The sequence below is a fragment of the Pinus tabuliformis genome, chromosome 7 (assembly GCF_031772625.1).
Source record: "Pinus tabuliformis cultivar Carrire ecotype Pingquan chromosome 7, CPIR1, whole genome shotgun sequence".
Taxonomy (NCBI): Eukaryota; Viridiplantae; Streptophyta; class Pinopsida; order Pinales; family Pinaceae; genus Pinus; species Pinus tabuliformis.
This window is the reverse complement of record NC_142293.1, coordinates 1,968,154,773-1,968,226,861: the sequence shown is the minus strand read 5'-3', so window position 1 is coordinate 1,968,226,861 and position 72,089 is coordinate 1,968,154,773. Positions and strand designations below refer to the sequence as shown.

At 35.9% G+C, this 72,089-nt stretch overlaps 1 protein-coding gene across 1 annotated transcript; it reads left to right on the top strand.

Annotated features, from left to right (window-relative positions):
* Positions 1 to 33,883: 33,883 nt before the first annotated feature.
* On the top strand, positions 33,884 to 67,985 carry LOC149256349 (cysteine-rich receptor-like protein kinase 44). Its single transcript, XM_089455331.1, has 10 exons — positions 33,884 to 33,916; positions 34,434 to 34,496; positions 34,649 to 34,738; positions 34,845 to 35,058; positions 58,686 to 58,920; positions 65,524 to 65,668; positions 65,782 to 66,083; positions 67,531 to 67,565; positions 67,673 to 67,744; positions 67,864 to 67,985. Exons 1-10 carry the CDS (start codon positions 33,884 to 33,886, stop codon positions 67,983 to 67,985), a joined length of 1,311 nt encoding a protein of 436 aa, XP_089311457.1.
* Positions 67,986 to 72,089: the final 4,104 nt, after the last annotated feature.

Here is a 72,089-nt window from a genome sequence, read left to right as displayed (position 1 = left end):
AAAAAAGAAAAAGTGTTCTTCTGAAGTGGGAACAACAAAAATGAAAAAGTGTTGTTTCAAAGTGGGAATAGCAAAAACTAAAAAGTGTTGTTCCCAAGTGGGAACAACAAAAACCAAAAAGTGTTGTTCCGAAGTGGGAACAACAAAAATGAAAAATGTGTTGTTCCAAAGTGGGAACACCAAAAACAACAAAAATGCTATTCCAAAGTGGGAACAACAAAAACAAAAACGTGTTGTTCCGAAGTGGGAATAGCAAAAACGAAAAAGTTTTGTTCCGAAGTGGGCACAACAAAAACGAAAAAGTGTTGTTCCAAAGTGGAAACAACAAAAACGAAAAGGTGTTGTTCCAAAGTGGGAACAACAAAAAAGAAAAAGTGTTGTTCCAAAGTGGGAACATCAAACAAACAAAAAAAACACAAAAAATCAAATCAGCAATCATATTTATAGTTTTTACAAAAAGAAATAACTTTTTACAAAAATGAAGCTGCCGAAGGATTGCCTTCTGCAACTAGAATTTGCATCGTGGAGTCCTCACATATCTGGTGGTAAAAGGATTCTCTTGTAAGTGATTTTTGGTAGAGGTGCACCTAATGCCAATTTTCTTTAAAGGAAAAACTAGACCCATCAATGGTGGCCAATGTAAGAGTGCCATTGTCATGTACTTCCTTTATTTCATAGGGGCCTAACCACCTAGTCTTCAGTTTACCAGGGAAGTCTTGAACCCTGGAATCGTAAAGAAGTGCCCAGTCATCCTCATGAAATATCTTTTTCTTAATCAGGGAATTATGCCATTTGGCTCTCTGTTGTTGAATGAGTGCAGTATGTCGTAGAGACAATAGCCGAATTTCATCTAATTCATTTATTTGTTGTAGTCCGGTAATTTGGGCCTCAGTTAAATTTAGTCCCACTTCCTGGGCAATCCTTAGTGTTTGTATCTCAAATTCTATGGGGAAATGGGCTCCTTAAAAAATACCAGCTGATATGGAGAGTACCTAGTTGTGTTCCTCCAAGTCATGCGATATGCCCACAAGGCCTCTGGCAGTCGAGTAACCCAGTCTCATATGTGTGATGAGACTGTCTTCGTTAGAATAGCTTCAATTACTTTGTTGGTACTCTCCACCTGCTCGTTCTCCTGTGGGTGATACGAAGAGGTAATTCTGTGGATAATGTGATGATTCTTTAGTGTAGCAGCAATCTTGTGGCCTACAAATTGTGGCCTCCCATTAGTAATTACTTCTCTGGTTAATCCATATCACACAAAAAAATTGGAAAGAAAATTAATCATTGTTTCCTCTATTTCTCTTGGTAACACTACTGCCTCCACCCATTTAGTCACATATTTTGTTGCAACCAATATATATGATTTATGATTGGATGGTGGGTTGATTGGCCCGATGAAGTTTAATGCCCATCTATCAAAGGGTTCTATCACCAGCTGTGGATGCAGGGCCATCTCATCAGATTTACTAGGGCAGCCCATCCTTTGGCAACTATCACATGCCTGGAAAAATTTCTTAGCATCCTTAAAAATCATGGGCCAGTATTAGCCCATTTGCAAATTTTATGCCCAGTTCTCCAGTCTGAAAAATGTCTACCACAAGGTCCATCGTGGCAGGCTTTTAAGATATCATAAATTTCGTCTTCCCTAATACACCTACGGATGTGCATATCGGCCCCTATGTGAAAAATGTATCCTCCAATCCAAGAGAACCGAGGGCTGCACTGCACTATTGATTTCCTTTCTCTAGGCGTCAAATGTTTGGCCAGTTTTCCCATTGCTAAATAATTTGCCACATCTACGTACCATGCTGTTTATTGCCACAACAAACAGGTGTTCATCCAACAATTGTTCTTCTACTACCATTGCATCGCTTGTTCTTGGCACTTGAGAGAGGAAATATGCCACAAGGTTTTCCCTCCCTATTCGATCCTTTATAGTTATGTCAAATTTCTGCAAAAGTAGAAACCAACGTGTCACTCTTCCATTTGTAATGGGTTTATTAGCTAAATATTTGATAGCAGAGTGATCAGTATAGAAAAATATAGGGTATCTAGTTATATAGTGTCTGAATTTGTTAATATCATAAATAACAGCTAGAAACTATTTCTCTGTTACTGTGTAATTCAACTCAGCAGGTGTTATGTTTTTGCTAATGTAATATATATCGTAGGGTTTCTTGTCTTCTTCTTGGCAAAGAACTACTCCAATGGCTAAATCTGACGCGTCTAATGAAATCTGGAATGGTATATCCCAATTCAGGCCTCGTAATATGTTATGAAGCCAGCGCAAGAAAAAGATAGAAAAGATAGATCAACGCCTTAGAATTCAGCCTCTTCGAGGGGCAACCTCCTTTACATTACATAAATGAACAATTATTGGATGATTCGAATGACAAAACATCCTTTCTATATATAGGAGTCTAAGGAGTCACAATATAACCTAGCCGACCTAACAATAATAATATAAAGCCACAAAAATAACAATAGATGGATTCTATGGGGATAATAGGGGCACAGCAATATTAATAAGGGGTACAACTACAATAGTAATGGGGTAATCACTAGTATTATAGGGACCCAACATGACCCTCTCCTTAAAAAAAGTGTTTTCCTCAACGCTTGAGAAGTTCTAGATGCCTCTGTATAAAATTCTCATCCTCCCATGTGGAATCTTGAGCAGATAAGTTCTTCCACTTGATAAGATACTCTGGAATTGATCGATTTCGTAGCTATAGAGTTCTTGTTTCTGTGACTGCTTCCGGTTCCATTATAATTTTTCCTTCCTCGTCAAGTTCTGGCAATATTGTTTGAACTGGGAGCTTGTCGCCTATAACCTTCTTTAAACATGAAACATGGAAAACTGGGTGCAATCGAGAAGCTGTAGGAAGCTCCAATTTGTATGCCATCGTACCAATCTTTTGCGACACCTTGTATGGACCATAATACTTTAGTGATAATTTATTATCCTTCTTAGCTTGCTTGAGGGACATTTACTTATATGGTTGTAGCCATAGGAATACCCAATCACCTACATCAAAACCTCTTTCACTATGATGTTGATCTACCTGTTGTTTCATTCTATTCTGTGCCAACACGAGGTTATCCTTTAAGAGTTGGAGGACTTGTTGTTGATGTTCAATGTCATGTTCCACTGCTTGAACCTTAGAATTTTCTCTTAAATATGATGTGATGGATGGTGGCTGATACCCATAAAGTGCCATAAATGGGGTCATTTTTGTTGTTGTATGGAAGGAAGTGTTATACCACCATTCAGCCAGAGGCAACCATTTGACCCATTGTGTTTTTTTATTAGATACAAAGCAACGAAGATATCCTTCCAAATATTTGTTTACTATCTCAGTTTTCCCATCAGATTGAGGATGATAAGATGAGCTATGAGCTAACTGAGTACCAAGACAAGAAAATAATTTTGTCCAAAAATTTCCAGTGAAAATGGGATCTTTGTCACTTACAATAATCTTTGGGTTTCCATGTAGCTTTTGAATTGTTCCATAAATGTAGTAGAAAATATATTGGCTTTAAATGGATGTGATAATACACAAAAGTGTGCATACTTGGTAATTCTGTCAACTGCCACCATGATGACACTCTTTCCCTTAGACTTGGGTAAACCTGTGATAAAATCTATTGAAACCTCCTCCCAAAGTTGGATTGGAATGGATAAAGATTGTAATAGACCCGGTGTCTTTATTGTTTCAACTTTATTTTTTTGACAAACCAAACATTCTGCCACAAACTTTTGAATATCTGCTTTAATGCCATCCCAAAAAAATTCCTTCTTAACCCTGTGGTAAGTTTTTAAAAATCCTGAGTGCCCTCCTAAGGAAGAAGTGTGCAATTCCATAAGAATCTTTTGTTTTAGCTGGGAATTCTTACAGAGGTATAAGCGATCTTTGTACCATAACGAATCATTTTGCCAGCTAAATGTATCAGACATACTGGAATCTTGTTGTAACTTTCGAATAAGTGCCCACACTTCTTCGTCATTCTTCCATTCCTCCCTTGCTTCGTTTATCCAATCTGGTTGGATAATAGAAATGGCGCACAACAATGCTTCCACATCCTCATCCTTTCTTGAGAGTGCATCTGCCACCACATTTTGCTTCCCTTTTTTGTAGATGATTTCAAAGTCATAACCCAACATCTTTGTGACCCACTTTTGTTGCTCTTCAGAGGATAATCTTTGTTCTAAAAAGTATTTAAGGCTATCATGATCTGTTTTTACCTTGAAGTGTCTTCCCATTAGGTAGGGTCGCCATTTCTTAAGTGCATGGAGTATTGCCAACATTTCCTTCTCATAAATAGCTTTGCGTAAAAACTTTCCCTTGATTGGATGACTTTCAAAAGCAATGGGTCTTTCATCTTGCATTAAAACAACACCAATTCCATTTCCTGAAGCATCACATTCCACAATAAAGGTTTTTGTGAAGTCCGGTGTAGCTAAGACCGGTGCTTGGCACATTGCCTCTTTAAGATGTTCGAAGGCCTTTGTTGCTTTTGGAGTCCATGAAAATGCATCTTTCTTCAATAATGTTGTTAGAGGTGCTGCTATTCTCCCATAATTCTTAACAAACTTGCGATAATACCCTGTCAACCCGAGAAATCCTCGCAGATGCTTTATGGATGTGGGAATTTTCCATTCCTTAATGGCTTTAATTTTGCTAGGGTCTACCTTAACTCCTTCATGAGATACAATATGACCCAGATATTCCACCTCTTGTACTCCAAAGAAACATTTGGATCTTTTTGCATATAATTGTTTCTCCTCCAATAGTTGTAGCACCCTGTCAACATGTTCAACATGATCCTTCCAAGACTTGCTGTAGATTAGTATATCATCAAAAAATACTAACACAAATTTTCTAAGGAATGGTTTGAAAATTGAATTCATCAAACCTTGAAATGTTGAAGGTGCATTGGTAAGGCCAAAAGGCATGACCAAAAATTCATAATGACCCTCATGAGTTCTAAATGTTGTTTTCAGAATGTCTTCAATCTTCATTCTGATTTGATGATATCCTGAACGAAGATCCAACTTGGTGAAGTAAATTGATCCATGCAATTCATCCAGTAATTCATCAATGACAGGAATGGGAAACTTATCTTTAATAGTGAGCTTGTTGAGCTCCCTATAATCCGGACACATGCGCCATGATCCATCCTTCTTGTGCACCAATACTACTGGAGCAGAGAAAGAACTTTGACTTGGTTGAATTATACCAGCCTCTAGCATTTCTGCAACCATACGTTCAATTTCACTCTTTTGGGCATAGGGATATCTGTACGGCCTGATGTTTGGAGGAACACTTCCTGGAATCAAATGAATAGCATGATCATGATCACGAATAGGTGGGAGACCTTTGGGAGTCTCAAATACCTTGGAATGATTGTCCAATACTTTTTGGAGATCTGGAGAAATAGATGATTCCACTGTGGAAACATCTAGCGAACATAATTGTGCAATTACACCTCTTTGTTCCTTTTTTAGAAGCTTTGTCATACCGTTAGAGCTGATTATCTTTCTCGGTTTCCCTGCAATACCCCTTAATTCAACTTCCTTTCCTTCCACAGAAAATTTCATGAAAATTTCTTGAAAATTAAAAGCTATTGTACCCAAGGATTGTAGCCATTGGACTCCTAGTACAACATCAGCACCTCCCATTGGAATGGAAAGCATTGGGCTAGTCAATACATATTCTCCCATGGATAGCTTGATATTATGGCACTTTCCAAGAAATTTATTGTTCCTCCATTTGCAACCATCACTTGACACTCTGGTGCTGGATATAAGAAGCAATTCAATTCTCTTGCTACCTTACAATGAATAAAATTGTGGGTACTTCCTGAATCAATCAACACTATTACCTTTTTCTTCTTGATTTGTCCTTCTATCTTGATGGTTTGAGGAGTGGTAATTCCCGCCAATGCATTACAAGATATGGTCGGATTCATTTCTTCTTTATCTAGGCTTTTTTCCTGGAGTATATCCTCTTCTTTTGACCTTTCTTGCTCCTTTTCTTCTTCCTCTTCACAATCTATGTAGAATAATTTCTTCTCAGCACACTTATGACCTTTAGTGTATTTTCTATCACAACTGTAACAAAGCCCTTTTGCTCTTTTTTCTTCCAATTGTTGTGGTGTCAACCTTATAGGTTGTGGAAGACTAGAGGCAAAACACTTCCGTCTTTATAGTTGTGAGTGGTATGCTTCCTGGTTGCCATAATTTTGCTTTCCATTTTTCTTGCTAACCTGAATGCCTTCTCTAATGAATCAGGTTCCCAAAGGCAAACATCATGTTGGATATTATCCTTTAAAGACCCTATGAACACATCAATCCTATGCTCCTCTGGAATATCTTTTACCCTTATGTTCAATTTTTGGAACTCCTCAATGTGCTCCATTATTGAACCCTTTTGTTTGAGACTTATCAATTGGCTAAAAAAAGTGTTGCTTTTTGTATCCTCATAATGTGCTATCAATTCTTCCGTAAAAATTGCCCAAGTGATAAATTGTTTACGAGAGCAAAGCCATTGATACCATACAAACTGATTTGGTTCCAAATATAAAGTTTCCATACGTACCTTTTGTGTGTTTTGCACATTATTGAGATCGAAAAATTGCTCCATCTGTAATATCCATGTTGCGGGATCCTTGCCATCAAACTTCCTCATATCGATTTTTGGAATATGGTGGGTCTTTGATCCAACATTAGAGTCTATGGAATCATGATTAACATTTCTTTTGTTCTCATCATGAGTTTCCTTTACTACCCTTTCACCATTAGTGACCCTTTCTTGTAGCAACTTATTCATATTTATCTTCAATTCTTCCATGTCTGTCTTCAAATCTATCTTCAAATCATCCATCTTAGCTTCTACACCTTTCTTTAAACAATCCATCTTAGCTTCTACGCCTTTCTTTAAACCATCCATCTTAGATTCTGTTCCTTTTTGTGCAAGGGACAATTGTTGCACTTGGTCTTGTAATTTTGATATATCATGTTGCATTTCTTCCTCTTCTTCATGAGTCATGCTAGAGCTTTCAGGTTCCTTACTAGGTGTTTGCATTTTCTTTTCTCGGGGCATCAGTTACCGATAATAATGCTCTACTATGCCCTTTGAATTCCTTCAAAATAAATTTTCAAACCAAGCTTAAGCAAAAATTTAAGAAAATCTACACACCTTTTTTCACTTTGTAGGAGCTCGATATTGGCTCTGATGTATCTTTGTACTTTCCAATCATCTAGATCTGAATTTGTGATCTGCATTAGCCCTCTATGTCCTCTTTCCAATGCCACGAGTCTGACCCAAATTGGATTCTCCAAGGAAGAGTTATGTGAAAACTCCCACAGTGACTTGATTATAGACTAGTTCAATAGATCGAAATTGTACAACTTGCCACAAGTCATTGTTTCGACCTTTGGATCTGAAAAATGCATACAAGAAACTATAGCCTGTCCTCTTTCTATGACTTCTTACAAAATTTCAATCCGATCCCCAGAGAGAAGGTTAAGATGCTTTTCCCCAGGTCACCGGTTTGGAATGTAATTCAGGAGTCTGCAAAAAGACCAACTTCCTCAGATCATATCTCCGCAAATATAACGCGAAAAACTCTGAAATTTGGACCCGCGGTTCAGTGTGATTTCTTCTCAAATGGGTTTGTTTTGTAACTTCTGAAACATCACAGAAAAAAACGTTATAGAGAAAATTCCACGATGACCTATTTGGAGCAGCGAAACCCTAGAATCCAAAGCTTTGATACCAAATGTTATGAAACCAACTGAAGAAAAAGATAGAAAAGATAGATCAACGCCTTAGAATTCAGCCTCTTCGAGGGGGAAACCTCCTTTACATTACATAAAAGAACAATTCTTGGATGATTCAAATGACAAAACCTCCTTTCTATATATAGGAGTCTAAGGAGTCACAATATAACCCAGCCGACCTAACAATAATAATATAAAGCCACAAAAATAACAATAGAGGGATTCTATGGGGATAATAGGGGCACGACAATATTAATAAGGAGTACAACTACAATAGTAATGGGGTAATCACTAGTATTATAGGGACCCAACATAATACTAATGTTGTTGACAGTAGCCCTTTCAACTTTGTAAAGGCAATGTCACATTTGTCAGTCCATATAAAATCAATATTTTGTATTAAGGCATATAATGGTGCAGGAATCTGTGAGAAGTTATTTATAAATCTATGATAATATCATGCAAATCCTAGAAAATTACGTACCTTTGTTTGAGTGCAGGGAGTAGCTAATAAGAGGATTACCTGTATTTTTGCTTGATCTACCTGAATTCCAGTTGTTGAAATGAAATGACCCAGGATCAGGCCCTCTGTCATCATCATATGGCACTTCTGATGGCTTAAGCATAGCCTAGTAGCAATACACTGCTCCAGAACTTTCTCCAATGTCTGTAATGCGTGTTCAAAGTCATTTGCATAAGGTGTGAAATTGTCCATGTACACTTTCAATCCTTCATTTATCAAGTATGCAAAAATACTGAGTATGTCTCTTTGGAATGTAGCAGGTGCATTGCACAATCCAAAAGGTAATACCCTATAAGAAAACATTCCCCACGGGTAGGTAAAAGTAGTTTTATCCTGGTCTTCAGGGGAAATTTGAATTTGGTTGTAGCCACTGAAGCCATCCAGGAAAGAGAAGAATTTCTTCCATGCTAATGTATCTAGAACCTGATTGATGAATGGAAGGGGAAAATGGGCTTTTTGCGTTGCCTTGTTGAGTTCTCTGTAGTCGACACATATCCGCCATTTCCCATTATTTTTGGGGACCACTACTAATGGAGAAACCCATTTACTATCGGATATAGGATAGATAAAATTCACATCTAATAGTTTTTTAAGTTTTTCTTTAACAATATCCTTTAGGTGAGGATTTAATCTACGCTGAGGTTGTCGAATGGGTCTTACATCTTTTTCAGTGTAAATGTGGTGCATGCATAGCTGAGCGTCAATCCCTTTCATGTATGGGTAATCCAAAGCAAAATCCCCTTTATATTTCCGAAGGACTTGAATAAGTTTATGTTGCTGGTCATCAATTAGATTACTATTAATGTTTAGGATCTTCCATGGCTCGATTTCGATAGGTTTGATATTATAGACAATGGTTATTGGTATTGGTTGGTCGTTGATATCTCTCAAGGAATCTTCTTCAATTTCATTTTCAAGGACTGCTTTAATCATGTGACATTTCAAACTAGACACTGTAGCAGGGTGATTGATAAAAGTATTAATGACATCATCTTTTGTTTAGTTTTTAAATTGAAGGGCATCTGCCACAGTCAATGGTGACCGAATATTTTTTGTTAAATATGTTACAGGTTGCTTCCTAGTTTTTACAATGGTTAGGCTTGCTGAGCAGGAGGGTATAAGGCTAGATTCTTCACATCATTCCCTTTGGTTATGGTCATACTGCCTGTCCAATAGCTGATATAAGCATCAGCGGTTGCTAGCCAAGGCCTTCCTAAAATTAAGGGATGTCCATCTAGCCGGTTCCTAGGGTTAATAATCAAAAAATCTGCCGGATATTCCCAAGTGTCTACAGAAACCATCACATCCGGTAATGTTCCTTCTGGCCTAATGATTAAGCGGTCAGCAAGTTCCAGCAAGGTAGTTGTTGGTTCCAAGGCTGTGATGCCAAGAATTTCACAAGTTGTTGTTGCGACAATGTTAATGGCTGTCCCTAAATCAACTAAAGCATTGGGAAAAGAGTGGCCATTTATCTGTGCTGTGACATTGGGGTTTCCTGGGTCTTCATATTTTACAGGTGTCTCTTTGCCTAGTAATAAATCAGACAAAGTACCAACAACATGGACAGTTGGGGTTATTTTAGTTCTCCTCATAGACCTCTTTATACAAAATTCTTTAATAGTTTTGATATTTATTGGAATGTCTTGAATAACCTCGAGGAGGGGTATTTTTATACAAATATTCTTTACTTCACCCAGAAGATCAAAATCAAGATATTCAATTGGCCGCGGTATCATCAATCTTTCTGGGAATGGTGGGGAAGTAGTTATGATCTGTTCGGGAGTTTTCTGTTTGACTATATCTTCCCCTTGTTAATCATCTACAGTCAAAGGATTATTTGGGTGTGGTTCTTCAAGTTGTAGATTTTTATCCTGATCTGGAGCAATTACGCATCCAGATCTTAGTTTGAGTTCACTACACTCTCTCAACTCAGCATCAGGGTCTAGACCCTCAATGATTTGTACTGATTAGATTGGTCTGTTGTTGGGATTTGGGTTGGGTTGAGATAGGAGTTGCGGTCATATATTAGATTGAGGATTCTGCTGCAACGTGTAAGGTGCTGGTAAAGTTGGTTGAGACAAAGGAATTGTCCCCATAGGTTGGTTCGTGGATATTCTCCAATTTTATTGCAAGTTCTGATTTTTTGAGGTGGAAGGGGACCATTGAGATGAATAGGGATTGTTCTCCCAGAATGGTGGAGGGTAAGAGGGATTTGGCCAATTATTGTTTGGATTTGACTAGTTGGGCCATGATGGCATAGGAAATGTTTGAGGTGGCCAAATAGAAAAAGGTGGCTGGTTCTGCCATGCTGCCCGTGAATATTGCTGAGAATTATATTGCAAGGGAGGAAAGAACTAAGATGGATCGGTAGGCATACTTGTCTAACATGCTTGCCATTGACGATGTTGGTTCAGCAGATATATTAGTTCCACTTCTTCTTCCGCTTCCTTGAAGACTGATTTTAATCCTGGGAGTAATGGGAAACTTTCCATGGCATGCTCCTTAGTGCATATGGCACATGTTTGTATCATATCTAGTGGGCATTCTTTATGACTATGTTTCTTTCTACAACGGGGACAAAAAATAGCCAGGTTCTGTTCTGCTTCGGCCTGCTTTCATTTAGCTTGCATGATATCCAATTGTGTCGTCAGGGTCCCCAGGATATCAGTCTTGAAATCTTCCAATAGATTGCTGATTTCGACTCTTGTAATGCTTCTTCTTGAGGCTTTGCTGTCTCTACTGATCGCATCGCGTCCTGCTAGTTTCAGCCTTGTACTGCCCCCGGAGCACCTGATGCACAAGTCTATAATATTATCATAATATTCTTGATAAATATCGCCCTTACCCATTATATTTAGTGTTTCTACCCATTGGTCTTTCATATCTTTAATCATTGTGGTTTTTAGAACACTATCAAGCAGATTTTCATAAGCAAATCTTTGCAGATTATATTGGAAACACTCCACATGTTCTTCCTAAGTCTCATTAGGCTTAGCTACCATTTGAAAGATTTTATCTTTTAGTTCTCTAGTTCGGCAATAATCTTGGTATTTTTTTAAGGAAGGATGTTTTCATCTATTCCCAGGCATTGATGGTACCTCCACCAAGTCCCATAAACCAATGCATGGCTGCTCCATTCAATGTAGAGGGGAACAGTTTCAGCTTCTGGGGGTCGGTGGTGTAATCATAACTCCTACATAGGACATCGAATTCCAAAATGAATGTATCGAGGTCTTCTGAAGTCAGCCCATGAAAGGTACGAATATCCTGTAATGGGATAGCTTTCATGGGGGCATTGACAGTTGTGTCCACAATAGGGTATTGTAACGTAGAGGTTTGGGGTTATCGCTGATTATTGGTCATTCGATAAAAAATATGCCAATATTCTTCAGGGATCTCTGCAGCTCGAGATTTGTTCCTAGGATGTCCAGAAGAGGCTGGAATGATTCTAATAGCAATACCTCGATCCAGAACACTGGGTGTCCTTTCTTCAATCACTACCTCAAGATATCTAGGTTCTGATGATTAAATTTAAGGATTACCTATTTCTCCTTCTCCTTCATGGAGGTTGCAAGAATTCCCTTCCTGTGAAGGGCGTGGTTGTGAATTTTCAATATCTTGAAACTCCGTTCAGACCCTTCAATCTTACTGTGAATCTCAGCATTAGCTATAGATGGTGATCATGTGGCCTGAAGGGAAATAGTACGATGTCTGGTAGCAATAGTTCGCGGTCCTACTGATGACTGAGACTCAGCTTTTCTTATGATTTCGTCAATAAAGGTTGATCATCCAAGGGTCACCGGTCCCTAAGATTTTTCAAGTTTCGGGGCAGTAATTATATAATTTTTCTGGTCTTTTCTTCTTAGTCATTCATACAAAAATACAAACCTTCATTTCTACTTTAAATTCCTATGCAATTCTTCTAGAAAGTGGGCGGAGGAGCAAGCATTTTACTCATTCGTTACGTAGGTTCTTACCTTCTGTTTTTAATACCCAATTCTCTCTCAAAAGACATACATCACTCTTTGTAAAATGGCAACACTTTCCCCAGCAACAACGCCAAAATGTTGGGTGCTAAAAGGTGTCTTTTAAAACTCCTAATTGCCTCACATTGATTATCAACCTGGGTAAGTCTTTTTATTCCAAGTGTGTACACAATATGTGCAAGCTATAATTCCAGAGAGTAATACTTTAAAATAAGTTATTATTTTCAATACAAGAGTAAACGGATGCAATCATAAATCTCAAGCTTGTAACTTTAAGGGAAATAATTCATCTAAGCATCATGACTCAATCTCAAACAAAACCATAATTCAATCTCAATCAACCAATTCGAATGATAATCAACCTAGAGCACTGTAGCATTAACTGAGCTCTTTTAGCTGGATTTAAACTACTTGATAGAAGGAAAGAATTTAGTCAATAACACTCTATTCTTTAATTAACCAGAAATGATTCTTTAACTGATAGCTAATTCAATCCATGACATGAATTAAATAAAGCCAACTAGGATTGCGCATTAATGAAATGAATACCAGACATCCGAATTAAAGAAAATAGATCAACTACAAAGCTGTAAAGCAGAATAAACTTACAAGAAACGGAAAAAGCATAAAACAAGGAACAACAGTAAGATCCACCAGAGACCGGGCCCTAGCCACTAGCGAATACTGCTTAGCTACTTCAAAATATCTAAATGAACAGCAACACAGGTTATGTATTAATCATCAAAGTCACTTTTCATTATGATAAGATCTTGTTCTTCAGAATCATGCTACTGTAAATTAAAATTATAATTGAAGTAAAAGACAAGAAATCCCTCTTTATTTTTCCCTTTTATAGTCAGAAGGAAGAAGATAAATTTGATCCCTTAGGATCAGGATATCCTCAGGGATTCACAACTAAATGATATCTTCAGACAATTCTTTCATCTTGCGCTGATCTTCTTGATTCGTTCCTTGGTTCGACCACACACGATGCGTCTCATTTCCCTTGATTACCTTTTGATGTTCCGACTTTGGAACAACAGCTATTCCATCTTCTGTTTTTCTATATAAAAAGTAATGAGAGTTAGTTTGGTCGGTCAAATCGTATCAAGAGAAGTTTCATTCATTCCTTATCAAAATCCTATCAATATGTTATTATATCATGGCACAAAATGGACAAGAAAAGAGGAAAAGCACAATAATCAACAGTAAATACATACCTATTGCAAGGCTCAACACTTTGCAATCTTATGTCCAGGAAATTTTAATAAAATTGGGGCATGTTAGAGAAATTTTGTGTAGTGATCATTCACATTTTCAAACAAATGTTTTTTATTTAAGTGGGGATGTCCGAACACAATTTTCAATTTTAGATTATTGATCGAGAATGTACTATTTGGATCCCTAAGTGATCATTGAAGAATAGCTTGGTATTTTTTTATTCTTGTTTTGATAAATTTTGTATTATTATTTTTCTATGTATGCAATGCATGAAATGTTAAGCTAAGAAAAATAAGTCTATTTTAATATCAGAAATCAAGTCAAGTGTGAGTTTCCATGAATTAGCTGGTGAGAGAAAATTCAAGTTTACTTAAAATTTGAATGATTCCATATTTAATAAGTTTTATGTTTATATAATTGTGGTTGGGTCATTTTAATGAGAAGAAAGAAGAAAGATCATAGATGAGCTATAACTCGATGGATGTATATGGGAGAATAAAGTTTGTGTTTAATAGAGTAATTGAGAAGCATATCATGTGTTTTTGTGTATATTTTGTGCTTTCCTCTGCCATTCCTTCATATTGGTATCAAAGAGGTGTCAAATCAACTTTCTTAAATAAATTTCTAGAAGAGTAAATCTATGCATAGTAGCCTCTAGGTTATGAAGTTGAAGGTGATGGAGACAAATTTTACAAATTCAAGAAATCGCTCTATGACTCAAACAAGATCAAAGAGCTTGGCATAGAAGAATTGACAAATATATGACCAAGAATGAATTCTCCAGCAACTGATGAGTTTAGTGAAATCGAAATTGTTAATGAGCACATGCATGCTTAGATATCCCACCATAGAGCAAAAGAAATTTTTGTTGATATTAGCTTTGATGAAGAACAATTAACTAGTGATGAATGTTTGCACATTATGCAATAGAGTGATCTCATTGATTTTTTGTTATTTGTTGATAGAAGTCTACTTGTATTTGGAATCCAAGTGGAATAAAACATGTATGTAGCAACAAAGGTTGGTAAAGAAATGGAAAATGAAGATTATGATGCAAGGACATAGGAAGGGAAGGAAAAGGAAAAGAAGAAAGAAGAAAAGGAAAAATCTCCCACTGTAGAGCATAATGAAAATGTTTTTAACATTGATTTTGAGTGTGCAGTTTAACAAGATAACAATATAGTCACAATTGTAACTAAAAGAGAAGATGAAGAGAAAGGTGCAAGAAAGTACATGGAAGTTTTCGAAGACAAAGAAGAAATAATTGAAACAACCTTTTAATAGTGGAGTCAATAAGAGATCAAATTCTACTATCAAGAAATATGGCAGAAAAAAGATCAAGAATATAAAGTGCAAGAAGAAAAGAAAGGTTCACAATTTGAAGATAAAGAGTTGTGTCAGCAGCCCATGTGTGAATAAATATTTGACGAGGAAGTTATAGAAGACAGACTCAGAAATCTTAAATTGAAATAATAATAAATGAAGGAATATGGATCTCAAACCAAGAAAGCATAGTTGAGAATGAAGCATCTTCAAGGCTGTATAATTTCGAAGAAACAAGAAATAAAATCCAACATTGTAAAACAAAATTGTGTCATTGTAAGCCTAGTTGAGACTTAGATCAACAAACATGTTTAAGTTATGTTTAGTCATGATTAATTTAAGGTTGAGCCATATGGTTGTAATTAAGGGGGGGTGTTATAAATAGTAATTACTCCCATATGCATGAAATTCATGAAGAGTTAAGAAAATAAAGTCGAGTCAAATATTAGAAGTCAAGTCTAGTGTGAGTTTCCATGATTCCATATTTAATGAGCTTGGCCTTTATATACCTATGGTTGGGTCATTGTTATTAGAAGTAAGAATAAAGAAGAGATATGAGTTTCATCTCAGTGGACGTATATGAGAGAATCAATTTTGTGTTTAATATAGTAATTGAGTAGTAGCTTACGCATTTTTGTGTGTATATTTTGTGCTTTCCTCCTCTACGTTTCCTGCATTACCTTTGGGGGGAGGTGGGAGCAAGAGGGGATCTTCTTAGCCCCAACAAAATAGTTGTGTTTCAATTTTCTTGGGGTCTTGGCCATATCACAAATAACCAAATGGAGTCTTAGTCTCTTACTGTATATAAAGGAATGGAAATTTCTTTGAAAATAAATGTTATAAATCTACTAGTCTTCGACAATTCAAAAATTATAATTCGACAGTTGGTTAAGGCTAGAAATAAGCTATATTATCACCTCCCTCCCACTCTTCAAGTGGTTTTTCTCCTTGCCTCTCAGCTAGATAATGTTGAATTTCTCCATGCTTAGAGACATTTGAATTCTCTAGCTAATGAATTAGCAAAAAAAGGCTCAATGATGGAACAACGACAACTACAGTTAAATCAAGGAATGTTCAAAATCTCGCATATCATTTATTCATCAAAACATATGTATTTGTATTCAAATTTTATAGCATATGGAAATATGCTCCAAGACGAGAATGGAAATGGCTTTTGCTGTGATACTCTTCTTGCAAGCAACCAAAATGGTCATCTTAGAAAATTGATCAGTGACCATAAACACATAGTCAATACCATTTTTGGTAGAAGGAAGGCTAGCCAACCTATATGGATTCCCAAGGGTAGCTAGGAGTACGCAGAGGGGTGTACAAGCATTTCTTCTTAATGGTTGGTTTAGCGCTAGAATAGGTAGTGTAGGATCTGATATACTTGCTAATATTCTGTGATTTTTTTTCCAATTAAAATACTTCTACACCACTTTCATTGTCTTCTCCACACAAAAGTTCTCTGTAGCCTCATTGTAATGTGCCTCCTAGATTAGCAAGGCACACTCACTTTAAGGAACACAAAGGTGTCCTAGGCAACACAACATTCCATCCTAGAGGTGGTAATATGGAACTAGCTTACCAGTCATCAACATCTAGAAGGTGGTCATGAATTCTAAAGTAATGTTGTATAGTTACAACCATGTAGAGGTCTCTTTCAAAAAATAGTTGAGAACTATGGTTAGTGCCACGATCGATGGTCGACTTAAGTAGTCTGTAACATGATTGGTGTTACCCATCTTGTATTTCATGTTCAAAAGGAATTTTTGTGAGTATGTGGATCATTTTTTATGGCAGTCATTTTGTAACTTCCCTTGTGTCAACAGAAATTGAAGAGGCTTATGATACATGTGGATGATTGTATCCTTCCCTATCATATAATGTTTCCATTATTTGCAGGCCTATAGAATGGAATACATCTCCTTATCATAGGTGGGGTATCCTTAGACAATATCATAGTGTTTCACTACAATAGGCCACAAGATGCCCTTAATAAATGAGTATTGCACTAATAACGTAGTTAATTGTATCTGTGTTGATCTCAAATGGTTGTTGCAGGTTTGGAAGGGTTAGAACTACTGTGGAGAGAAGGTAGTGTTTTATCTCTTCCCTTGGTTACTTTACTTAAGGGTCAAGCAATATAAGCGAACCTTGGCACAAACCTTCAGTAGAAGTTAGCAATGAATAAGAATTTAGGAAGCTATTAGAGTTGTTGATGTTAGCCAATAAAAAATGGATTGGATCTCAGCTAAATCCACATGCACTCCTTGCTCATCAATAATGTAGTCTGGGTATTAGATCTTTTCCATGGCAAAAGGGCATGTTTCCAAGTTACCACATAGTTTGTGCTACCATAGAGTGTGGAGGACCTAATGAGTATGTTACCAGTGTTCTTCCAAAATCCTACTGAAGATGAGGATATCATCTAAATATACAACCATGAAAAAGTTGGTGAAAGGCCACAATATATCATCCATCATCCTCTTGAAAGTTGTTGGGGAATTTTTCATGCCAAAAGGCATGACCAACCATACCCTCTCTGGACTTGAAATTAGGTTTCCACACTTTAGTTAGTTCTATTGGGACTTGTGGTAGTTAGACTTCAAATCAATCTTATTGAAATACGTTTCTCCTTTGAGTTGGTCAAGAAGGTCATCAATCTGAGCAATCGGTACTGGTTCTTGATTGTGATTTTGTTCAAGGCTCAATAATCAATGCAGAGTCGCCAGGTCCCATATTTACTGTGCACAAGTACAATTGGGATTCCACATGGTGAGGATCTCATTCAAATGTGCCATTTTTGGAGTAGCTCTTGAATATGCTGCTTCATTTCATCATTCTTCGTAAGAGAACAATGATATATTGGCTCATTGGGAATGTGTGTATTGGGGGTCAAGTCAATTTAATAGTTGACCTTATAGTGAAGAGTTATCCATGTGGAGGAGGCCAATATGTCTCCATTCTCTTCCATGATCTTATCCATTTGTTGTCACTACTTGGTGGAGCCTTATGTGGAGGCCATGGATGTGGCTACAATATTCCCATTACTTTGAGATCAAATCAAGAAGAATAAAATTTTCCTATTTTATGAGAATATCTTACTACATTAGTTAGTAGATATCAAAGAAATAATAGTATAAAGGCTTACCTCTGGTACTCTTTATAATTGTCTACCTAAAGTAATAATAACACTGCAAGGTCTAGACTCATACATAACATGTTTCTTCAAAAAATATGGTTGGCCTAACAAAAAATCATAATCTTCAAGGGTAGAAACATCACACAATGCCTCATCCATGAAATTCTTGATGCTATATGGTAGGTGGCATTGTTGGTTGACTCAAAGATATTTTCCTTGGTGGAGACACCCAATGGTGTATAGCTACAGACATTGAATTCTTAATAGGCCTAGCTGCTTAATGACCTATGTTGATGTGAGGTTCATTTGAATACCACTATCAAAAATGAAAATAATTAGGGTGCCCTTCTCCCATATTTGTGAGTGGAAGATTCATTCACCTTCCTTCGAATCTTCAAAGTCACTTTGTTGGAACCTAGCAGTGGCAACGACGGTTTTAGATTTTGCATCAATGATTTCTTCCCTAGTTTAGGTTTGGTTCAAAGACGAAACCTACATTCGATTTTGAGGCTTGTAGCTCAATTACGAGAAACTACTTTTCATGGAATTATTTGGTGTTATGAGTGGCACTCTTATCGAACTTGTACCACTTTCCTGTGTCTTTCTTCATATTCCCAATGCCATTATTTGTTGGCAACTTTGATGGGTTGTCCTAGGGTGATCTACCCTGGCTCTATCCTTTTTTCTATGTTTTTGGGATGCTTGTGCCCTACTTTCTTTGTGAATGGTTTGTAGATCCAAGGCCTTACTTCTTCTACTTAATTGTTTTCTCAATTTTAATAGCATATTAGTATGTTGCACCAAGTAAGGAGATGTCCAAGAAATGTTATTTTGTTTTGATGTAGTGTAAATAGTCGCAGTACTTAAGCACTAGATGTCACTCAAATTTTTTGATATCCAACTTGGTGCACAAGGTGTGAAAGATATATGTGAACTCTTGCATGGATTGTTCCCTTTTCTACCATAGTGTGGCCCATCTTATGTACTAGTCTTCATCACTTCCAACAAGGTAATATTGTTCCTAATAGAATTTCTAAAAGAGTCCTAACTGGGTGCAACTATAAATAGTGGGGATTCCCCTCTAGCCCTTTGATCACGGTAATTTTACCACCAATCATTGACATGGGGGGTGGCCTTTAGGAGTGGAAATATAATATTTTCTCTATCGGAAAATCTGTAGAATAAAAAATACCATTCTAGTAGATTTTACCATTTTTCTAGAGCAATTTTGTCTATCTAATATTCAAATATAGGCATATAAATATTTATTGAACTTTAAATGGGGTGGCATCCCCAAAGTCCCCACTTGATGAATATGCATCTCCTATTGGCATCCCTCGAAGGATCTAGGAAACTTTATCCATCATTTTGCTCCTTTGTCACTCGAGGGCTTCTTCAAGTAACATCTTAATAAGATATCCTACTCCCTCATATTTTATTTCTTCTTCCATGGGAGGCAATTGTGTTCAACAAGGATGGTCTTGCAATTGTTCAAACAATTTAAGTCCCATCTCCTTATACCCCAACCTCGTCATGGACGTGCATAGAAAAATAGAGAAAGAATATACTTCTTTGATACCACTGATCAAAATTTATGAAGGGAAGAAATTGAAATACATATTAAGAATAAAAAAATATAGATCTACAATGAAACTTGACTTCAATTAAATAATGGAAAATGTTATAAATGGTATACAAGTAGAATGAAGCAAACTAGCACAAATATTGGTAGCTTATCTCTAAGAAGAGATGTGACACCTACACACCTTCATAAATTATATTATATTGAGCATAACAAGAATTTTTATCATTAATGAATAATGACAAACCATAAAAATTAGAAACCCTAACCCTAGGAGATGAAGCACCAAAGGCTTACAGGCATCGATGGGGTGAGTTGGAAGATCAAGTTACCAAGGTTGTCACTTTATCATACGATATTTTTTTGGTGCACACTATATCCTATTTGAAAGGTCTATCCGAGGAGAACATGTTCCAATTGTCATGTTTCCCAAAGAAATTTCGTTTTGGGCCTCAAAATGGCTCCAAAAGTTCACAACCTAAAATTTCACAAAAATAGAAGTGTCAAAATAGGAAAATTATGCTATGAGACAAAGGAATAGATGGGGGGCTACCAATATCCACTTGGATCAATACTAGCTTATGAAAATTTGTTTGACTGGCCATGGGGTCGAAATATGAAAGCTATTATTTCCCTTGAGAGAAAATGAATAAAGTTGAAAGGAAACAACACGCTGATTGTAATCATGCTTAATGATCATGAAAGAAAACAACACCTTAAAGCATTGCATAATGATGCAAAATGAAAATGACAATACCATGTCATGCAGGAATACAAAGACAATACGGAGCGTAATGCAGTAGTAAAATTATTTTAGGCTCACTCCTTCCCATTGGACAAAACTCGGATACCAAGATCTATGAATGGAAGATTGAAAACTATGAATACAAGGCTAAAGAATGTTGCTATATTAAAGTAGTACCAATTAGGAAGACCTAAGCATGTTTTATAGGGAAATAAGTTCCTGTTATATATGAAATAAAATTAATGCAATCCATGACACTACTTCCAAAATATCTAAAGAAGAAATTTTGCACCTCCCTAAAATTTAAAAACATAATTCTCCTTCAAATCACATTGATAAACTTTCTAAATTAGTAGATGAATAAGGAAGAATATAAATTTTTTCTAACTTTTGCTATAAAAGAAACAAGATCATGGGATACTCATGCCCCTCAACTTTAGACATGGAAAATTACTAATACATTGTTTTTTGAATATTTTTGGGGAAATAAAATATCTATATTGGCCAACATTCCCCAATGTAAGTTAAGTTGTGATGTTACAACCCACGTTGAACAATTTGAAATAGAATGGAAAAGGATTGGGTACAAAGATGAGAGATTCTAGCCATAGATGTTCCACAGTAATCTCAGTGATATTTCTAATAAGTCATATAAATTTGAAGAAGCTTAGGGATAAATACTCCATTTGAATGAATTAAAGAGTAATTTTATAGTATGCTTTGAGTTCAATCCTACCGAGAAAGAATTAATTGAAGTAGCTAAACAAATTGAATACATTATTAAGAAAGAAACTCTTGTAGAATTAATGGAAATAGGAAAAGTGAAAGTCAACTACTGATCGACTTTGAGATGAAAATATATATTTCATTTTAGCAACCAGTAGAAACGGAAGACTCCCAAATCAGCATGGAAAGCATCAATATTTGAGGGAAAATATTTTTATGGAAAAAGGATCACCCTAAGAACCATAAACAAATTAGAATGATACTTAGGATATATAAATAGAAAAAAAGAAAAATCTTAGAAGCTAGACTTTCCACATTCATACTAAGAAGTGAAGGTAGGATACTAGAAACTCGAGGATTGAAAGACTCCTATATGGGTCGAGGCTAAATAAAAAATAAAAAAAACAACATATATAATGATGGTTGACTAAAAATTTCTTGAGTGGGTGATTACTGGCTAGAAAAATAAACCATTGAATTCATCAACCTTCTTAAGGAGTATCAGGATACATTCACAACAGGCTATAAATATTTTAAGGGACTTGTAAAGGAAATGGGGGAGATGAAAATCAACCTCATGCAAGGATCCGAGTTGATTAAGAAATGATTTATAAATTGGCCCGCAAGTAAAATTCAATTGTACAAAAAGAAATTGAAGGGATGCTAGCTATTGACATCATATATTTTATAGGAATGTTAGACTCAACAAGTCTCGTGGTTGTGCAACCAAAGAAGCATGACTTGAAGAAATTAAGAAGGTGTGTTGAGTTTTGTGGTATGAATATGTTAACAGTAATAGATCCATAGTGAACTCCACTTGCCAATGAAATTATAAATGAAGTTGCAAGGCATGAGCCCTACTCATTCAAAAACAGTTTCTCAGAGTATTTAATCAAGTACCCATAGTAGAAGATGACTAAGAAAGGATAACATTTGTTTGAGAATTTGGTTATTTCAAATATAAATTTATGTCATTTAGAGTAAAAAACACTTCCCCAAAATTGTAATAAAATCATTCCAGGAGTATATTTGTAAGAATATGAGGCCAAATCACATTACAATGAGCCGAAAAGGAGATTTTAACATAAATGAAAAATGAGGAAACCCTAACATCCAAAATGCTAACCATAGGAGATGAAACACTAATAGTATTGTGGGCCTTGAAGGAGTTAGTTTTCATGTCAACTTCTGAGGGTTTTAACTTTTGCATATGATTTTTGTGTGGAAATCTCAATAGCTTGTTGGAAAGGTCTAGCCAAGAAGTATGCATTCCCAGTAGGTCAAGTCGAGAGCTTGAAACTAACAATGAAGTTCTAGCACATAAAATAAAAATTGTTTAAGGCCTTAAAATGGCCCTGAAAGTTCAGGAAAATTTTTTTCTAGAAAAAATACCAAGATGGAGAGATTTTCTTTGAGCCCGTGGAATATGTGGGTATCCAAAAATATCCACTAGGATCATGGAGTTCATAGCTTCAATTGAAAATATATGGATGAATATCCCTCACGATGCTTCTATTCTCCTATATTTTAAAATGATGGAACTTGGGAAACAAAATTTTGAATAAGGCCAAAGGGAATTTCTTGGGTCATCCAGTGAAGTCCCATCTTTGGATTAATTTAACTCTTAGATTTATTCTCTTGAAATTTCCATTAAATTGACCACTCCAAAGCCCCCATCAATGAGGATATTGTACCTTATTTATGCCTTGATGAAAATCATCAAGGGGTTGTAAGAACTCATAAGACCACTTACCCTTAAACTCTTCTCGTAGTTCATGATAATGACATGATTCTAGGGTCTCCTTGGAATCATTAGCCTTTAGGAACATGGAAATAGAATAATATGTGGCATGGCCCCCTCATGGTGTGTTGTATGTTTTCGATAATGACCCATAAATTCATACATGTAAATAAGAATCCTTGTCTATGTTTGACAATGGAAACTACATGGCATAACCAATCTGAGTGCATTGCACCTAGTATATTATGTATTTTATATTTTGGTTTGGTGTGTGATGTGATCGCATTTTACTTTTGCAAAAAAATCCAAAAGAAAAAGTAAAGTAGATGATTGTGTTCTTACTTAATTTATGCATGCTTTCTTTCTCTATGTGATTTAACGAAGGGTCTTGACTTTTGGATTCTTTTTATAGGCACGAGTGAATTTTTTAGGGATATTCATTGAACTTGAGGTCATGTTTTCAATCTCAACATATAGTGTTATTTCACTCTCTGCATTTTCACTTTCGTTGTTAACTATCTATGCTGTCTTCAATGTGTCATAAGTGTGACCCGCATAGGATGCAAAATTAACCCCTTATTTATTGAAAATAGTACTTTGAATGGTAGAGCCTACCCTTAATGGATACCTCAGAATAACACCATCTTACCATTTTTGTGTCCATGTTTTGACATTTTCTAGGCCAAAGAATCCTCTTATAAACCCACCATGAAATGAAATTAAGTCTCATATCTCTCTCTTCTTCTAACTTTTGACCACATCTCGAGGATGATCCAAATCACTTTATTATGTCTTTATAGTTATTGAAGTTTGTTGTCACTAATGTACTAGTGTCTATTTCTATGCCTTTTTTATTCCTTCCCTTTGTTTACCACCATAGCAATCACAATTTATGTCTTTCTATTTGTAGCATGCTGTTATTTTTTCTGGTGATCTTATCCTTCCTGGAGATATTACTAGGATAACTAAATTTACCTTACCAACCTCTTTACTTTCCTCTACTTAGGAAGGTTCCACCAACTTGGAACTTGATGCTTCTCGTTTATACCACTCATTTCTTCCAAATGAATTTCCTTTTCATCTTATTCCTACTCATAAAAAATGAAATCCATAGAGCTTACTCTTCTCCATTTGGTTCATTTGTTAAAACAACAAAAAAATTTACCAAAATAAATTTTACTTTTTTCTCAACTCATTAAAATCTCAACGAAAAAATACACTATTGAGTACATTTTTAATTCCTTTTGGAACTCATTAAAACTAAACAAAAAAGACACTATCGAAATTACTTTTCTTCTCTTTCATGCTTGCTAATCTATGAAGGCAATACTAAAAAAAACGCATGAACAAATTATTAATAAACATAAAAGTAAAAAAATCACAATCCCAAAATACACAAAGATTTAGTTGGAAAGAGAAACCAAGAAATCCATCCAACCTATTAGAGTTACAACTCTAATTTTTCTCATCAATCAACTTCATTGTTTATGGTACAACATATATTGTCCCACATCATCAAGAAAATGTAAATCATTAACATTAATTATATTGTAACATTAATTTATTAACTAGATTTAGAAAAGCATTGGCTAAACCATAAAGCACCACAAAATAACTAGGGTAAAAATTATGTACCAAAAATGAACTTAAAAAGCCACCCTAAAATGAAAATTATTGTGCCAAAAATGAAAATTATTAACATTCATTTATTAACTAGATTTAGAAAAGCATTGGCTAAACCATAAAGCGCCACAAAATAACCAAGGTGAAAATTATGTACCAAAAATGAATGAAGGTGGGCTACCAGCCGCGCTACACCTAGTGCAACACATCATGCATAGGTATTCTCAACCCATCAATACACCCAATGGAATGAATCACACATGGGTCTTGTCGTGCAAAGAGTATGGCACACACAAAAAAAGCAAGCCCCCTAATAACATAACATGACCAAAGGAAATGACACTCTTCATGGAAAATGCTAAGTCCTAAAAGATATTACAAGACATGAAAAAAAAATGATGAAATTTTGTAAGTTCTACTTAAGCCAACACAACTATCACTTATTACTCAAAACCAAAACACATAAAACTATCATATCAAAATTAATAAATATAAAATTTAGATCAAAGAAATCCCACAAATCAACAACATATACCCTTGGGGAAGACATAGTATTTCAAATTTATCTTGTCTGTCAAGTGGATATTTGATGATGGTCGCCCAATGGAATGAATTAGACATGGGTCTTGTCGTGCAAAGAGTATGGCACACACAAAAAAAGCAAGCCCCCTAATAACATAACATTACCAAAGGAAATGACACTCTTCAAGGAAAGTGCTAAGCCCTAAAAGATATCACTAGACATGAAAAAAAAAATGATGAAATTTTGTAAGTTTTACTTAAGCCAACACAACTATCACTTATTACTCAAAACAAAAACACATAAAACTATCATATCAAAATGAATAAATGTAAAATATAGATCAAAGAAATCCCACAAATCAACAACATATACCCTTGGGGAAGACACAATATTTCAAATTTATCTTGTCTTTCAAGTGGATATTTGATGATGGTCATTTGTTTTTCATGGCTGTCACTTCAATTATTATGTATATTTTCTAATGTGTTTTTCTTTGTGTTGTTATATGCTATTTTGTTATAACAGTTGGGAGGTAAGCTTGAAAGTATTCATGTATAGGAAAATGAAATGTAATACATCATTAGTCTAACTCTACAACACCAAAAAAAATATCGAGGTTCAAGTGGTTTTTGGAAACCACAACTCTCTAGAAGTGAGGCTCAAAACAAAACAATTTCTCAATTGGGAAAGGCATGACACCATTCTCTAAATTGGGAAAGGTGCAACAACTAAAAATATAATTTGAGGAAGCAAGATTCTATTATATTTCAAGACTTCATTTTCAATAAAAATCTATACAATAATATGACATATATTGTAGTAAATATGTCTATTTATACAAACATTCGACTACTAAGTAATCAATATTTTAAAAAATATGTAATTATAGAATTCATTTTTTTGCATCGTTGCATGCCTAATAAGATATACTTTATTATTTATAAGCATTTATTTTGACATACACATATATTAATGTGAACATGGAAAGTAGCATTTCTAAACCTCTAAAAATGCAATGTAGGATCAATGATATCTCTTTCAATAATACATAGGGAAATAGAATTACTAATGTTATTATTTTAAAAATAAGTCATTCATATGACCAAGTAGTAAACCATACAAATATGAATTATTTTACTTGATGATGGACACTAAAAATATATTTTCTAATTATCAATACCTTAAATTTAGTGAGATCATTTCCTAAAAAATATTCTCCTATAAATGTAACAATATTCTTAAATTATTGAGATCATTTCCCATAAAATATTCTCCTATTAATGTAACAATATTTTAAAATGTAATAATCTTTTCTAGAGAAACACATGCCCCTTATCTGTAAAAATTTATCTCAAATACTTTAAACATCAAAGTGTTAAATTCCATAAATCGGATTCGCACTTATCTCATAAATTAAAAATCAGAGATCACACAGTTAAACACATGAACACAGAACTTCTCTTCATTCGATGGCTTGAACAGGTTTTTATACACAATAAAGAACCTTCTAGAGTCTTTCTAGAGTCAGTGGCTTCTCCAGGAAGCTATCCAGCTCCGCTGAATTCTAGAAGAAGCTAGATGCAGTATTAATGGCGGTGGTTGGAATTACTATCCAACACTCCCCCTTAATTCCAACCATATAACAAATATACTATGTATAAGACATTGTAAACATACTCTTAATTGACATGCCTGCTGGTCTAAGTCTCGGCTAGGCTTACAATATAATCATGATTTTCTACAACACATAACTTACTTCTACAAAACTCAAATTTTGTCTTTCCAAGAGGCTTAGTGAATATGTTAGCTACATTCTCATTTGTATTACAGTACATTAGAGAAATTTCTTTTGATTGGACCTTTTCTCATACAAAATGATATTGTGTGTTTATATGTTTCGACCTTGCATGACATACAGGATTGTTCCCCAGTTCGATGGTGCTTTGATTATCACATCTGATCACTGTAGGTTCTTTTTGACCTTCACCAACATCTTTAAGTATTCTTCTAAGCCATATGGTTTCATAGGTGCCACTACATAATGCTTTATATTCTACTTCAGTTGATGACAAGTAAACTGTAGCTTGTTTCTTACTGTTGCATGACATAGCTCCTGATCCTATGTTGAAGACGTATCGAGTGGTGGATTTCATGTCATCAGGATTTCCAACCCATTCAGAATCAGAATGACCTGTCAATTCAACATTACAAGCATTAGTATATTCAATACCAAAATTGATAGTTCCCTTTAAATATCGAAGGAACCTTTTTGCATCTATCCAATGGCTTTCATGAGGCTTAGCCATGAATTGACTAAGTATGCTTACTACATAAGAAATGTCTGGTCTGGTGGTAGTGAGATAATTTAGACTTCCCACTAATTGTTGATACAATGTTCCATTCACCTCTTTTGTTCCATCATCACTTCTTAATTTGATATTTTGTTCCAATGGAGTACTCACTGCTTTACATTCATTCATATGAAATCTCTTTAGTACTTCATTTGTATATTTACTTTGTGTGATTATGGTTCTTCCATCATCCCTCCATACTTCAAGACCTAGACAATAGTGCATCTCACCAAGATCCTTCATCTCAAATTTCTGTGATAACTTCATTTTTATATCTGTAATTAATTTATCAGCACTCCCTGTTATTATTAGATCATCAACATATATATAAAGTAATACTATATCTCCATTTCTGTCTATCTTGACATATAAATTAGGATCATTTTTACTCTTTTTAAATCCTTGCTGAAAGAATAATTTGTCGATTTTCTCATACCAATATCTGGGGCCCTGTTTTAGTCCATATAAGGCCTTTTTTAACTTGCATGCAAGATGTTCTTGACATTTCTTACAAATCCTTCTGGTTGAACAAGATAAATCTCTTCTTTTAAGTCACCATTTAGAAAAGTTGACTTTACATCTAATTGATGTAGCTTCCAATCATATTTAGTTGCCAATGGTATCATTATTCTAATTGTATTCATTTTTGCAACTGGAGCAAAGGTATCTTTATAATCTATTCCTTCTTTTTGTGAATAACCTTTTGCAACCAATCTTGCCTTATACTTGTCTTTGCTACCATCTGCATTAAATTTTGTCTTGTACAACCATTTTGATCCTATAGGGACTTTATTTTCAGGTAGTTCCGTTAATTCCCAAGTTTAATTTTTCATTATAGAATCATATTCTTGTTTCATAGCTTCCATCCATTCTTTGTGATTTTTGGCTTGTTCATAATTTAAGGGCTCAAAAACAGTCATTACTTGAGACATTAAAGCATAATCTTTATACCTGATGGGGGCTTGAATTTGTCGTGTTGACCTTCTTAGAGGTTCATTACTTTGTGGAGTACCTTCTCCTTTTCTTCTTTGTGGAGTGCCTTCATTTCTTTGTGGACTTTGATTCCTTGATGTGTCTTTTGGAATGTCCTTGTGTTCTAGTTCTTGAGTTGATTCCACAACTTCTTCTTCTTCCTTAAAGCTTTGATAAGAAGACTTCCATGTATTATGTTCATCTTCTTCTATTTGTTTATTTACATGCTCATGAAATATAACATCTCTACTTGCAAAGACCTTGTGAGTACTTGGATCATACATTTTATATGCTTTTTGATCAGTACAATATCCAATAAAAATACATTTGATGGCTTTGGCATCTAACTTTCTTCTATCCTCTTTAGGAATATGAGCAAAGGCCTTGCATCCAGATATCCTTAAATGACTAACTTTAGGTTTAAAATCATAAAAATTTTCAAATGGTGTTTTGTGCTCAAGATACTTAGTAGGGCTTCTATTTTTAAGATATACAATTGTATTAATGGCTTCAGCCCAAAAACTATTAGAAAGTCCTTTACTTTTCAACATACTACGAGCACATTCAACTAATGTTCTATTCTCTCTCAGCTACTCCATTTTGTTGAGGTGTATGTGGTATTGTAAATTGTTGCATAATTCCATTTTGTTTGCAATATTTGATAAAATATCCTGAAGTATACTCACCACCTTTATCAGATCGAAGAAATTTAATACTCTTTCCTGTTTTCTTTTCAACCATACTCTTGAATTCTTTAAAGTATTAAAACACATCACTTTTGTTTCTTATAAAGTACACCCAGGTGTATCTAGTGCTATCATCAATAAATATAAGAAAGTAATATGCTCCACCAAGTGACTTAGTTTGCATTGGACCACATACATTAGTATGCACTAGTTCAAGTATTTCACATTTTGTTTTAGTCCCCCCAAGTTTCCAATAGACGGGAGAAGAGATGTACTTAATGCCAGATGAGAGAAAGGAGATGTCCCCCAAGTTTCTCGCCATACAAGAGAGAGTGAGGTCATCTCATTAGTCATTCTTGAGAGATTGAATGATGCTCGTTATATATGTCATTACGTTATCTCGAAGAATTGATCAAAGATGCTTATTGGGTGGCCCCTCTCAAATAAGTTATGTTTTCGTTCGAGACCTCAGCTCTTACAGGCCAACCCTTCGAATCATAGCTCTTGAACATGCTTGCTCTCCTTACCTCTTGCCCTTATTAATCTAAAAGGCCGGGTTACCTTCTGGTTCTATCACTGTAAGGTTCCGGTTGCCCAAGAAGCGGTTCCGGTCGATCCAAAGAAACGTTCTGAGATGTGATTATATCTATATTAAACCCGTGGTTGGCATGGGTCGTGGACATAATCCTCACCTCAACTGGGTTGGTCATGCACAGGAAATTCTTCCCTATGTTGTTTTCCTAGTGCACAACCTTCACATTCAAAGTGTTCTCCTTTAATAATTGGAAGACCTTCTACCATCAATTTCTTTTGTAGTATCATTAGGTTATTATGACTTAAGTGTCCATACCTTTGATGCCAAAGTTCTATAGTTGACATGCCTGTTGATGCCAAAGATTGATGCCCATTATTCATTACATCCAACTCGTATAAGCCTCCAACTCTCATTCCTTTTGCCACAACCTTATAGTTGTCCTGCACATCCTTTACCAAACAATGTGATTTCACAAATTCAACTTTTAAATGTTGATCTGTAATAGTAGAGACTGAAATTAAGTTCTTCTTTAATCCTGGAACATACACCACATTTTGAATTTGTTTTTCCTGTCCATTAGGCATCATAACACTTATATTACCATATCCTTTAATTTCATGTTATCTATTATCTCCTAAATAGATGTTTCCACCATTATTAATCTCATGATAAGTATCAAACCAATCTCTTTTGCATGACATATGGATTGATGCACCAGAATCTATAAACCAAACATTATCATCATCAGTTTCTGCTAATAAAGCAGCATTGGACACAAACAATTTAAGATTTCTAACATCTTGACTAATTGCTTCATCTCTATCAACATAATTTCCTGAATGCCTTCTTTGTTTAAATTGATCAGACCTCCTTTTCATGCAATTCTTAGCAAAATGACCAGGTTTTCCACAGTAATAACACACATCATCTCTACTTGATTTGGCATTTGTCCTTGGTAAAGGGGTACGTTAAAATGATTTTACCTGTGGCTTTTTTCTTTTATTTTTCTCCCACTGTTTGCCTTTGAAGGACTGCTTCCCTTTGGCCATCAATGCCAAATCTGAATTGGGAGATTTCTGTTTAAGGCTTCTTCTCCGCTCTTCTTCCTGCATAAGTATACCTGCCAACTCATCAAAAGTAGGAGCCTTCTCTCTAGCTGAAAGACCAGTGATAAACATTTGATATTCATCAAGCATTCCATTTAATGTCACAGTAACCAAGTCTGTACTAGATATTGATTCACCAATGTCACCTAATTTATCCTTTAGATCTTTAATTCTAGAAATGAAATCACTAACACTTTCATTTTCTTCCATCTTAATTGAAAGAAGCTTACTCTTTAAATACAATATTCGATTTGTAGTCTTCGTCTCATACAAATTTTTTAGAGTGTCACATGTCTCCTTGGACGTTTTGCACTCTCTAATGTGTGGAATAATGTTATCCTTAACCATCATCCGCAAAAGCACCTTTTCTTTGTTTTCTGGTCACTCCCAATCTTGAATTGCAATATCTATGGCTTGAGGAGACATTGGTTTAACTTCAGCTCCAAACACAATCGCCCATGTATTGTTGCCTTCCATAAAAGTCTGCAACTTAAACTTCCAATTTGCATAATTTTCACCATCTAACTTGTTAGATTCAGATAAATAAGATTCTGCCAATATATTAGCCATTGTTACTTATTTTCACCTTACCAATCACCAAAAATTACTAATTTTTACAAATATAAATCCTCAAGCAAAAAAATTTATCCAATATTATTGGATAATATGGCTGCCATCTTCTTTTTTCCTTTTTTTTTAATAAAAAAGAGAACAAAAGAAGGTGTTCTATTAATCACTATACTCAATAATGACAATTATTTTTTCACATCTTTACTTGAGAAAGCCCCAAATCACGAATTACAATGGCTCTCTTTTACTTGTCACTTACAGAAATTTCAATATGTTTGCCATCACCATTAGAGACAACTGCCACTTTAATCTTCGGAGCATTCATAGTCAAAACACCGTTTTCCAATTTTGCAGAGATGCCATCCGCATTCACATTATCTGGTAGCTGGAATTGCCTTATGAATCGTCCACTCAACCGTTCCACACAGTGTCACTGGTCCGTCTCCTGCACGTCTTCTTTGTGCCTTTCTCTGCTTATTCTCAAAAAACACCTCTGCAACACTTCACTGCATTCCCAAAAGACATCTCAGATGGCACAAAATCATCTGATTAAGTTAGTTTTGCACAAAAACACCATAAATAATTCATCCCAAAACCAGCAAATCAATATATTAGATGGATTGCAACTTTACAAAAAAAACTCGCACATAATCCTTCGTCCAGGATCACCCTTCCACATAATTGTCTCTCTGGGACCTTCTTTTAACACCTCTCGGCACACTGATGGCTCTCACGACATTCTTCTATAACTCCAGCCTCTCTGGAACGCACCCTCTCAAAAGAACCTTGTAGCACTCACCTTGCTCTGATACCAAATCAAAGATCACACAGTTAAACACATGAACACAGAACTTGTCCTCATTCGATGGCTTGAACAGGTTTTTATACACAATAAAGAACCTTTTGGAGTCTTTCTAGAGTTAGTGGCTTCTCCAGGAAGCTATCCAGCTCCGTCGAATTCTAAAAAAAGCTAGATACAGTATTAATGGCGGTGGTTGGAATTACTATCCAACATTAAATAAAGTTGAAATGCTGCAATATAATTATTAGAAATAAAAAAATAAGCTTACAATTCCACCATTACACCTTATAACCTTACAGCATGCTTACAATAAATTATAAGCTAATAATAATTAATTTTACGACTGAAAATTTCACTCACTAATAGGGAAGGTTCTCATGAGAAAGACAATGGATAAAAAGGGATCAACCTTGCTTCCAAAGGTACACATATACAATAAAATCTTATTGATGATAGAGATGAATAAAAAATCCTTTTAAAAATTAAAACTTTTAAGAACAAAGTGAATAATTTATGAAATATATATGATTGTGAAATTAGAAAATAGCATTTCTCTAATTTTTCTCTGTATTATTTCTAACCAATTGATCAAAAATACTGAAAAGAAAAAATAAGTGATACAACTGAAAAAAAAAATGGTAAAGAGAAATAGTTGCTGCAACTAAAAAGTCAACTTCTATGTGTAACCATTCATTAGAACTGAAATCATTTATTAAAATTTTTGTTACTTTTAAAATTCCTAAAAACATTTCGTACCTCAAACTCCAAGCCTGCTTCAGCTGGCCTCTTCCTTGTAATTATCCTTTGGAATTCGCGAATTCCCATTGTAATTATAAATGTTCTCACGAACTAAATAAAACGCTAAGACATCGCGCTGACGTGATTGTCACGAATACAGAATCCTATCAAAAGCACAACCTCTACCATGCAAGAGTCTCATGCTTTGAATTTTGTTAATGGCGGAACCGCCACACTTTTCGCCGTTTGAATTCCTTTTCATAGTCAGGCCCCTCTTTGGGAAACCTGTAAAATCCGGGTTAGGAAAATGAATAAAGTAGGTTAATGTTGCAACAAGTCATCAAATCAGACACAGGGAAACCCGTAAAATAGGGTTAGGAAAATGAATAAAGTAGGCTAACATTGCAACAACTCATCAAATCAGAGGGTCGAGGAATTGCATTTGGTTGGAATTTGGGTGAAATAATTTTAACAAATTTGTGTTTAAATTATATGTTTAATGGTAGAAATTGATTCATCACTATCTAAAATTTAGTGTTTAAATCATATTTTTATTATAGAAATAGATTCCCACCATCACAAACTTTGGAACAACCTTGGCTAAAAGCGTAAAAACAGGGTTAGTATAAATGAATAAATTATGCTAAAACGTTGCAACGAAAAGTGAATATATATGACATTGCGAAAAATGAATAAATTACGCTGCAACATTGCAACGTCGCATCAAATTAGTAAGTATCGAGAAGAGGCGCTTGCCCTATCCGATGTGAAGATGAAAATATTAATGGGCTGCATGTTACTTTTCCTCACTGTATGGACGCCTCTGCATCTCTTAGGAGCTGAAATCACTCCAAAATATATACATGGTGACGATTTCCATCGTAATCTGAACCTGGTTTTGGAATCATTGATGGGGAACACTTCGACCAGTGGATTCAGTACTCATGCTAACGATAAAACAAGTATAGTACTGTTTACGGGTTTTTCCAGTGCAGGCCATATTTCAATCCCTCCGATTGCAAATCGCAGGCATTTGCAGCTAAAAAAGGCATTCTTCAGAAATGCCAAAGCACTTCTGGATTCATTTCTATAGACGGTTGCATCTTACGTTACGACAATCATAATTTTCACAACGATTATAATGAGAGTAGCAAGTGTGTTAAAACCTGTAGCCCTACTGTAGGCCTATCGTAAGCGCTATGCCAGAACAATTCGGAAATACTACCGAGGAGGTACTCTGAAAACTTATCGACAAAACTGTGCAGAGTCACACACATTGGGTTACAGACAAATTCGAAACCAGTTATCCGGGTCTGCCAGAAATCTACAGCATAGCCCACTGTTGGGATTTGTCCCAAACGAACTGTCGATCCATACCGGTCGATTGATTATATTCGGTACCCGTCGGTCGACCATATCCAGTGCGGGATGCGAATCTGGAGTCATTAGAGCAAGCTACTTAAGTATGAACTGCGTTTTGCATTAAGAGGTCTTTAGGTTTTTCAATGCTTCCTTCATCCCATTGCGGCCCGCGCCACCGCCCGGTGAAAGTTATCCGGTATCCGGTATCCGGTATCTTCTGTCACATGTAGTTTACAACGATAAGGGATATAGGTGTTTCGTTCATATTCTGCAATAAAACATAGCCACTTTACTAAAGCTACCTGTGAAAATTTGCAGGAGGCAAAATGTTTAAGGTGCATCGGATTTCTTTCAGTGTAGTAGACGTTATGCTTGGATTAATTGCAGCCACAGGCCTTTGGATGTGGAATTGTCATCGCAAACCTGGGGATCGCATTTCTAGAGGCAGAGGTCCTGAATTTGATAAGTCATTCGTGTGTGCTTCATAAACATGTATCATGTGAACTGTTACATCGATTTCTTTAACAAAAAATAATTAGATTCAATCTAAATGTTTTCGCAGGTGGAGGAGGAGAAATTAACTTATCCCCATATATTGCTAACCCGGAACTTATAATCAACTACGACATGCTGCGTCAAATTTTAATGAGGAAAACATGCTTGGCCAGGGAGGTTTTGGATCCGTCTTTAAGGTAAGCGCTTAGTATTATTGTTTTCTGTCGAATTAGATTTTTGGTACCCGCAGCTTCCATAATGAATAGAAATAATTTTAAAGTTTATTGAATTGCTGTAGGGTAGGGGGTTCTACCTGATGGAATAGAGGTAGCAATTAAACGGTTGAATATAGTTTCAAGTCAAGGAGACACTGAATTTCTCAATGAAGCAAATCTTATCAGTAGTGTTCAGCGCAGGAATCTAGTGAAGTTGCTTGGTTGGTCCGTGAAAAGCTCAGAAAGGCTACTAGTTTACGAATACCTCCAGAACAGCAGTCTTAACAAGATTCTATTCGGTAGTTTCTCTCTCTTTAACTACCTAGTCGCTGCATAGATCCTTGACCTGTTCGAGTTTGACAATGTAGCTTGCTAAAATTTTTGTTTGCTGTCATGCAATGAACGCAGATAGAACGAAACGCCATTTGCTTGCCTGTTGGAACTGCACGTGGGCTGGCCTATCTTCACGAGGAATCTGAGATTCGGATCATGCACATAAATATTCAAGCAAGCAATATTTTACTTGCCAATAAATACAGATCCAAAATAGCAGACTTTGGTTTAGCCAAACTCTTTGGAGAAGATCAGAGCCACGTTAGCACCAAGATTGCTGGAACTTTGTAAGAATTCTCTTCTGATTTCAATATCTTGATGTCCCCAACTTTATAACTTTATTAATAAATTACAGGATATGAACCCATTACAATTCACATCTGTGAGGAATCATCATATAATTTTAAGAAGGTTAAGATATCTGGATTTCATTGTGCAGTGGTTACATGGCGCCTGAATACGACTTCACAGAGAAAGTAGATGTATTTAGTTTTGGAGTAGTTGTTCTTGAGATTATCAACGGAAGAAAGACTCTGGAGTGACGACGAGGACCAGATGTAGCCATGGTGATCGTTATTTTTTATCAAATAAATTTTATCGTGATATTCTTTAAAGTTTCAAATGATAGCACTCAATTACTTAAATAAATATAAAAAATACACTAAATGGATCAATCAGCAAACAGAGGGAAATTACCTCATCCGATAAGCACCGATCACCAGAGATGAAACCCAGTATTTCAATGAATAACAGAGAATGATGGCCAGATGTACGATTACGGTTACTTTATTGCTTTGCCCAAACCTTAGATTGAGGGACCAAGTACTCTCGTGAAAATGAGCACCCTCCCAAAAACTGAAGAAAAAGTAGATCTGTCCGTGTTAGGAACCAGGACAGCCCATCCCAGTCACCATGTGTAAGTCCCTATAAGTTTGGCCACTAGAGATACCTCAGATCACATACACCACCGGGGGTGACATAGTCGTAGACAGCACGCTGTGTGGGCAGGATACCTGAGTCCTTGACTCAGTTCTGAAATCCTCGAAGGGACCCCAATACACGGAATTCCCAAACGATTTGTAAGATAAAGCAGGCTACCTTCAATTACAGTCCAATGTTGTCTCGTATTTCGCTCCACTTTCACTGGAGTGGTCCCTGTAGTATGAGTGCAGAAGGAATTTTTTGCTCGTTAACAACACTAGTTTGGTTTTTGACCTTGGGTAGTTTACTCACATGCTTATCCCAAGATCCTAGCCTAGCTAATGTTGGTTTTCTCAAAAGAGTAACTCATTGATTTTAATGTAAATTTTATGTGTACTTGATTATTTTCTTCGGTAGGGGTGTTGACGTATGAAATATGGTAAGACTCTTGACTCAATAAATCATGCAGAAACAATGCATTGAAAAAATAAATTTCAAAAAAAAATTGTTTTTAAGAGAGAAAAACCAAAACTTTTTCTTAAAAATAAATTTCTAGGACACCAATTTTGCTGACATAATATAGTTAAAGATCTTATTTCAGCCCATGAGAAGATTTTCCATCCCTTTTGGTCCGTAGATACTACTGAAAATCAAAACAAAGGGAGACTAACGCTTTGTAACAGTGGCTACAAAGAGTTAGTAGGCCCACTAACACTCCCTGTACACAGGAACATTGCTTTATAAAGCTCTGTGTAGCCTGGTAACTTGCATTAGTGTGGGAAATCTATCAAAAAGAGGGTTTCCAAGATTAGTTTCTGAGATGAATGTATACTAGTAGGATGCAGCAAGATATTTGGTTGATCAGAAAAAGGATTGCTGAAGAATAGGTAGCTCTTGGAAGGAAGAGAGAACAGATAAGAGTCTGGGTAAATCGGGAACTAGATGTATAGTCCCCAGCGGAGTCACCAATTCTGCTATAGGGTAAAATTCATGGTGTATGGAGAATGAAAACTACCCTCAAAGGCCTTCCCAGGACCTTCGACAGACTGTAAGATTATCTACAGAAGCTACCAAGTTATACACATGTTCATCTATCAATATCAATTAACAAAGTATGGAAAGAGGATTACCTCAAGTCTCCTTCTAGATTTGTTTGGAGATCTCAATGCAACCAAGAAGAACTCCTTCAAAGTTTGCTCCAAATCAATTCCTGCACAAAGGAAAGGCAAACACAATCACCGGATACAACCTTAAAAACTAATATATGAATGCACAATGAACATCTATTTGCATACAACTAAACTACTCATCTAAACAAGTATCGAATGAACAACTTAATGAACAAGGTTACCGACGCCATGGAGTAGGGAACACAACTGCAGTTCTGTATTAATAACGGAAGAGTGATTACAACCATCTGTTGTATTAGTCTTCCTTTGCCCCTTCCACTTCTCTCTCTCTCTCTCTCTTCTAGCTCACTTCTTCAAATATGTGACAATTCACAACAACTTAGTAAGTTATCCTTTCAAATGCGCTGACCCCTTTCACAATGACCCTCTCACTGCTTATGTAGCAATTGAGTTAGGGTTTCCAAGCTCCTCATAGAGTTCATTAGGGCAAAATAAATGAACCTGCCATGTTTTCCATCTCTTTCCCATTTGCCTTCTTTTTCAGATTGGGATTTCCCCAAATAGTTTGATTTTTGGGAATTTCCTTGCTTTTCTTGAGCAAATTTAGGGACAAATATCTAAATATTTGTGAGCAGATTCATTGGTTTGACCCACTAAACTTCCCTTAGTTTCACTAACGCTGCCCCTAGTCTAACAACTTGAGTTAGTAGGGTCACTAACGCACCCTTAGGCTTGGTAACATGCTTTATAAAGCAGGTTTTCAATGTGCAACCAGCATTAGTGTGGAGTCAAGGCTTGCAATTGTGGTATTTGCTTTAGTCAAGCTATCCTTCACCTCTGAGTTGATGAGGAGGTAATTTTTTTGTATAACATGGCCCCTGTGTGAAATAGATATCCTCTGATCCAGGAGAACCAAGTATTGTGTTGCACTATTAATTTCCTTTCTCTGGGCGTCAGATGTTTGGGTAGTTTTCCCACTGCTAAGTAATTCACCACACCTGCATACCATAGTGTTTTTATGGCCACAACAAACAAGTTTTCATCTGGGAACTGGTCTTCTACCACCATTGCATCGTCTATTCTTGGCACTCGGGAGAGGAAATCTACCACAAGGTTTTCCCTTCCTCATCGATCCTTTATAGTTATGTCAAATTCCTGCAAAATTAGTAACCAACATGTCACTCTTCCATTCGTAATGGGTTTATTAACTAAATATTTGATAGCAGAGTGGTCAGTATACATAAATACAAGGTATCCAGTTATATAGTGTTTGAATTTATTAATAGCATAAATAACAACTAGAAACTCTTTCTTTGATACTATGTAATTCAACTCAGCAAGTGTTAAGTTTTTGCTAATGTAATATATACTATACGGTTTCTTGTCTTCTTCTAGGCCAAGAACTGCTCCAATGGCTGAATCTGATGCGTCTGATGAAATTTGGAATGGTATATCCCAATTCGGGCCTCGTAATACTAGTGTCATTGATAGTAGCCGTTTCAAATATGTAACGGCAATGTCACATTTGTCAATCCAAATAAAATCAATATTTCTTGTTAAGGCATATAATGGTGCAACAATCTATGAGAAGATATTTATAAATCTACGATAATATCCTGCAAATCCCAGAAAGCTACGTACCTCTGTTTGAGTGCAAGGAGTAGCTAATAAGAAGATTACCCGTATTTTTGCTAGATCTACCTGAATTCCAGTCGCTGAAATGGAATAACCTAGGATTAGGCCCTCTGTCATCATCATATGGCACTTCTCATGGCTTAAGCATAGACTAGTAGCAATACACCACTCTAGGACTTTCTCCAATGTCTGTAATTCATGTTCGAAGTCATCTCCATAGGGTGTGAAATCATCCATGTACACTTCTAATCCTTCATTTATCAAGTCTGCAAAAATACTCAGTATGGCTCTTCGAATGTAGCAGGTGTGTTGCACAATCCAAAAGGTAATACCCTGTAAGCAAATGTTCCCCACGAGCAGGTAAAAGTACTTTTATCCTAGCCTTTAGGAGCAATCTGAATTTGGTTGTAGCCACTGAAGCCATCCAGGAAAGAGAATAATTTCATTCCTGCCAGTGTATCTAAGACCTAATCGATGAATGGAACGGGAAAATGGTCTTTTTGCATTGCCTTATTGAGTTCTCTGTAGTCAACGCATATCCGCCATTTCCCATTCTTTTTCGGGACCACTACTAATGGAGAAACCCATTTACTGTCAGATATAGGATAGATAAAATTCACATCTAAAGGCTTATTTGGGTGTGGTTCTTTATGTTGCAGATTTGTATCCTCGTCTAGAGCGATTACGGATCCAAATCTCAACTTGAGTTCATTCCACTCTCTCAACTTAGCTTCAGGGTCCAGACCCTTAATGATTTGTACTGATTGGATTGATCTGTTGTTGGGATTTGGGTTGCATTGGGTTGGGTTGAGCTAGGAGTTGCGGTCGTATATTAGATTGAGGATTCTGCTACAACATGTAAGGTTTTGGTAAAGTTGGTTGACACAGAGGAATTGTCCCCATAGGTTGGTTCGTGGATCTTTGCCAATTTGATTGCTAGTTCTGGTTTTGTGAGGTGGAAAGGGACCATTGAGATGAATAGGGATTTTTCTGCCAGAATGGTGGAGGGTAAGAGGGATTTTGCCAATTATTGTTTGGATTTGACTGGTTGGGCCATGGTGGCATAGAAAATGTTTGAGGTGGCCAAGTAGAAAAAGGTGGTTGGTTCTACCATGACGCCCCAGAATATTGTTGAGAATTATATTGCGAGGGAGGAAAGAACTAAGATGGATCGGTAGGCATACCTATCTAACGTGCTTTCCATTGATGACGCTAGTTCAGTAGATATACTGGTTCCACTTCTTCTTCCGCTTCCTTGATTTAATCCTGGGAGCGATGGGAAACTTTTCGTGGCATGCTCCTTAGTGCATATGGCACATGTTTATATCATATCTAGTGGGCACTATTTATGATTGTGTTTCTTTCTACAACGGGGACATAAAATAGCCAGGTTCTGTTCTTATTCGTCCTGCTTTCCTTTAGCTTGCATGATATCCAATTGTGTCATCAAGGTCCCCAGGATATCAGTCTTGAAATCTTCAAATAGATTGTTGATTTCGACTCTTGTAATTCTTCCTCTTGAGGCTTTGCTATCTCTAGTGATCGCATCAAATCTGGCTAGTTTCAGCCTTGTATTGCCCTTGCAGCACCTGATGCACAAGTTTAAAATATTGTCATAATTGTCTTGATAAATATCGCCCTTACCCATTATATTCAGTTGTTCTACCCATTGGTCTTTCATACATTTAATCATTGTGGTTTTTAGAACATTTTCAGGAAGATTTGCATGAGGAGATATTTGCAGATTATATTGGAAATGCTCCACATATTCTTCCAAAGTCTCTTTAGGCTTAGCTACCATTTGAAAGATTTCATTTTTTGTTCTCTAGTTCGGCAATAATCTTCGTAATTTTTAAGGAAGAATGTTTTCATCTGTTCCCATTCATGGATGGTACCTCCACCATGTCCCATAAACCAATGTAGGGCTGGTCCCTTCGGAGTAGAGGGGAACAGTTTTAGCTTCTCGGGGTCGGTGGTGTAATCATAAATCCTACAGAGGACATCGAATTCGAAAAGGAATTCATTAGAGTCTTTTGAAGTTACCCATGAAAGGTAGGAATATTCTGTAATGGGATAGCTTTCATGGGGGCATTGACAGTTGTGTCCATAATAGGGTATTGTAATGTAGAGGTTTGGGGTTGTCGCTCATTATTTGCCATTTGTTAGAAAAATATGCCCATATTCTTCAGGGATCTCTGGAGCTGGAGAGTTGTTCCTATGATGTCCAGAAGAGGTTGGAATGATTCTAACAGTGATACCTCGATCCATAACATTGGGTGTCCTATGTTCATTCACTACTTCAAGAGATCTAGGTTCTGATGTTTTAATTTCAGGATTACCTGTTTCTCTTTCTCCTTCACGGAGGTTGCAAGAATTCCCTTCTTGTGAAGGGCGTGGTTGTGAATTTTCAATATCTTGAAAACTATGTTCAAACCCTTCAGTCTTATTGTGAATCTCAACGTTAGCTACAGATGGTGATCATGTGGCCTGAAGGGAAACAATAGGATGTCTGGTAGCAACAGTTCGGGGTCCTACTAATGACTGAGTCTCAGCTTTTCTTATGATTTCGTCAATAAAAGTTGATCGTCCAAGGGTCACCGGTCCCTTAGATTTTTCAAGTTTGGGGAGAGGAATTATATCTTTTTTCTGGTCTTTTCTTCTCAGTAATTCATACAAAAATACAAACGTTCATTTCTACTTTAAATTCCTACATAATTCTGCTGGAAAGTGGGTGAAGGAGTGAACATTTTACTCGTTCGTTATGCAGGTTCTTACCTTCCGCTTTTAATACCCAATTCTCTCTCAATAGACATACATCACTCTTTATAAAATGGCAACACTTTCCCCATTAATGGCGCCAAAATGTTGGCTGCTAAAAGGTGTCTTTTGAAACTCCTAATTGCCTCACATTAATTATCAACCTGGGTAAGTATTTTTATTCCATGAGTGTACACAATATGTGCAAGTTATAATTCCAGAGAGTATTGCATCAAAATAAGTTCTTAAATTCAATACACGAGTAAAAGGATGCAATCATACATCTCAAGCTTGTAACTTTAAGGGAAATAATTCATCTGAGCATCATGACTCAATCTCAAACAAAACCATAATTCAATCTTAATCAACCAATTTGAATGATAATCAATCTAGAGCACCGTAGCATTAACTGAGCTCATTCAGCTGGCTTTAAACTACTAGATAGAAGGAAAGCATTTAATCAATAATTCTCTATTCTTTAACTAACCAAAAATGATTCTTCAACTGATAACTAATTCAATCCATGATATGAATTAAATAAAACCAACCTGGATTTCGCATTAATGAAATGAATACCAGAAATCCGAATTAAAGAAAATAAATCAACCGCAAAGCTGTAAAGTAGAATAAACTTGCAGGAAATAGAAAAAGCATAAAACAAGTAACAGTAGTAAGATCCACCAGAGACCAGGCCCTAGCCACCAGCAAATACTCCTTAGCTACTTCACAATATCCGAATGAATAGCAACGCACGTTAAGTATTAATCATCAAAGTCACTTTCGATTACGATACAATCTTATTCTTCAGAATCATGCTACTGTAAATTAAAATTATAATTGAAGTAAAAGACGAGAGACCCCTCTTCATTTTTCCCTTTTATAGTCAAAACGGAAAAGATAAATGTGATCCCTTGGGATCAGGAGATCCCAAGGGATTCATAACTAAATGCTATCTTCAGACAATTCTTTCATTTTGCGCTGATCTTCTTGATTCATTCCTTGGTTCGACCGCACATGACGTATCTCATTTCCCTTGATTAGCTTTTGTTGTTCCAACTTTGGAACAACAGCTGTTCCATCTGCTGTTTTTCTACATAAAAAGTAATGAGAGTTAGTTTGGTCGGTCAAATCGTATCAAGAGCAGTTTCATTCATTCCTTATCAAAATCCTATCAATATGTTATTATATCATGGCACAAAATGGATAAGAAAGGAGGAAAAAGACAGTGATCAAGAGTAAATACATACCTATTGCAAGGCTCAAGACTTTGCTATCTTATGTCCAGGAAATGTTAATAAAATTGAGGCATGTTAGAGAAATTTTGTGCAGTGATCATTCACATTTTTTAACCAATGTTTTTTATTTAAGAGGGGATGTGTGAACACAATTTTCACTTTTAGATTATTGATCGAGAATGTACTATTTGGATCCCTAAGTGATCATTGAAGAATAGTTTGGTATTTATTTTATTTTATTTTGATAAATTTTGTATTATTATTTTTCTATGTATGTAATGCATGAAATGTTAAGTTAAGAAAAATAAGTCTATTTTAATATTAGAAATCAAGTCAAGTGTGAGTTTGCATGAATTAGTTGGCAAGAGAAAATTCAAGTTTACATAAAGTTTGCATGATTCCATATTTAATAAGTTTCATGTTTATATAAGTGTGGTTGGGTCATTGTAATGAGAAGAAAGAAGAAAGATCATAGATGAGCTATAACTCGATAGATTTATATGGGAGAATCAATTTTTTGTTTAATAGAGTAATTGAGAAGCATATCATGTGTTTTCGTGTATATTTTGTGCTTTTCTCTGCCATTCCTTCAAATTGGTATCAAAGAGATGTCAAATCTACTTTCTTAAATAAATTTCTGGAAGAGGAAATCTATGTGTATCAACCTCTAGGTTATGAAGTTGAACATGACGAAGACAAAGTTTACTAATTCAAGAAATCGCTCTATGACTCAAACAAGATCCAAGAGCCTGGCATAGCAGAATGGACAATTATATGACTAGGAATGAATTCTCTATCAACTGATGAATTTAGTGAAATTGAAATTCTTAATGAGCACATGCATGCTCAGATATCCCTCCATAGAGCAAAAGAAAATTTTGTTGATATTAACTTTGATGAAGAACAATTGAATAGTGATGAATGTTTGCACATTATGCAATAGATTGATCTCATTGATTTTTTGTTATTTGGTGAGAGAAGTCTACTTGTATCTAGAAGCCAAGTGGAATAAGACATGTTTGTAGCAACAAAGGTTGTTAAAGAAATGGGAAATGAAGATTATGATGCAATGACATAGGAAGAGAAGGAAAAGGAAAAGAAGAAAGAAGAACAGGAAAAATCTCTCATTGTAGAGCATAATGAAGATGTTTCTAACATTGACTTTGAGTGTGCAGTTTAACAAGATAACAATATAGTTACAATTGTAACTAAAAGAGAAGATGAAGAGAAATATGCAAGAAAGGACATGGAAGTTTTTGAAGACAAAGAATAAATAATTGAAACAACCTTTTAACAGTGGAGTCAAGAAGAGATCAAATTCAACTATAAAGAAACATGGCAAAAGAAAGATCAAGAATATAAAGTGCAAGAAGAAAAGAAAGGTTCACAAGTTGAAGATAAAGAGTTGTGTCAGCAACCCATGTGTGAAGAAATATTTGACGAGTAAGTTGTAGAAGATAGACTCAAAAATCTTAAATTGAAATAACAACAATGAAGGACTATGGATCTCAAACCAAGAAAGCACAGTTGAGAATGAAACATCCTCGAGGGCATATTATTTCGAAGGAACAAGAAATAAAATCCAACATTGTAAAAAAAAATTGAGTCATTGTAAGCCTAGCTGAGACTTAGATCAACATACATGTTTAAGTTATGTTTAGTAACGATTAAGTTAAGGTTGAGCCATATGGTTGTAATTAAGGGGGAGTGTTAGAAATAGTAATTACTCCCATATGCATGCAATTCATGAAGAGTTAAGAAAATAAAGTCAAGTCTAATATTAGAAGTCAAGTCTAGTGTGAGTTTCCATGGTTCCATATTTAGTAAGTTTGGTCTTCATATACCTATGGTTGGGTCATTGTTATTAGAAGCAACAATAAAGAAGAGAGACAAGTTTCATCTCAGTGGATGAATATGAGAGAATCAAGTTTGTGTTTAATACAGTAATTGAGTAGTAGCTTATGCATTTTTGTGTGTATATTTTGTGCTTTCCTCCTCTACCTTTCCTGCATTACCTTCGGGGGGAGGTGGGAGCAAGAGGGGATCTTCTTAGCCCCAAAAAAATAATTGTGGTTCAATTTTCTTGGGGTCTCGGCCATATCACAAATAACCAAATGGAGTATCTTACTCTATATAAAGGAATGGAAATTTCTTTGAAAATAAATGTTATAAATCTACTAGCCTTCAGCAATTCAAAAATTATAATTCCATAGGTGGTTCAGGCTAGAAATAAGTTAGATTATGACCTCCCTCCCACTCTTCAAGTGGTTTTTCTCCTTGTCTCTCAGCTCGAGAATGTTGAATTTTTCCATGTTTATAGACATTTGAATTCTTTGGCTGATGAATTAGCAAAAAAAGGCTCAATGATGGAATAACGACGACTACAGTTAAATCAAGGAATGTTCAAAATCTCTCATATCCTTTATTCATCAAAACATATGTATTTCTATTCAAATTTTATAGCATATGGAAATATGCTCCAAGAAGAGAATGGAAATGGCTTTTGTTGTGATACTCTTCTTGCAAGAAACCAAAATGGTCGTCTTAGAAAATCGATCAGTGACCATAAACACATAGTCAATAGCATTCTTGGTAGAAGGAAGGCTAGCCAACCTATATGGATTCCCAAGGGTAGATAGGAGTAGGCAGAGGGGTGTACAAGAATTTATTCTTAATGGTTGGTTTAGCGTTGGTATAGGTAGTGTAGGATCTGATATACTTGCCAATATTCTGTGATTTTTTTGCCAATTAAAATACTTCTACACTACTTCCATTGTCTTCTCTACACCAAAGTGCTCTCTAGCCTGATTGTAATGTTCCTCCTAGATTAGCAAGGCACACTCACTTTAAGGAACACAAAGGTGTCCTAGGCAATGCAATATTCCATCCTAGAGGTGGTAATATGGAACTAGCTTACCGGTCCTCAACATCTAGAAGGTGGTCATGAATTCTAAAGTAATGTTGTATAGTTACAACCATGTAGAGGTCTCTTTCAAAAAATAGTTGAGAACTATGGTTAGTGCCATAATCGGTGGTCGACTTAAGTAGTCTGTAACATGATTGGTGTTACTCGTCTTGTATTTGATGCTCAAAAGGAATTTTTGTGAGTATGTGGATCATTTTTTATGGTAGTCATTTTGTAACTTCCCTCGTGTCAACGAAAATTGAAGAGGCCTATGATACATGTGGATGATTGTCTCCTTCCGTATCATATAATGTTTCCATTATTTGCAGGCCTATAGAATGGAATATATCTCCTTATCATAGGTGGGGTATCCTCAGACAATATCATAGTGTTTCACTATAATAGGCTACCAGATGCCCTCACTAAATGAGTATTGCACTAAGAGCATAGTTAAATGTATCTGTGTCAATCTCAAATGGTTGTTGCAGGGTTGGAAGGGTCAAAACTATTATGGAGAAAAGATAGTGTTTTATCTCTTCCCTTGGTTACTCTACTTAAGGGTCAAGCGATATAAGCGAACCTCGGCACAAACCTTCAGTAGAAGTTAGTAATGACCAAGAAGTTAGGAAGCTCTATTAGAGTTTTTGATGTTAGCTAATAAAAAATGGTTTGGATCTCAGCTAAACCTACATGCACTCCTTGGTCATCAATAATTTAGTTCGGGTATTAGATCTTTTCCATGGCAAAAGGGCATGTTTCCAGGTTAGCACATATTTTGCGCTACCATAGAGTGTGGAGGACCTAATGAATATGTTACCAATGTTCTTCCCAAACCCTACTAAAGATGAGGATATCATCTAAATATACAACCATGAAAAAGTTGGTGAAAGGCTAATATATCATCCAACATCCTCTTGAAAGTTGTTGGGGAATTTTTCATGCCAGAAGGCATGACCAACCATTCAAAAGGACCCTCCGTGGACTTGAAATTAGGCTTCCACACTTTAGTTAGTTCTATTGGTACTGGTGGTAGTCAGACTTCAAATCAATCTTATTGAAATGATTTTCTCCTTTGAGTTGTTCAAGAAGCTCATCAATCTGAGCAATCGGTACTGGTTCTTGATTGTGATTTTGTTTAGGGCTCAATAACCAATGCAGAGTCGCCAGGTCCCATATTTATTCTGCACAAGTACAATTGGGATTCCACATGGTGAGGATCTCATTCAAATGTGCCATTTTTGGAGTAGCTCTTGAATAAGCTGCTTGATTTCATCATTCTTCGTAAGAGAACAGTGATAGATTGGCTCGTTGGGCATGTGTGTGTTGGGGGTAAAGTCAATTTAATGGTTGACCTTATAGTGAAGAGTTATCCATGTGGAGGAGGCCAATATGTCTTCATTCTCTTCCATGATCTTATTCATTTGTTGTCGCTACTTGGCGGAGCCTTGTGTGGAGGCCATGGATGTGGCTACAATAATCCCATTACTTTGAGATAAATTCAAGAGGAATAAAATTTTCCTATTTTATGAGAAGATCTTACTACATTAGTTAGTAAAAAGGGTTACCTCTGGTATTTTGTATAACTGTCTAGCCAAAGTAATAATAAAACTACAAGGTCTAGACTCATATGTAACATGTCGCTTCAAAAAATATGGTTGGCCTAACAAAAAATCATAATCTTCAAGGGCAGAAACATCACATAATGCCTCATCCGTGAAATTCTTGATGCTATAGGGTAGGTGGCATTTTTGGTTGACTCAAATATCTTTCCCTTGGTGGAGACACCCAATGGTGTACAACTACAGGCATTGAATTCTCAATAGGCCTAGCCACTTAATGACCTCTGCTGATGTGAGGTTCATTTGAATCCAACTATCAAAAATGAATATAATTAGGGTGCCCTTCTCCCATATTTTTGCATGGAAGATTCATTCACCTTCCTTCGAATCTTCAAGGTCACTTTGTTTGAACCTAGCAGTGGCAATGATGGTTTTAGATTTTGCATCAATGATTTTTTCCCTTGTTTAGGTTTTGTTGAAAGATGAAACCTACATTCGATTTTCAGGCTTTTAGCTCAATTACGAGAAACTACTTTTCATGGAATTATTTGGTGTTATGAGTGGCACTCTTATCAAACTTGTACCACATTCTTGTATCTTTCTTCATATTCCCAATGCAATTATTTGTTGGCAGCTTTGATGGGTTGTCCTAGGGTGTTCTACCCTATCTATATCCTTTTTTATGTGTTTTTTGGATACTTGTACCCTACTTTCTTTGTGAATGGTTGGTAGAATCAAAGGCCTTACTTCTTCTACTTAAACTTTTTCTCAATTTGAATAGCATATTACTATGTTGCACCAAGCAAGGAGATGTCTAAAACACCTTATTTTGTTTTGATGTAGTGTAAAATAGTCGCGGTACTTAAGCACTAGATGTCACTCAAATTTTTTGATATCCAACTTGGTGCACAAGGTGTGAAAGATATATGTGAACTCTTGCATGGTTTGTTCCCTTTTTCACCATAGTGTGGCCCATCTCATGTACTAGTCTTCATTGCTTCCAACAAGCTAATATTGTTCCTAATAACATTTCTAAAAGTGGCATAACTGGCTGCAACTATGGATAGTGGGGATTCCCCTCTAGCCCTTTGCTCACAGTAATTTTAGCACCAATTATTGACATGAGGGGTGGCCTTAAAGAGTGGAAATATAATATTTTCTCTATCGGAAAATTTGTAGAATAAAAAATACCATTCTAGTAGATTTAACCATTTTTCTAGATCATTTTTGTCTATCTAATATTCAAATATAGGCATATAAATATTTACTGAACTTTAAATGGGGTGGCAGCTCCAAAGTCGCCATTTGATGAATATGCATCTCCTATTGGCATCCCTCGAAGGATCCAGGAAACTTTATCCATCATTTTGTTCCTTTTTTGCTCGAAGGCTTCTTCAAGCAACATCTTAATAAGATATCCTACTCCCTCATCCTTTATTTCTTCTTCCATGGGAAGAAATTGGGTTCAGTGAGGATGGTCTTGCAACTGTTCAAACAATTTAAGTCCCATCTCCTTATACCCCAACCTCGTCAGGGACATGCATAGAAAAATAGAGAAAGAATATACCACTTTGATACCACTGATCAAAATTTATGAAGGGAAGAAAATGAAATACATATTAATAATAAAAAAACATAGATATACAATGAAACTTGACTTCAACTAAATAATGGGAAAATATTAAAAATGATATACAAGTAGAATGAAGCAAACTAGCTCGAACAATGGTAGCTTATCTCTAAGAAGAGATGTGACACCTACACACCTTCATCAACTATATTATATTGAGCATAACAAGAGTTTTTATCATTAATGAATAATGAGAAACCATAAAAATTAGAAACCCTAACCCTAGGAGATGAAGCACCAAAAGCTTATAGGCATCAATGGGGTGAGTTGGAAGATCAAGTTACCAAGGTTGTCACTTTATCATACGATATTTTTTTGGTGCACACTATATCCCATTTGAAAGGTCTATCCAAGGAGAACACATTCCAATTGCCATGTTTCCCAAACAAATTTCGTTTTGGGCCTCAAAATGGCTCTAGAAGTTCACGAAATAAAATTTGATAAAAATAGAAGTGTCAAAATAGGAAAATTATGCTATGAGCCAAAGGAATAGATGGGGGGCTACCAATATCCACCCGAATCAATACTAGATTATGAAAATTCGTTTGACTGTCCATGGGGTCTAAATATGAAAGCTATTATTTCCCTTGAGAGAAAATGAATAAAGATGAAAGGAAATAACAGGCTAATTGTAATCATGCTTAATCCTCATGAAGGAAAACAACACATTAAAGCATTGCATGATGATGCAAAATAAAAATGACAATACCAAGTCATGCAGGAATACAAAGACAATATGGAGCCTAATGCAGTAGTAAAATTATTTTAGGTTCATCCCTTCCCATTAAACAAAACTCGGATACCAAGATCTATGAATGGAAGATTGAAAACTATGAATACAAGGCTAAAGAATGTTTCTATATTAACGTAGTACCAATTATGAAGACCTAACCATGTTTTATAGTGAAATAAGTTCCTGTTATATATGAAATAAAATTAATGCAATCCATGACACTACTTCCAAAAGAGCTAAAGAAGAAATTTGGCACCTCCCTAAAATTTAAAAACATAATTCTCCTTCAAATCACCTTGATAATGTTTCTAAATTAGTAGATGAATAAGGAAGAATATGATTTATTTTCTAACTTTTGCTATAAAAGAAGAAAGATCGTGGGATGCTCATGCCCCTCAACTTTAGACATGGAAACATACTACTACATATTTTTTTGAATATTTTTGGGGAAATAAAATATATATATTGGCCAACATTCCCCAATTTAAGTTAAGATGTGATGTGACAACCCACGTTGAACAATTTGAAATAGAATGGAAAAGGATTGTGTACAAAGATGAGAGATTCTAGCCATAGATGTTCCACAGTAATCTCAATGGCATTTCTAATAAGTGGTATAAATTTGAAGAAGATTAAGGATAAATAATCCATTTGAATGAATTAAAGAGTAATTTTATAGTATGCTTTGAGTTTAATCATGCCGAGAAAGAATTAATTGAAGAAGATCAACAAATTGAATACATTATTAAGAAAGAAACTCTTTTAGAATTAATGGAAATAGGAATAGTGAAAGTCAACTATTGATTGACTTTGAGATGAATATAGATATATATATATATATATATATATATATATATATATATATATATATATATATATATATATATATATCATTTCAACAACAAGTAGAAACGGAAGCCTCCCAAATCAACATGGACAGCATCAATATTTGAGGGAAAATATTATGATGGGAAAAGGATCACCCTAAGAACCATAAACAAATTAGAATGATACTTAAGATATATATAGAGAAAAAAATAAAAATCTTAGAATCTAGACTTCCCACATTCATACTAAGAAGTGAAGGTAGGATACTAGAAACTCGAGGATTCAAAGACTCCTAAATGGATGGATGTCAAATTAAAAATAAAAAAATCGACATATATCATGATGGTTGACTAAAAATTTCTTGAGTAGGTGATTACTGGCTAGAAAAATAAACCATTGAATTCACCAACCTTCTTAAGGAGTATCAGGATACATTCACAAGAGGCTATAAATATTTTAAGGGACTTGTAGAGGAAATGGGGGAGATGAAAATCAACCTCATGCTAGGATCCGAGTTGATTAAGAAATGATTTATAAATTGGCCCGCAAGTAAAATTCAATTCTACAAAAAGAAATTGAAGGGATGCCAGCTATTGACATCATATATTCTATAGGAATGTTAGACTTGACAAGTCTAGTGGTTGTGCAACCAAAGAAGCATGACATGAAGAAATTAAGAAGCTGTGTTGATTTTTGTGGTATGAATATGTTAACAGTAATAGATCCATGGCGAACTCCACTCGCTAATGAAATTATAAATGAAGTTGCAAGGCATGAGCGCTACTCATTCAAAAACTGTTTCTCAAGGTATTTAATCAAGTACCCATAGTAGAATATGACTAAGAAAGGATAACATTTGTTTCAAAATTTGGTTATTTTTAATATCAATTTATGTCATTTAGAATAAAAAAAAACTTCCCCAAAATTGTAATAAAATCATTCCAGGAGTATATTTGTAAGAATATAAGGCCTCATCACATTACAATGAGGCAAAAAGGAGATTTAACATAAATGAAAAATGAGGAAACCCTAACATCCAAAATGGTAACCATAGGAGATCAAACACTAATAGTATTGTCAGCCATGATGGAGTTAGTTGGTATGTCAACTTCCGAGGGTTTTAACTTTTGCATATGATATTTGCATGGAAAACTCAATAGCTTGTTGGAAAGGTCTAGCCAAGAAGTATGCATTCCCACTAGGTCAAGTTGAGAGCTTGCAACTAACAATGAAGTTCTGGCACATAAAATAAAAATTGTTTAAGGCCTTAAAATGGCCCTGAAAGTTCAGGAGAAATTTTTTTATAGAAAAAAATAACAAGATGGAGAGATTTTCTTTGAGCCTGTGGAATATGTGGGTGTCCAAAAATATCCACTAGGATCATGGAGTTCATAGCTTCAATTGAAAAAATATGGATGAATATGCCTCATGATGCTTCTGTTCTCCTATATTTTAAAATGATGGAACTTGGGATACAAAATTTTGAATAAGGCCAAGGAGAATTTCTTGGGTCATCCAGTGAAGTCCCATCTTTGGATTAATTTAACTCTTAGATTTATTCTCTTGAAATTGCAATTAAATTGACCACTCCAAACCCCCCATTGATGAGGATATTGTACCTTATTTATGCCTTGATGGAAATCATTAAGGAATTGTAAGAACTCATAAGACCACTTACCCTTAAACTCTTCTCGTAGTTCATGACAATGACATGATTCTAGGGTCTCCCTGGAATCATTAGCCTTTAGGAACATGGAAATAGAATAATATGTGGCAGGGCCCCCTCATGGTGTGTTGTATGTTTTCGATAATGACCCATAAATTCATACATGTAAATAAGAATTCTTGGCATATGTTTGACAAAGGACACTACATGGCATAACCAATCTGAGTGCATTGCACCTAGTATATTATGTATTTAATATTTTGGTTTGCTGTGCGATGTGAGCACATTTTATTTTTGCATGTGGTTTTTTTTGGTTTGATGTTTATGATGAGTGCTTCCAATTCATATTTGTCAATTAAATCCCCTTGACCCTTTTCATAAGTACACCCACGATGAATCTATAAGGTTACATATGTTAGTCTTTTAACTATGTTGATGTTTATCAAAAGGAATAAGGATTGATGCAAACATGCATGTATACAAAACACAGATTTAAAATAACTTAATTTAATGTCGTAAGTAAGAGTTGAATCGCATGTAGCTAGTACATCATATCCAAAAATCCAAATTTTTGTAAAATATAAAAAAAATCCAAAAGAAAAAATAAAGTAGATGATCATTTTCTTACCTAATTTATCCATGGTTTCTTTCTCTATGTGATTTAACCAAGGGTATTGACTTTTGGATTGTTTTAATAGGTATGAGTGACATTTTTAGGGATATTCATTGAACTTGAGGTTGCGTTTTCAATCTCAACATATAGTGTTATGTCACTCTCTACATTTTCACTTTCGTTGTTAACTATCTATGTTTTCTTCAATGTGTCATAAGTCCGACCCCCGTAGGCTACAAAATTAACCCCTTATTTATTGAAAATAGTAACTTGAATGGTAGAGCCTACCCTTAATGGATACCTTAGAATAACACTATCTTACCATTTTTGTGTCCATGTTTTGACATTTTCTAGGCCAAAGAATCATCCTATAAACCCACCATGAAATGAAATTAAGTGTCATATCTCTCTCTTCTTCTCACTTTTGGCCACATCTCGAGGATGATCCAAATCACTTTCTTATGGCTTTATAGTTATTGAAGTTTGTTGTTACTAATGTACTAGTGCTTATTTCTATGCCTTTTTTATTCCCTCCTTTGTTTACTACCATCGCAATCACAATTTATGTCTTTCTATTTGAGCATGTTGTTCTTTTTTCTGGTAATCTTATCCTTCCTGGAGATATTACTAGGATAACTAAATTTACCTTACCAACCTCTTTACTTTCCTCTACATAGGAAGGTTTCACGAACCTAGAACTTGATGCCTCTCGTTTATACCAATCATTTCTTCCATATGAATTTCCTTTTCATCTTATTCCTACTCATTAAAAATTGAAATCCATAGAGCTTACTCTTCTCCATTCGTTTCATTTGTTAAAACAACAAAAACTTATACCAAAATAAATTTTACTTTTTCCTCAACTCATTAAAATATCAATGAAAAATACACTATTGAGTACATTTTTAACTCCTTTTGGAACTCATTAAAACTAAACAAAAAAAACAATATCGAAATTACTTTTATTACCTTTCATGCTTGCTAATATATGAAGGTGATACTAAAAAAACGCATGAGCAAATTATTAATAAACATAAAAGTTAAAAAATCACAATCACAAAATACACAAAGATCTAGTCGGAAAGAGAGAAAGCCATCCAACCTGTTAGAGTTACAACTCTAATTTTTCTCATCAATCAACTTCATTGTTTATAGTACAACATATATTACCCCACATCATCAAAAACATGTAAATCATCAACATTAATTATATTGTAACATTAATTTATTAACTAGATTTAGAAAAGCATTGGCTAAACCTCAAAGCACCACAAAATAACCAAGCTGAAAATTATGTATCAAAAATGAATGTAAAAAGCCACCGAATATATTTTTTCCAGGAATTGGCACATGTAAGGGGGCTACCAGCCCCTACTACACCTAGTGCAACAAATCATGCATAGGTCTTCTCAACCCATCAATACACCCAATGGAACGAATCACACATGGGTCTTGTCGCGCAAAGAGTATGGAACACACAAAAAAAGCAAGCCCTCTAATAACATAACATGACCAAAGGAAATGACACTCTTCAACGAAAATGCTAAGCCCTAAAAGATATCACAAGACATGAAAAAAAAACAATGAAATTTTGGAAGTTTTACTTAATCCAACACAACTATCACTTATTACTAAAAATCAAAACACATAAAACTATCATATCAAAAAGAATAAATGTAAAATTTAGATCAAAGAAATCCCACAAATCAACAACATATACCCTTGGGAAGACACAATATTTCAAATTTATCCCCTTGGGAAAGACACAATGTTCCAAATTTATCTTGTCTGTCAAGTGGATATTTGATGATGGTCATTTGTTTTTCATATCTGTAAATTCAATTATTATGTATATTTTCTAGTGTCAATTCTTTTTTTGTGTTGTTATATGCAATTTTGTTATAACAGTTGGGAGGTAAGCTTGCAAGTACTCATGTTTAGAAAAATGAAATGTAATACATCATTAGTCTAACTCTACAACACCAAAAATTATATCGAGGTTCAAGTGGTTGTTAGAAACCACAACTCTCTAGAAGTAAGGCTCAAAACAAAACAATTTCTCAATTGGGAAAGGTGCAACAACTAAAAATATAATTTGAGGAAGCAAGATTCTATTATATTTCAAGCTTTCATTTGCACTAAAAAAACTATACAATAATATGACATATATTGTAGTAAATATGTCTATTTATATAAACATTGGACTACTAAGTAATCAATATTTTAAAAAATATGTAATTATAGAATTCATATTTTTGCATCTTTGCATGTGTGCTAAGATATATTTGATTATTTATAGGCATTTATTTTGACACACACATATATTAATGTAAAAATGGAAAATACCGTTTCTAAACCTCTAAAAATGCAATGTAGGATCAATGATATCTCTTTCAATAATACATAGAGAAATAGAATTATTAATGTTATTATTTTAAAAATCGGTTATTCATATGACCAAGTAGTAAACAATACAAATATGAAATTTTTTACTGGATGATGGACGCTAAAAATATCTTTTCCAATCATCCATACCTTAAATTATTGAGATCATTTACCAGAAAATATTCTCCTGTAAATGTAACAATATTTTAAAATGTAATAATCTTTTCCAGAGAAGCACATGCCCCTTATGTAATTTATAATGATAAAAAATTATGTCAAATACTTTAAACATCAAACTGTTAAATTCCATAAATAAGATTCTCACTTATCTCATAAATTAAATAGAGTTGAAATGCCGCAATATATTTATTAGACATAAAAAAATAAGCTTACAATTCCACCATTACACCTTATAAGCTTACAGCATGCTTACAATAAATTATAAGCTGATAATAATTAATTTTACGAATGAAAATTTCACTCACTAATAGGGAAGGTTCTCATGAAGGTTCTCATGAGAAAGACAAGGGATAAAAAGGGACATATACAATAAAATCCTATTGATGATAGAGATGAATAAAAAATCGTTTTAAGAATTAAAACTTTAAAAAACAAAGTGAATAATTTATGAAATATATATCATTGTGAAATTAGAATATAGTATTTCCCTAATTTTTCTCTATATTATTTCATAACCAATTGATCAAAATTACTGAAAAGAAAAAATAAGATACAACTGAAAAAATAAAATGGTAAAGAGAAATAGTTGGTGCAACTAAAAACTCAACTTCTATGTGTAACCACTAATTAGAATTGAAATCATTTAGTAAAATATATGATTTATTATTTATATACTTACACATCAATTTTGCAAAAGTTTTGTTACCATTAAAATTCCTAAAAACATTTCGTACCTCAAACTCCAAGCCTGCTTCAGCTGGCCTCTTCCTTGTAATTATCCTTTGGAATTCGCGAGTTGCCATTGTAATTATAAACATTCTCACGAACTAAATAAAACGCTAATACATCGCGCTGACGTGATTATCACGAATACAGAATCCTATCAAAAGCACAGCCTCTACCATGCAACATTCTCATGCTTTGAATTTTGTTAATGGCGGAACCGCCACGCTTTTCGCCGTTTGAATTCCTCCTTCATAGTGAGCCCCTCTTTGTGTGACCCGTAAAATCAGGGCTAGGAAAATGAATGAAGTAGGTTAACATTGCAACAACTCATCAAATCAGACACAGGGCAACGCGTAAAATCAGGGTTAGGAAAATGAATAAAGTAGGCGAACATGGCAACAACTCATCAAATCAGACGGTGGAGGATGGTTGGAATTTTGGTAATTTTAATAAATTTTATAAAATTTGTGTTTAAATATAGTCAAACACCTAATGTTAAATCAAGTTTTTGATAGTAAAAATAGATTAAATCAAGTTTTTGATAGTAAAAATAAATTAAACCAATTTTTTGATAGGAAAAATAAATTTAACACTCTCACTAATTTTAAAACAATCCAAATTCTAAAATTTGATAATTATAAAAAATTTACAAAAATCCAAATTTTTTTTTATCAAAATATAACAAAAATCTAGTTAGGCTAAGGCGACCATCAAATCACAGTCTAGTTAGACTACGGCGATCAAATCGGACCCCAATCTAGACCGCGCTTTTCGGGGTTTGAATTTCTTTTCAATGTGGCTCATTCCCCGCCGTGTCTGCGGGAAAACCGTAAAAACAGGGTTATGCTATCACGTTGAAGCGAAAAATGAATAAATTATGCTGCAACATTGCAACGTCTCATCAAATTAGTAAGAATCGAGAAGAGGCGGTTGAGCTATCAAATTAGTAAGAATCGAGAAGAGGCGGTTGAGCTAATGCCCGATCTGATATGAAGATGAAAATATTAATCGGCTGCATGTTACTTTTCCCCACTGTATGGACGCCTCTGCATCTCTTAGGAGCTGAAATCACTCCCATATTTTCTCCCATTTGGTATGTTTGTGGGAATACAAGATATATACATGGTGACGATTTCCATCGTAATCTGAACCTGGTTTTGGAATCATTGATGGGAAACACTTCGACCAGTGGATTCAGTACTCATGTTAAGGGACAAAACAAGTATAGTACTGTTTACGGGTTTTTCCAGTGCAGACCAGATTTCAATTCCTCCGATTGCAAATTGCGGGCACTTGCAGCTAAAAAAGGCATTCTTCAGAAATGCCAAAGCACTTCTGGATTCATTTTTATAGACGGTTGCATTTTACGTTACGACAATCATAATTTTCAGAACGATTATAATGAGAGTAGCAAGTTTGTTAAAACCTGTAGCCCTATCGTAAGCGCTATGCCAGAGCAATTCGGAAATACTACCGAGGAGGTACTGTCAAAACTTATCGACAAAACTGTGCAGCGTCACACACTTTGGGTTACAGACAAATTCGAAACTGGTTATCCGGGTCTGCCAGAAATCTACAGCATAGCCCACTGTTGGGATTTGACCCAAACGAACTGCCGATCCTGCTTAGATAAGGGTCGATCGATTATATCTGGTACCCGTCGGTCGACCATATCCAGTGCGGGATGCGAAACTGGAGTCATTGGAGCATGCTACTTAAGTATGAACTGCATTTTGCGTTACGAAGTCTTTCAGTTTTTCAATGCTTCCTTCATCCCATTGCGGCCTGCGCCACCGCCCGGTGAAAGTCATCCTGTATCCGGTATTTTCTTTCAGATGTAGTTTACAACGATAAGGGATATAGGTGTTTTGTTCATATTCTGCAATAAAAGATAGCCACTTTACTGAAGCTACCTGTGCAAATTTGCAGGAGGCAAAATGTCTAAGGTGCATCGTATTTCTTTCAGTGTAGTAGCCGTTATGGTTGGATTAATTGCAGCCACAGGCCTTTGGATGTTGAATTGTCGTCGAAAACCTGGGGAACGCATTTCTAGAAGCAGAGGTTCTGAAATTGCTAAGTCATTTGTGTGTGCTTCATAAACATGTATCATGTGCACTGTTACATCGATTTTTTAACACAAAATAAATAGACGCAATCTAAACGTTTTCGCAGGTGGAGGAGGAGAAATTAACTTATCACCAACTATAGCTAATCCGGAACTTATAATCAAGTACGACATACTGAGAGAGGCTGCGTCAAATTTTAATGAGGAAAACAAGGTTGGCCATGGAGGTTTTGGATCCGTCTTTAAGGTAAGCGCTTAATATTATTGTTTTCTGTCGAATTAGATATTTGGGACCTGCAGCTTCCATAAAGAATAGAAATAATTTTAAAGTTTTTTGAATTGCTGTAGGGGATTCTACCTGATGGAAGAGAGGTAGCAATTAAACGGTTGAATATAGATTCAAGGCAAGGAGACACTGAATTTCTCAATTGAAGTTGCTTGGTTGCTCCGTCAAAAGCTCAGAAAGGCTACTAGTTTACGAATACCTCCAGAACAGCAGTCTCAACAAGATTCTATTCGGTAGTTTATCTCTCTTTAACTACCTAGTCGCAGCATAGATCCTTGACCTGTTCGAGTTTTACAATGTAACTTGCTAAGGTTTTTGCTTGCTGTCATGCAATGAATGCAGATAGAACGAAACGCCATTTGCTTGACTGGAGAGAGAGGTACGAAATCATAGTTGGAACTGCGCGCGGGCTGGCTTATCTTCACGAGGAATCTGAGATTCGGATCATCCACAGAGATATTAAAGCAAGCAATATTTTGCTTGACAATAAATACAGACCCAAAATAGCAGACTTTGGTTTAGCCAAACTCTTTGGAGAAGATCAGAGCCACGTTAGCACTAGGATTGCTGGAACTTTGTAAGAATTCTCATTTCAATATCTTGATGTCACCAACTTTATTAATAAATTATGTTGAAAATATAATTTCAACTGCGATCGCCGATATCGCATCGGCAAAATGAAGTGAAGGAATTATAAAGGAGCCTTTGTGTTTGCGATAAGCGATCGCCGATATCGCATCGGCAAAGTCAAAGTGAAGGAGTTATAAAGAAGTTTTTGTGTTTGCGATAAGCGATCGCCGATATCGCATCGACACTTCGCTATCGGCAATATCATAGGGTCGGGGTCTTTGACATGAGTAAAGTTGCGATGCGATGGAGTGGACCCGATGGCTTCCCAAAACCAAATTGCATAATGTTTGAAATTCACCCGACGGAAAATATTAAATGTTGCGTGGAGTAAATCTAAGTTTTGGTTGACCATACGTCTTAATGAAATGTCATAGTGGTAGGTAAAATATTAAAGTTTTACATAGAGTTCGTAAGTTTTTTTTATGAAAAGGTATGGGCGTATGTACTTATTACATAAATTCTGTATGGGATAGGTGTATGTAATTTATTACTGTGTTGACTTGTGTTTCTTGTATGGCACACGGGAAGTTTAAGTGTGTATTCACAGTAGAGAAATACATGGGGGTGCAGTAAAAAGAAATATATACACAGCAGTGTGAAAAATGTGAAGAACCAGAGGGTGAATGCACAGCAGTGCACAAATGTAATTGGTAATGTTTTGTAAGGAATTGTAAAACAGAGGAATAGCAAAAACCATGTGTGGTTTTGCATAAAGGAAATGGTGGAGTGTGAAATTTTGTAAGCCTGTGTGAATTTTGTTTACAGCAGTAAACTTATGTAAACTTTTGTTACAGCAGTAAGTTGTTTTTTTACAGCAGTGAATATGAAAATGGTTTTACAGTGTTAAATCCCTCTCAGTAAAAGAGGATGAAGTTTGTATTGGTTTTTAATGAATAGAATGTTTTAGTGGTGGTGAAATACTCTGGTTCTCTGAGTGAATTTTTTTAAGTTGTCTGTGCATAAAAGATCCTGGAGCAAAGTAAAAACAGAGCATTACCTCTGTTTGTTTGAATATTTGGTTTTTGGTATTTTCCCCATTAAAATATCCAACAGTGGTATCAGAGCAGGTTTAGGCTCTTGAAGGTGTTCAAGAAGCTGAAGGGAGAAGGTTGTTGCTGCAGCAAAACTTCTCAGGCAGACAGAAGACTCAGACAGCAAAGGATTCAGGTATTTCAAAAGTTTTTTTTGTGTTGCTGAAGAAGCAGTGATCTGTTTTAAATACACAGTCAAGGAATGGCCAGCACAAGCACTGGTATGGGTTTGTTTAACACCCAGCTCCCACAGTTTAATGGGAAGAACTATGATTATTGGTCAATAACTATGACAGCCCTACTTGCCTCTCAAGATTTATGGGAAATAGTTGAAGATGGCTTTGAAGAACCAGCAGATGAAACTGAGTTCAATGCATTAACTCAAGGAGAGAAGGATCTACTTAAGAACAATAGGAAGAAGGATTCAAAAGCCCGAGTGTTGTTGTATCTAGCAGTAGACCAGAGTATGTTTCCAAGGTTAGCAGCAGCTAAGACAGCCAATGAAGCATGGCAAACCCTTAAGACAGCCTATCAAGGCATGGAAAGAGTGAAGACAGCAAAACTACAATTGCTGAGAAAGGATTTTGAGAACTTGAACATGAAGGAGTCAGATAACATTGACTCATTCTTCACTCATGTGATTGGTGTAATCACACAAATGAGAACTCATGGAGAAACCATTGAAGATAGAAGAATAGTGGAGAAAATATTGAGGGTCTTACCCTCAAGGTTTGATGCCATAGTCACCACCATTGAAGAGACAAAGGATCTCTCAAGATATTCAGTTGATGAGCTACATGCATCACTGATAACACATGAACAGAGGTTGAGTAGGAATGAAAACTCATCTCTTGAGCAAGCCTTCAAGACCCAGATGTCCTTTGGAAGAGGAAGAGGTCAAGGCAGAGGAAACAAGAGAGGAAGAGGCAGAAGCCAGAACAGAGGTGGAAGGAACAGCCCATCAAATGCACAAGGAAGAGGCAGCAATCCAAATCAGAACCAAGGTCAAGGCAGCAGTCAACAAAGAGATCAACATCATGCTCAAGGACAAAGGTATGATAAATCTAATGTTCAATGCTATTATTGCAAAAAGTATGGACATTATGCTAGTGATTGTAGAAAGAAACAACATGATATGAACAGCAGACAAAATGCAAATGTTACAAGAGAAAACAACAGTCAAGAAAATGTCCTGTTAGCTTGTAACATGGCTGAAACACATAGTGAGGACATATGGTTTTTAGACTCAGGTTGCAGCAACCATATGACCGGAAACATTGCCTTCTTTTCTGCCCTAGATAAAAATGTGAAATCAGAAGTCACACTAGGAACTGATAGTAAAGTGTCTGTTATGGGAAAAGGGGAGGTAAAAATATTTACAAAACAAGGAGAAAGGAAAACCATAGCAGATGTATACTATGTTCCCGGAATGAGATGTAATCTCTTGAGTATTGGACAGCTTGTCCATAAGGGGTACAATGTTTTCTTTAAAAATGATGTGTGCACCATCATGGATATACCACCCAGCAAAAGATGCATTGCTGAAGTGAAGATGACAAGGAACAGGATGTTCCCTCTTAGAATAAGAGCAGACTTGAAGAACAAGAAGGAAATGGCAGCGGTCACCCAAGAGGCCTTCCAAAGCGTGCCAAAGGATGAGAACTGGTTATGGCACTTGAGATTTGGACATCTCAATTTTGGAGGTCTGAATTTGTTGAGTAGGAAAGGAATGGTAAGAGGATTACCATTGATAGAGAAGCCGGACAGCCTTTGTGAAGGTTGTATATTGGGCAAACAACACAGAGAGAGTTTTCCATCAGGGAAAAGTATAAGGGCAAAAGCACCCTTAGAGATTATTCATTCAGATTTGTGTGGACCAATGCAAGCTCCATCATTAGCTGACAGCCTATATTTCTTGACATTCATTGATGACTGTACAAGAAAGACTTGGATATATTTCCTTAAAAACAAAAGTGAAGTGTTTGAGAAATTCCAAAACTTCAAGGCATTTGTTGAAAACCAAAGCGGGCTGCACATTAAAGTTTTGAGAACTGATAGAGGAGGTGAGTATATCTCCAAGGAATTCCTAAGATTCTGTAGAGAAAATGGAATTCATAAACAGTTTACAACTCGGTACACCCCACAGCAAAATGGAGTTGCTGAAAGGAAGAACAGGACCATCATGGATATGGCGAGGAGCATGTTGAAGGCAAAGCATTTGCCAAATGAGTATTGGGCTGAAGCTGTACATTGCGCAGTTTATATACTGAACAGGTGTCCTACAAAAGCAGTCTTGAACAAAGTGCCAGAAGAGGCATGGAGTGGGAGAAAGCAAGGAGTCACCCACATGAGAGTTTTTGGGTGTGTGGCCTATGCACACATACCAGATCAGCTAAGGAGGAAGTTGGACAGCAAAGGGGAGAAATGTCTTTTCATTGGATACAGTGAGGAATCCAAAGCCTACAAGCTGTACATTCCATCTACCAAGAAGTTCTTTGTAAGCAGGGATGTTCAATTCATTGAAGAGGAAGCTTGGGATGGAAGCATAGAGAAAACAGTTAATGTCAAGAACTGTTTGTCTCATGATGAAGATGAAGAGGAAGTGGCTGAAATACATTCCCAAACAGCAGCGCCAACACAAGGACAGCAAGGTACACCATTGAGGATAAATGAGGGTGCTTCTCCAAGCACACCACAAGGAGGAAATTCAAGTGCATCTTCAAGCACTTGCACACCAAGTGAAAGAGGTAAGAAGTTTAGAAATCTAAGTGACATTTATAATGAAGGAATGAATTCCTTATTTGCCTTGTATTGTCATGTTGATGATCCTATTCATTTCGAAGATGCAATTAAAGATAGGAAATGGATAGAAGCTATGGATGAGGAGATGAATGCCATAGAGAGAAACAAAACATGGGATTTGGTTGAGTTACCAAAAGGCAAAGAAGTCATTGGTGTGAAATGGGTCTATAAGACCAAGAGCAATGCTGAAGGCAAGATAGAAAGGCACAAGGCAAGGCTGGTTGTCAAAGGCTACAAGCAGCAGTACGGGAGAGATTATGAGGAGACTTTCGCCCCGGTTGCAAGAATGGAAACCGTGAGAGTAGTGCTGTCCATAGCAGCTCAAAACAAATGGAAAGTCTACCAAATGGATGTGAAATCAGCATTCCTAAATGGAGTGTTAATGGAAGAGGTCTATGTGGAACAGCCTCTCGGCTATGAGAAGAAAGGTGAAGAGCACAAAGTGTGCAAATTGAAGAAAGCTCTTTATGGGCTGAAGCAAGCGCCAAGAGCATGGTACAGCAGGATAGATTCATATCTATTAGATAATGAATTTGACAAATGTGAAGGAGAACCCACAGTCTACATCAAAGAAAAGGATGGTAAAATTTTAATTGTTGTCTTGTATGTAGATGATGTTATTTTCACCGGAAATGATATTTATCTTATTGAGAATTTTAAATCAGTCATGAAGGATGAATTTGAAATGACTGACATGGGTTTGTTGAGATACTTCTTAGGCATAGAAGTAGATCGAAATGAAAAAGGAATTTTTATATCTCAAGCAAGATATGTAAATCAAGTTTTGGGCAGATTTAAGATGGAAGAATGCAAGGCAGCCATCACTCCCACAGTGATAGGATTAAAGCTCAGCAGAGAGGACAACAGCAAGGATTTTGATCCTAGCTTGTATAAAAGCATTGTTGGCAGCCTTATGTATTTAACAGCAACTAGACCTGATTTAATGTATGCTGTTAGTTTAATTTCCAGGTTCATGGAGAGGCCAAAGGAGGGACATTGGCAGGCAGCAAAGAGAATTTTGAGGTATGTGAAAGGTACCAAAATGTTTGGAATTTTATATCATGCCTCAGAACATTCAGATTTGGTTGGTTACACTGATAGCGATTGGGCTGGAAGTGTAGATGATCGGAAGAGCACTTCCGGTTATGTTTTTCATATGGGTTCAGGAGCCATTTCATGGGCTTCTAAGAAACAGTCCATTGTAGCATTGTCTACAGCAGAGGCTGAATATGTGGCAGCTACAGCAGCAGCATGTCAAGCAGTGTGGATGAGAAGAATGTTGAGAAGCTTAGGCCAAGAGCAGGCAAAAGCGACAGTCATCTTTTGTGACAATAGCTCTGCTATTGCATTGTCAAAGAATTCAGTGTTTCATAAGAGAACGAAACACATTGATACAAGGTTTCATTATATCAGAGAATTGGTAAGCAATGGAGAAATCAGTTTACAACATTGCAGTACTCAGGAACAGGTAGCAGACATTTTGACAAAGCCATTGGATCAGAAGAGCTTTGAATTTTTGAGGAAGTGTTTGGGTATGATTGAATGCCCGACAGTTGAAATTAAAGGGGAGTGTTGAAAATATAATTTCAACTGCGATCGCCGATATCGCATCGGCAAAATGAAGTGAAGGAATTATAAAGGAGCCTTTGTGTTTGCGATAAGCGATCGCCGATATCGCATCGGCAAAGTCAAAGTGAAGGAGTTATAAAGAAGTTTTTGTGTTTGCGATAAGCGATCGCCGATATCGCATCGGCACTTCGCTATCGGCAATATCATAGGGTCGGGGTCTTTGACATGAGTAAAGTTGCGATGCGATGGAGTGGACCCGATGGCTTCCCAAAACCAAATTGCATAATGTTTGAAATTCACCCGACGGAAAATATTAAATGTTGCGTGGAGTAAATCTAAGTTTTGGTTGACCATACGTCTTAATGAAATGTCATAGTGGTAGGTAAAATATTAAAGTTTTACATAGAGTTCGTAAGTTTTTTTATGAAAAGGTATGGGCGTATGTACTTATTACATAAATTCTGTATGGGATAGGTGTATGTAATTTATTACTGTGTTGACTTGTGTTTCTTGTATGGCACACGGGAAGTTTAAGTGTGTATTCACAGTAGAGAAATACATGGGGGTGCAGTAAAAAGAAATATATACACAGCAGTGTGAAAAATGTGAAGAACCAGAGGGTGAATGCACAGCAGTGCACAAATGTAATTGGTAATGTTTTGTAAGGAATTGTAAAACAGAGGAATAGCAAAAACCATGTGTGGTTTTGCATAAAGGAAATGGTGGAGTGTGAAATTTTGTAAGCCTGTGTGAATTTTGTTTACAGCAGTAAACTTATGTAAACTTTTGTTACAGCAGTAAGTTGTTTTTTTTTACAGCAGTGAATATGAAAATGGTTTTACAGTGTTAAATCCCTCTCAGTAAAAGAGGATGAAGTTTGTATTGGTTTTTAATGAATAGAATGTTTTAGTGGTGGTGAAATACTCTGGTTCTCTGAGTGAATTTTTTTTAAGTTGTCTGTGCATAAAAGATCCTGGAGCAAAGTAAAAACAGAGCATTACCTCTGTTTGTTTGAATATTTGGTTTTTGGTATTTTCCCCATTAAAATATCCAACAAATTACAGTATATGAACCCAGTACAATTCACATCTGTGAGAAATCATCATATAACTTTAAAAAGGTTAAGATATGTGGATTTCATTGTGCAGTGGTTACATGGCGCCTGAATACGCCTTCCGTGGACAGCTCACAGAGAAAGCAGATGTATTCAGCTTCGGAGTAGTCGTTCTTGAGATTATCAGCGGAAGAAAGAATCAGAGTTTGCCCCAACACACGGAATTTCTTCTCGAGGCGGTATGGGTCACGTAGATCTCATTTTTAAAATAACATTGCTAGTAAAACGTCCATAGAATTATGGTTATTCTTAACTGATGTTTTATATTTTGTGGATATTGGTCAAATACCAGACATGGAGACTATATAAGGAAGAGAGAACGTTAGAACTTATGGATCCCTCATTGGAGGGCAGTTATTCTTGGGAGGAAGCGATGAGAGTGATTAAAATTGGTCTTCTGTGCACCCAAGCAGCTGCAGCTTTGCGGCCTACAATGTCCCGCGTGGTGTGGATGCTGACGAGTGAGCGAGAACAAGTTTCTTCGCCGACAAGGCCCGCATTCGTAGATGTGGAGAGTGTGGACACACCTCACCAGATTCGGCGTCCTAGCCATTCAGGAAGTGCCGATCCTTTATCAGGCACTGTGGAGCCCAGGTGAAAATCAGCCAATGGTAAAATTTATAGAACTTATTTGTCCACCGGCCATGGCAATGTATATAATAATGATTGGGTAACTTACAAGGGATTGAATTTTGAATTTCATGTTTCAAGTATTATTTTAATTATATATTATTATAAAGCACCCTTGTTCCATTAATTACATCACTGAAACTAGATATCACAAATCATGATACAGTTTAGTGTTTAAGCTCTCTATGTAAACACTTCAAATTGTTTACCTTGAGAACGACTACGGAATTTAGTTTGAAAATAAATTTATCCCGAGTAGTATTCAATTCACCTTATCAGTCATCAGTCATGAGATGAAAGATTATTTGTAATTACATAAAAATGTTTTTATTTTCCTTTTATTTAAAATTGTTGATAATGTGATTTTTGTTTATTCATTTAAAATTTTTCCTAATATTTATACAATAAAATGAGAATGTGCTTATTTTTAAAGTATTTTATGGTGTTTATTTATATTTTTCAGTATAAATGTTAATTAGTTTTTTTTATTGTTTTTTCCTTTCTTAAATGACCGATGTTTTTGGTTTTTTTCTTAATTATTTGGTTTTTTCTTAATTTGTTTCCTAAACAACTATACAAAATATTTAAAATATTTATTTTAAATACGGATCTAAAATGAGTGGGATCCAATTTTTTTAGGTATAAATGTTTTTATGAGCTCACATTATTTTTTTGTATTTTTAGATTTTTTTATTTTGGCCCTGTTATTACCCCAAGAAACTCTCCTAGGTTGTAGCTCGGAAGGAATGATGTTTGTCCAAGCTAGATAACCACTTCTACTTTGTTTCACTCCAGACATGCATGAACACCATCAGACTACAAGGCTTTAGACCACCAAATGCTCATAGTTTAGAGATTGGGTGAATACAAAGAATACTGACCATACCAGCAGATGCATAAAACCATGTGATGGCCGGCTGCAACCAGTAAGAAGCCTGTAAATCTATTCTACTAATGCACAGACATGATGACAACTCCCTTGCACTAGATAGAAAGAAACTTGAGTAACCTATTCAATAATACATTCAATAATCTAACACATAGATAGGATGACAACTCTCTAGTGCTAAACTTCAAAGACCAAGAATACAGCACATCAGGCATAGCTTAGAGCAGAAAAAAATGGAAAGTGAGCAGTTAATAGCAAAAGAAGTTTGTATTAGTTGAAAATGTAGACAAGACGTTGCAAGTGACAAAATATCTACAGTCTCCACAAGTTGAACCTTACATCAAAATACCAACCATCAACCTTGATTACATCTTGTTTCTGGGTATTTATAGATTTACATTACAAGGGCACTTAGCCATTTAGGTATGGAGGGGTCATAATCGCCCACCAACTGCATTTAACTGCCTGATGGAGTCTCTGACTGTGTTTTCTTGTTGTAATGGATGAATGTGATTTTCTCAGGTGTTGTGTTGTCCTCTTAGGCACTTGGAGTGCTCGTAACAGTGGGGTTCCATAACTAATAAATGCAGTCACAAGGTCATGTTGCGTCCTTTTTCCCCTTTGCCACATTGTCTTTTTAAACATGGTTGTTGGGGTCTGTCAGTGACTGGTACTGGTAAGCCGGTTATCTTCATTCTCAGGCAAGCGGAGTGGTCAGGGGACGTGGACTGCATGGGTGAGTGGATGATTTAGATGAGAGGGAAGGATGGCCTTCAGATCAGTAAGATGGATGGCAGTGATGGCTTGGCAAAGGCTATCGGCCATGGTAATAGCAGGGTGAATCGGGGCTGTCAGATCTTTGGCAGACAGATCGGACGGTGATCGAGCGGCGGAGCTACGCAGGTGTTAACGAGCGGGAGCGGATTGGTCGGGCGGTTTTGGTATTGATCACACCGCTTTTGGGAATTGAGCAGTAAAAGGACAGGGGCGTGCGATGCTACTCAACAATTGACACGTAGCGACAGATGAGAGAGAAAAACCGCTCTCATCACGGGCTATCGTTCGGTCAGGTTACGGGCATGGGCAGAGCGAATGCCGTCGGATCGGGCAGAGATGGATCAGACGGTGGAGGAATGATCATGCACGTTGCTTTATCGGGCGTGGTGGGAACCGTTAGATCAACGGGGAAGATAAACAGCGGAGATAAAAGGCGATGAGTTAATGAGTGCGATGTCATATGGTTTGAGGTTTTATGGCAGGATTGGGGGTTTATCGCTTAGGGCTAAGGTCGAAGGGGTTAATCTGTCGAGTTTAGAGGAAAAACAGAGGAAACGGAGATGAAGGAGAATAGGCAGGGTAAGGGAGAAAGAAGAAAATGACCACTGTGAGCTTTCCTTTGAGCGTAACAACACCGACCAAGCTTGTCTCTGTCCTTAAAAACTTGGCATTGTACAGCGGAGCTAACAGGCCCACATGAGCGAAATTTCAACTTTGACACATCATACTTGGCTATAGAATGACATCATTACACATCATACTCGGCTATAGAATGGCATCGTTACACATCATACTGGGCTATAAAATGAGCCTCTCGAATCAATAATGTCAGTTCATAAAAAACATTACATGTGAAGAAATTGGATCCCTTTAGGTTCATGTTAGGTCCATATTTAAGATGGATCTATGCTGGTGTTAATGTAATGATGTATAAATTAGGGAGAGTTAATTCCGCTTGAAGTTTTGGAGGGGAGAGGGGGGTTTCTGGAGCATTCTTGCATATGGTGTCTTGGGTATTTTTGGCTAGTGTTTGGCATATTAGTATTTTGTATTTGTAGTGAGACTATGGAATGAAACTTTGTATCATTACAATGTGCTTTATAAGGAGAAATTAGGCTAGTGAGCCATCCATTTTCATAGAATTGGGCATATATGTTGTATTAATATGCTTTGATGTTAATTATTTTGTTGTTGTATGATCTCATGTCTCGATTATTTTATTGTTGTTATTTTTGGTTATCATTGAGAATTAATGATGAATAAACCGTCTATTTCGCAATGGAACTATGGGGAGCCTTTTATTTTTCACTCTTGTTTTGTCTGCTAATTTTCGTGATGGATAAGATGTTGCACATGTGATAGGAGTTTGTTATGGATAAATTGTTGCACATGTAGTGAGGGTATTGAACAAATTTGTTGGGTGTTAAGAAACTAGATATTTTGAGGAATGATGTGAACTGGCTCCCATCCTCTTATCGGTTTCAAAAACCTAGTTCTCGCAACCCCCCTTAGGTTCCTTAGATGAGACCTCATATGTTCTATAGGCGTTTCCACAAGGGTCAATACCATTAGGTACTTTGTTAGGTCCACCATGCAAAGACTGGGATTTAGGAGTGAAGGGGATGTGGAATCCCACCAAAGAAGAAATCAATTGGTTGTTCTGAACTAAATTGTGTGACTTTTTTGTGGGTGAAATCGGGAACTGTAAGATTAGTGTTGAGAAATGGTTGGAGAAATACATGTTTTTCAAAGATCTTTGTGAAATTTTCTTTTGTGAATTCATAGAACTACTTGCAAGGTGGATTAAAAGGTTGAACGACCAAAACCCACATTGGAGATTGGATAAGCATCAGACTTAGACTCTTGAACATGTTCGAAGACTCCAATCTATGGATAATCAAATCACACAAGTTGTTGAATTATGGGTGAAGAGTGTAATTAGAGGGATATCACATACTTTTCTATTGAGGTTATTGTTTCATATACGATTTTTGAACACAAGTTGTTCGGAGGACCACAAGGACGATTTATTAGAACACTTCCAAAATTTGAAAATATGTTGTTATGTGACAAAGGTGTATTTAAGATGGAGACTCGCGCCATGAGTAGCTAAATGCCTTATGTGCTTAAGGTAAGCCAGGGGATGGTCAGGGGGTAGATCTGAGGAGAAAAGAATGGGAAGCAACAAGAGAGGAAAATAAGGAAAGAAGAAGGGAGGGGAGATTCTTAACTAGGACAAAATAAGGGGTATGCCAAGGGAGATTCAATTGAGTAGTGTGGAAGAGATAGGCTGAGATGGAGTTTGAAGATGGTGTTTTGCATAGTGGTAGAATATTTAGAGGACCTAGTGATAGAAGAGAAAGGTCTATATCAATACCTGTGGTTGACAAAAGTACTGAAGAGGAGAGGATAAGAGGACACAGAAGGAGAAGGAGTAGTGGATACTAAACAAGTTTGGAATTAGCACACCTTAGCATATTGTTTCCAGAAGAGGAAGGAAAATCTTCACAACCTAGCAAGAGAGTGGAAAATATTGCGCAACCTCAGGACCCTGCTTAGAATAACTCTCGCGCCAAACATACCACCCTATATGCAATGTTATCCATATTGGTAACTTCTCCTAGTAGTGTGTTGCATACTGTAATTAGTCAAGGAAGTGGGGGGATTCAACCTAGTAGTCATTTTTAGTTAAGTGAGTTAGGAGGGACTTCATCACAACATATAATAGTTAGATCTAGGGGAATGTCAACTAGAGGTGGTAGATACTTCGAAGCTATCAGTATTTCATGGTGTTAGGAATGAAGACCTTGGGAACATGGGTTCATATAACATTATTGGATGAAGAAGATCGCCTTTAGAAAATCCACCATATGCTGCTAAGAAAATTTCCCTTAGCTTGGGTTTTACCAACTATCAGAAAGATTTCACTATGGCTAAGCTTATGGTGGGGTGGAATGTGTTTCATCCTTCATTAGTTGTAGGAGATATTTGTTTGTAATTAGATAAATACTTAATGTAATAGGTGTGTAATGTAAACCATAATGAATGAAATGGAATTTATGTTAATATATTTTGTATCTAAGAGTTTCTTGTTAAGTAGATATTAGTGCCTATGTGTTACTTGTTATGATATATACTAGTAGATTTTCCAGTGATGCCTAGATGAAAGAGTAAATCTAGTGTTAAGGGTGATGGTAGTTTTGTTATGTTCATATTCCTACTTGTGTACCTACATATTCTCTTATGATGTTCTTGAAGAGAATATAACTGGTAGATCTATAGTCCTAGCTAATTTTTTATCGTAGATGATATTTACCATAACCAAATAAGAGGTATGACTAAGAAGGGAAGGGAAAGATTAGCTCCTTAGACATTTGAATGGAATTGAGAGTAAGATGAGGACCCATATGAGAGATTTTGTCATAGCACATCTAATGAAAAGTGTTATAAATTTCAATGGAGAACTCTTAAACAATTTAGATAACATGTTGAAGGCATTGATGTATACTAGTGAGGTTGTTGGTGATTGTGATGGCCTTGTTAGACCAGCTAGATGATTTAGTAGCGATGATATATATTTGTTTAGATAGGTCATCAATGAGAATATTTCCCTCATAGTTGCAATATGTTTGAATGCCCAATATTAACACAACCCATTAAGTCTATTAGGTGGTAGAAAGGTCAGGCCTTTTAATTTAATAGTTTGTTCCTATATCACACTGAGGAGACGAGAATTTTTCTTGCGTCTCCTAAGGACCCAATTACTAGTACTATCCAAGCCCAAAATTATTTCACATGAACAAACTTGATGGAGAGTTTGGGCTCCATTATTTGATATCCCAATGTTAGTTTTGGCAAAAATGGGTTAAGATTATTTAAATGGTAAAAACATCACTTGGGGGGATGAAAGTCGATATACCTACTAGTGTTTTAGGCTACTATACATGGACTAGTGCAGGCATGACATGTGTCCAAGGACTACCACTTTTCATCCATGTGGTACTATATGAATGTTGAATGTGGCCTTAAAGGGTAGATTTTCAAATGGGCATACCTTTGTGAGTAGAGCTCAAAATAGGACAAAATTTATATTGTTGGAAAGCTCTCAATAAGAAAAATATGATGATGGTATCTGAAAAAGGTCATAGGTGATTAAAATAAGAGGAAATTTGATAACTCAATATTCATAATTAATTTTGAAAGTCATATCTATATAAACCCCATATCTTTAATCAAGCATTAGTGGGCTGGGTCGCTGATAAGGTATTCTTGATATGAAGGGGTGGTTGGAACTTCATGAGGGG

Bases quoted from the DNA above. Each gene is read 5' to 3' on its own strand.
- LOC149256349 (XM_089455331.1), top strand. From the start codon at position 33,884: ATGCCAGAACAATTCGGAAATACTACCGAGGAG. The intron at 65,669-65,781 runs GTATGGGTCACG...GTCAAATACCAG, and splicing joins CGGAATTTCTTCTCGAGGCG to ACATGGAGACTATATAAGGA. The intron at 66,084-67,530 runs GTGAAAATCAGC...TGATTTTCTCAG, and splicing joins TCAGGCACTGTGGAGCCCAG to GTGTTGTGTTGTCCTCTTAG.